This window comes from Gouania willdenowi, chromosome 10 (assembly GCF_900634775.1).
Source record: "Gouania willdenowi chromosome 10, fGouWil2.1, whole genome shotgun sequence".
NCBI classification, from domain to species: domain Eukaryota; kingdom Metazoa; phylum Chordata; class Actinopteri; order Blenniiformes; family Gobiesocidae; genus Gouania; species Gouania willdenowi.
The window spans coordinates 7,263,534-7,327,422 of NC_041053.1; the positions used below are offsets into that span (position 1 = coordinate 7,263,534).

General features: G+C 39.0%; 2 protein-coding genes across 2 annotated transcripts; one reads left to right on the top strand and one right to left on the bottom strand.

The window, feature by feature from the left end:
• The first annotated feature begins 1,676 nt into the window (after positions 1 to 1,676).
• sesn4 (sestrin 4) lies at positions 1,677 to 30,112 on the top strand. Its single transcript, XM_028458774.1, has 9 exons — positions 1,677 to 1,900; positions 21,386 to 21,580; positions 21,676 to 21,858; positions 21,948 to 22,187; positions 23,362 to 23,458; positions 23,614 to 23,744; positions 27,116 to 27,282; positions 27,375 to 27,513; positions 28,479 to 30,112. Exons 1-9 carry the CDS (start codon positions 1,841 to 1,843, stop codon positions 28,566 to 28,568), a joined length of 1,302 nt encoding a protein of 433 aa, XP_028314575.1. The 5' UTR covers positions 1,677 to 1,840; the 3' UTR covers positions 28,569 to 30,112.
• Positions 30,113 to 34,873: 4,761 nt separating this feature from the next.
• Positions 34,874 to 57,274, bottom strand: foxo4 (forkhead box O4). The gene is made up of 3 exons (XM_028458766.1): positions 55,584 to 57,274; positions 44,239 to 45,760; positions 34,874 to 37,663 (listed from the first exon to the last, which is right to left on the bottom strand). The coding sequence occupies exons 1-2, from the start codon at positions 56,016 to 56,018 to the stop codon at positions 44,258 to 44,260; spliced, it is 1,938 nt and encodes a 645-aa protein (XP_028314567.1). The 5' UTR covers positions 56,019 to 57,274; the 3' UTR covers positions 34,874 to 37,663; positions 44,239 to 44,257.
• Positions 57,275 to 63,889: the final 6,615 nt, after the last annotated feature.

Below are 63,889 nucleotides of genomic sequence, written 5' to 3' on the forward strand. Positions count from 1 at the left end.
CACTTTTTTAGCCCTTAAATGCATTTTGTTGTATATTTAGAGTGCTTAGAAGTACAGAAAAAATCAAATTAGTCTCTTCAGGTGCTCCGTAGATATCTTTATATTCTTTTTTGCTCATATTTTTCAATCTGTTTAGATTTTTCTACTCTCTATTACGTTTTTTGAACTATTACATCACAGTATTTGCAGCGGAACTGCCAAATTAGGACATCAACTCCAGGTCCAACACTTCGAGCAATCCGCCATTTTTATTTCTCGCTTTTATTTTGTAGTCCAAGCTCAAGGATGCTGAAGTTACGAGAGGATAAGTCAAAATGTTCGGTTGTTGGATGTAGTAACCCACACGCTTCATTACAACGTCTCCCAGCATCAGAACCTTTTCAAAGTGCCTAGTTGAGTTTTATTTTTCATGGAAATGTACCCACATCTGTGGGTAAGGTCATTTTTGTGTGCGCGAAGCACTTCAAGGATGACTGCTTCTGCAACCGCCGCCAGTATAAAGAAGGATTTGCCTTAAGACTTTGTCTGATTGAGGGTTCAATTCCTTCTATCTTTGGAGACGACGAACTGAGCACTTCGGTAAGCTGTAAATAACGCTAAAAAGCGTGATGATAAGACGTCCCTGTCATTGTTTTGTTAGCATTAGCAGTTGCACCGTCTTCAGACTTCATATGTTAGCGCTGTGTGCTCGTTTTAGATCCTTGATGATATGGCCTACGTGATTTAATTTAAGTCTAAAGTTTTCATTAGTCATTTCATTTTGCCATTTTTGTCTTTGAAAAAACTGTATTAAAATGCATTTCGTGACGTTAGCTTGGCGCTAGCGTTAGCTCGGTGCTTGTGTTAGCTCACTTGTTAGGGTTCTGCAGGTTCATCGTCTTCATTTTCATCTCGCTCCGCTGGGTCAGACTCTGTCTCAAACATGTAAAGCTGGATGGACAAGTATTCTGTTGTTGATATTATGTAAATAACCTCCGAATAAAAAGTTTATGAGCCGCTACATAGCCGTATCTCTTCTATCAAACTACAAAAATGGCCGAGCAGGGTGGAGTTGAACCGAGTGTCACCCAAAGAGGGGGCGGGGTATGGAGTGTCTCATTTGCATTTAAAGAGACCGCACCAAAACGAGTTGCTCTCAGAAGCACATCAGAAAAGGGGTAGAAAAGGGGTGGAGCTATAATAATGAGGAATTCAGACCCAAGCATTGCAGTTCCGCTTTATATAGACCACAACTGTATGATTTATATGTAAAAAGGAAGGATTTAAAACCATGATATGTCCCCTTTAAGAAATTTCAAATTTCAGGCAACCCCATTTGAACTCCGAGCAACTTCACATGGGGTCCCAACACCAAGGTTGAAAAACACTGATTAGCTCCTTAATAGATTTATTTCTATAGTTTTTATCATTTTGAGATCTCACGCCTGGGGTGGGGCCATGACTGACACTTTATTTGTTCATTTTCCCCTCTCTCTCTCTCTCTCTCTCTCTCTCTAAACACTGGTCTACACTGTCAAATGCAACACTTAGATCCAATAGAATGAGAACAGACATCATTGGGGCAGGTGGTGCCTCAGAGGTTGTTAGTGCGAATCCATCAGTGCAACCTTCAGCCTTGCTTAGTCTGCCTGGCATGATTAAGCCCCGCCCCCCGAGCTTTGATTGAGCCCCGCCCCTGAACGCTGATTGGCTGCACTGTTACTGGAGCTGAGGGAAGCTTAGTTCCTCAGCTGTCCGTCCGCAGAGCTCTCAGCACGGACAGCTCTGTCAGCTCAGCGACCACCTGGACCCTTACACAGGACTGAGCCGCGTCCATGCAATAACACACTGTTTTTGGAAAATGATCATCTGTACGAATAGGATGGAGTATCCCCTGAGAAACCAGCGAGCACACACACAGGTAGGAGCAGCACGGGGAGCTAGCTAACGGCTCACAGCTCATTCATTTACAGCTCTGACTTTACTTTGTTTCACCTGTGTATGAACACACACACACACACACACACACACACACGCACACACACACACACACACACACACTGTATAATAAAACGCGACCTGTACCGTACAGGTCCATTCAAAACCTAAAAGAGCAGCGGAAAAACATTTACATTTGTTAAATTAAAATGAATAAATAAATTACTAAACAAAAAGGAAAATAAAACCTGAAAAAGGATGAGAAGTCAGCAAAATTAACGTCGATAAATATTTGGGAAACATTGGAAACTTAATAAAAGAGGAGGAGGGGGAAGAATGAATAGTAAAAAGTTATTTTAAAACTGTTAGCTTTGTTAGCTCTTATAGTTTCATGTTAATGTAGCAGCCAGCGTTAGCTCGACAAAGTGTGTGTGTGTTTCTTTGTTGTAAAAAGCTTGTCTTTGAGGTGTTAAATGACATTAAATGTGTGAGTTTTGCTGATGTTCCTAGTAAACATTGCCTTATTGTTGCCGCAGTGTGTCTGTGACTTCACTGAGGAACATGTCAGTCTGTCTGCAGGCTGTGAAGTAATGCATCGGCTTTTATGAACTCATAATAGCACACAGGGGGGCTGTTGGGACAAAGTCAGGGTGAATAGTGGTTGAATCAGTCCAGGTTCTCCATCTACTCTGTGCTTCTTGGAGTATTTATATTTTTATTGTGCTTTGTTGTGTTGGCTGAATTGGACTGCCAATCAAAGTTGTTTTTCTCCTGTGATGCTGCTTTTCATTGTGCAACAGAAAGGGGGCGCTGTGCCCAGTGCAGCCTTTTTTATTTTAAAGAGGTGCACCCTGCAGAATAGAGTCCAGAAAATGAACAACAGCAGGCAGGAATGTGAGCAAATGCTCTTTCTTCAGGCCCACAATCACACATCCCACGTACATTAGCTTTACTACACGGGGAACACACACTTGGACTGTATCACAACATCAAACATGGCAGTTTAACCAACATATATTTCTGAGCCTTTATTTAAGTGAGTAATGAACACAGTCAGTCCTTTCTGCCTGCTCTAGCTGCCCATCATGCTCTCTGTCAGGGTAAATAAGTGGTATGTGAGCTGCTGTTTTCTGCCCTCTTCCACATCCTGCAGCTCAGTGAGTGGTTTGTTTGTCTTGGTTGTGTTGTATGTGTGTAACTCTTTTCTCTCCCCCCCTCCTTCGTCTGTTCTCTCCAAAACTCTCTGAGCTGCAGCTGGTTTGTTTTGCACCCTTCCTTTTGTTCATGTTGCAGAGCCAAAAATCATCCACAGCGTGCTTGTTTTTCAGGTGTTCATGGTGGTGGGGGGAGAGTTATTGCCACCATGACATCCCCGCATGATAAGCACAGACCCCCACCAGACTCAATCGGTATGCAGATTGAATGTCTGTGTCCTATATCTGCAGTGGCCCCCTCCTGCAGCCCCACCAAAACACAAGTGCACACCTCATCTTCAGCTGACACATTCACCCTTGGAGCACTGCTGGGATTCATTTCTCTGCGTGTTTCCACGTCATTTGTGTCTTATTTTCCCCTTCTCACTCTCACCTCTACAGTGATCCTGTTTTGTTTGTCGGATGGCTATCAAAGCCTGTCTTTGTCTTCCTTTACCTTTCCTCCCCTCAGTGACGTCACCTCTGTTTTTCATTTCATCCTGGTCTCTTGCTCCTCTCTAATCAATAAACAAATGACCTCTCCGATGTTGGGAAGGGAGATTTTTTTTTAAATGCAAATCCTTTCCACCTGTGAGTCCTCGAAATAGGAGTTCTGGATGATTTATGCCTGGGATAGGCAACTGTATCACTGCGGGGGCCACAAAAATGTGATTGTATCTGATCTGAGGGCCACATGATCAACATTTATTTCATGTCAGCATTTCCAATCGGATGTTAATACAGGGGGGAACAGGGTTTTATCTGTTTTTTTCTGTCTTTGGTTTTGATGTTTTGTCAGTTTTTAGTCATTTTGTGTGTTTTAGGGGTCATTGTGTCTGTTTCTGTTATTTTATGTGTTCTTGTTTTAATTTTGTGTATTTTTCTGTCATTTTCTGCATTTTTGTTGTCGATTAGTGAGTTTCTGGGGTCACTGTCTGTATTTTTAGTTGTTTTCTGTATTTTTCTGTCATTTTGTTAACTGTTTGTGTCTTTGGAGCTGTAACACTGTAGTCATTGTGTTTGTTTAAGTGGTTGCTGTGTCCATCTTGTTGTCATTTTATGTTTTAATTATAATTTTTGGGGATTTGCTTTGGGGCCTCAAAAAAATTTGACTGAGCACCACACGTGGCCTCCTGGCTGCCAGTTGCCTATGTCTGATTAATGCCATTGGGCACCGAGTAAAAATGACATACAGTATGTGTATTATTATTATTTTGATTTAGTTTTCTGTCTCTTGATTTATTTTTAGGTTTGTTTGGGTGGTCCAAGGTATTCTGTGTGTTTGCAGATTGAATGTATGTGACACCAACATCTAAAGGATGCTGTGTGCTTTAATATTCCACCCACACATGCTTGTTGAGTTTTTCCCCCCCCTCATATCATGCAAGTTGTTTTTGTGTGGGCAGACTCTAAGAAGCATACGGCCTTGTCAAAAGTATTGCTATGTTCATTATCTGAGGCTTGTTTTCAGAAGATAAAGACAAAGCAGTGTAGAAGTGTGGCGAGCTGTAGCAGTCAGTGAATGCACCATATGTGATTAGGTTAGGCTTTTTCTTTAAATCATTTAGGATCCTGACTTTTCTAACTGCTCACTGGATTTAACTTTTAAATGCAAACACACTCTCTGAAGGTTAGCACTGAAAGCTAAGAGTTAAATGATTTAGTGATGATAAAACGCTCAGATTTAGTTCCTGTTTAATTTTGCTTGTTCCCGTCATTTTTGGCCAGACGTGCTTTTGAAATCACACTCAATAATTTCCTCTGTGACGACATATCCCAACACCTCCGTTTGTGGTCACGCTACACTAAAGTACGGTCGCTGTTTTAAGCAACTTTAGCTAAAGTGTATTTGAAATAACCAAAGGTGGATTTTAATATCTAGTAGTATTTGTGTGTTTTTGTTTTGGGCAACTTTTATCAGGGCAGGGGCCACAAAAATGTTTTTGTTTGATTGAGGGGCCACATTATCATTCATGTCAGCATTCAAAATGATGACCAATCAAAGCATTAATACAGGAAAGAACAAATGGATTTTAGTGATTTGTGTGTGTTTTTTCTCGTTATTCTGTGTATGTTTTTATCATGTGCATTTCTGTTTTCCTTTTGTGTATTTTTCCAGTAAAATTAATGTCTTCTGGGGCCTATATTACAAAGCTAGATAATTATATCCATGGTTTATCTCCGTTACCAGGTTTCATCCAACCAAACATTGTCTGTCAGACAGAAGCTGTCCTACGAATCTTGATTACAACTCGCTAAGTTAAGCGGGGTGATTCCAGCCTGGTTCTTGCGTCAGGGGAGGAGATTACAGCGTCAGACCAATCACAATCACAGAGAAACTGTGGACAGCAATTTCTGTCACAATTGAGGGATAATTCTTTAAACTTATGAAGAATTAAAATCAATAATTTAGACCAAAAACAACACTGTTGCTGCAGTAAAAGCAGCAGGGCATGAATGCAGGAATTGATGAGTGTTAATACTTAAATTAGTAAGAATAATCAGACACTCTGATCACCTTGTCTCTGGCTCTGATGCTCAGATGACTTATTTTATTTCATCAGTCCATCAGATAAAAATCTCTATTTCCTATAGGATGTCATCGGTAAATGAAAGAATTGCATCAATGTCTAAATATTCTCTCTCGTCATGTCAATCTGTCACATCAGATTCACACAGTGACATGTTCACACTTCAGCCTAAGTTACCATGGTGATTTAGCTCCATAAGACGTTAGCCAGCTTCATAGTCCAGCACACACTGATTAAATCCCAGAAGTTTGCGTGATAATTGGAAATCTAGCTTTGCAGTTTAGGCCCTTGGAGTCATATTGTGTGTTTGTGTTGTGAGTCATTTTGTTTGTTTGTAGTACTGTGTAATGTAAAAACATTTTGTATATTTTAGTCTGTTCCTGCTGTTGTTTTGTGCATTTACTTTGGGGGTCGCCATATGCCAGTGCCCTTCTCTCGACTCTGTTCAGAGATGCTTTTAAAGGCGTGTCTCTAATTTTACCTTGACTTGTTTAGCAACAGCTGTAACTTTCCCTGACGTGTGATCCTGCACAGAAAGTGTTTTTACTTCTGGAGACCAAGAGGCAGCATAGTGACACACAGGCGTGGTGAATGCCTGTGTGTCACCCCACGTTATTGCATCACAGGGCTGCTGATCGTATCCCAGTTTAGTAATGTTTTTTATTAGGAAATTTTTCCCCATTAATGTTTTCCTCACATTTTTAGTTTAAATATAAAGACAATTGTTTTAATGAAAGATTCCGGTGTCCACATGGTACTTATGTTAATTATATTATATGGTCAATAGGAAAGGTATATTGAACATTAGAAATGAAGCTAACTAATATGATCAATTTATTGACATGAACATGTATTATTGGCTGGTGATGAGAGGAACCAAGAGATGATGAGGATTTGTTTTCAATTGATACATTAAAAAAAAATGCTCTAAAACCAATCAGAACTGGAAAAGTTTCCTACAGTGTCAAAGTTTAAAGCAAATGTATTCATTGAAGTGTGCCTCATTCACTATTACTGCTCATGATATTTTGAGTGTACTAGTGAAACTCAAAATATCACTTGTAAATCCAAAAGTTGTGATCACAATTTTGGTTGCCACGATTAAATCATCCTGATCATTGTTAATATTTACATTTAAATTGTGGGCTCTGCTGCATAATCTATCAGGGCTTTCTCAACCATTAGTCAGCGGCAGCTTTGAGTAATTTGGTTTATTGATGAGAGCTGTGAGCTGTAATTGTTTCCAATAAGTTGCATTTTGTGAACTCACTCTGTAATAGTGTATTCATTCAGTTAACCCTTAGTACATTTAAAATTATTGGATTCATTTCTTATTTTTTTGGCATAATTTTTATTTAAAGCTTTAGTTTTTCACTGTGAACTGTTCATATATTGGAAAATCTAGATTTTCCAATATACCAGAAGCCACACCCCTACTTTTCTGCACGCGCATTGCGGAACATAACAAGGTTGCATTGATAAAGGTCTATGGTTCATATCTGTTTGCTGTTATGACGCACGGCCTTGTTTCCGTGCACACTGCACAATTCTTCATTCACTTTGATTGACAGTATTCGCTACAGGAAGTCGAATCCTATTGGCAGGGCGATCACAGCGTTTTTTTTCAGTTGTATAGAGGTCTATAGGACGAAGACGGGACTTATATACATTAATGTATATGAACAGCCACTGGCAGTAGATCATAGTAAAAGACTGGTTAGGTATTGTTTCGCATTTCAAAAGAATGACGCATTAACATAGATTTATCAGAAACTCCGGATATCAGCTTTAACATGATAAATAATTGTGATTACAATAATAATCAAAATAATCATGATCATCATTTTGGCCATAATCTTGCAGCCCGCGTCAAACGGCTTTCCATAGGTTGCATTATCTACGGAAAGCCTGAGCAGCCATCCATACGGGCTTCCATACTGACCTTCCTTGTTCTTTCAAAAGAGAGCAAGTAAAATTTGTATTGAAGTGTTAAAAAAAATGCATTTTTGTAGATCCAAGAATTCCGTCTCATCGCTATATATGACAATTTAAAAAAAAAAAGGCCATTAATTCAGTGGATAATTCTGATTTAGGATTGCTAAGTGCCTTTTACCAGCACCCCTCCCTCTGCTAACCCCGACACAAGATGACACTGCTTGGTCACGCCCCTCCACAGGCGATGAGGCATTTACGTATGGTGTCTAAGCTGGGGACCACTGCTTTAGGTCACAAGTATATTTGCAAGTATGTGCACGATTCACGCAGCGGCACTGGCTGAATCAACAAAACAAGCGCCTCCACACACACACACACACACACACACACACACACACACACACACACACACACACACACTCTAATGGCAACCTCAAACCGGTCCAAAAACCCACTCTCAGAGCCAATGGACTCGCTGTGTTGTTGTTTGTGTTGAGTGTTCCTAAAGTAGAGGCAGACCTGGTGTTTGGTACAGAAACCCAAACTGAGCAGAGAGTTTAAAAGACATGAACATGCTCACACAGTTCAGACTCACGTCCAATCCCATCGAGTTTTACAGGCGTAGATGGGATGGACTCTTTATTGGACGATGTGTGTGATTTCTCGGTCGTGCTGGCGACTAAAATCTTAGTTTTTTTCCTATATCGTGTGTGTTAATGCGTATTGGTGCTTGATGGAGCAGGAACCTGGTTTCTGTGGCTCAGCATGCTAATCAGTAGCTCCTGTGTTTGTGGAGGGACAATAGTGTGAATACAGACCTGCCACAATATTTGATTGACAGTCGCCTTCTTGCTGTGCTTTCGTTCCACACCATTTCGCTTACAGATTGACAGACAAGACTAGGTCAGGCTACTGTTGGTTAGGGCTGAACGATATGGACAAAATTTCATATCTCGATTTTCATGCCAGATATCTCGATATCGATACGATATAATATGACAACGGGTTCGATGAAAACCAGGCATTTTTCAGAAAAATAAAAACATCATGATACAAAAAAATGTGGAAAGTGCAGTTTTATTTTTAAGAACTCACTGCCAGTCATCAACATTAAGATAAATTATGAAAAAATAAATTAAAAATCAAACATTTTACTGCAGCTCTGCTTTAACAATAAATAACAAATGCAGCAGCTGGTGGAACATTGAAAGTGCATTGAAGTGCAACAACATTTATATTCTTCAAAAGATCACATGACTGTATACAGAAAATGCATTTGCTACTAACAGAACAGAGGTAGTTACAGGCAGCACAACTTCTACAGATTCTTTGCCAAATAGATGTACAAAATAATTAATTATTATATTACAACAGCTAAATAACCACATAATAATGCAAATTGTTTCCTCTCTCTCTCTCTCTCACACACACACACACACATCTACCTCTTTCTGTCTGAAAGTAATTAAAAAATAAAAATAAACATAGCAAAACGTACCTATTGCCAGGTGTAGCCTTTGTCCAAAGCACTGAAGGCGCGTCCAACCATTCACCTCCAAAGCCTTTATCATGTTCGATGCGTTATCAGTCGTTACGCAAACTTGTTGGTCCTCCTTCAAGTTCCAGTCTGCTAACACACCTCTCATCTCCTCCGCTATATTATCCCCGGTATGCTCCCCGGGGAAGAATGATGTCTGCAGACAGCGGGTCTGGAGTTCGAAGTTTGTAGTAACAAAATGGATCGTTAAACTAATGTAAGGTTCGGTTGTCCGGCTCGACCGCAGGTCCATGGTTGTGGCGAAATGATCAATATCATGGAGCACGGATTCAACATTCATTTTACACTCATTATAAAGTTTCGGAATGGCCACTTGATTATAATGTGTTCGGGATGGTATTTTATAACGCTTGTCCAGCGTCCGAACCACGACCTGCACAACACCTCACTCTGGTTAACATCGTCCTTTCTGAATCCAAAATACCTCTAAATTATGGAGGATGATCTATGTTTTGGCACCAAATCAGATTCTGCACTGCCACCGGCCGCATTATCTCCCGCACTCTTTTTCTTTCTTTCTTTCTTTTTAATTTATCCGCTGTCTCTGTCGTGTGTGCGCGCTGGCCTTAGCGGTGCATTCAAGGGCACTCGTTAAAGTGATGTTTGTTGTAACTGCCAGAGTTGTATGCAGGGCGAGCGGGAAGAGGAGAAATCTATATCGTCTATATCGTTACTTTTTTCGATATTCATATCTTGAAAGTTCATATCTAGATATAGATACGATAACGATATATCGTTCAGCCCTACTGTTGGTACACTCCCTGCTCACTCGCTTAGTTTTATCCTTGTGCCTATGCCATTGAGTCTCTCTCTTTGATAAAGAAGATGTAGACATATTCATTCAATTCAAATCACTTTATTTGTACCCAAGGGGCAGTTTAAAATACATCATCCAACGAGCCATACCATTGAACAATCTAAAACAGAGGAAAAGCACAACATTCATTTTAAAATTCATGAGTTATTCATATTTGAAATAATACACTTCTAAAATTTTAAAGTTTGTGTATTTAAAGTGCATTTAGCTTTCTGTGTTTAAAGTCAGGGAGCTGGACAGCAGGGTTGGGGTCAATTACAGTTTTGAATTGCAATTACGTCTTCAATTATCCATGTTCATTTACACCTCAATTGCGATTATGTTGACCAACATTTTTTCCTAATTACAATTAAAATTAGTCATTATTTTTTCTCTGAAAGTCAATTTTAATTATGTTCTCAATTACTAAACTTCAATTACAATTACTAGGCCTCTAATAAATAAGCCCTTGTGTTAGCTTTTTGTTAGCATCTCTAATGATACGGGTTAGTTTTGAACCATGTCTTAAATCAGCTGTAAAATACACTGAAGAATATTATCTATTATCTAATTTCTTTTTCATCTCTTGGTTACCTTGTTAGGCTTCCTAATCAATGAAAATATAGGTTTTAATGTTTTTGTTGTGGGCATCTGAGTCTTTTTTGCATCAGTATAGCCCTAGATTAAAAATTTTTTTAAATGGCAAAATGATCCTCAAGGGAACTAGCAGGTAAACTTACTATTTAACATATATTAATAATTGTTAACTACATATGTGTAATCCATTGAACTATAACATTGTTCCCCACGTTAAATGAAATTGTAAATGACAATTTTTTTTTTTACAGAATTTTCATGCCAATTACAAAGTCAGTTATCTGAACTCAATTACAATTCAATTATTATTATAACAGCAACAGATTTCTCCAATTACGATTGCAATTATAATTACGTCATTATTAATTACCAATCATGCAATTACAGTTATAATTTACCCCAACCCTGCTGGACAGCCCTGGAGACAAAGGTTGTCTTCCTCCTCTGAGGGGCGGATTCACTAAGATCTGAAATAAAAGGTGGTAAACCAGTTGCTTCCCTAAATCCTTTGGTGATGCACTTTCTTCACCTGCTGCGAGGAATTCCCCTAGATTGCAGCAATGATTAGTGCACGTGCAGAAATGGTGCAGACCGCCCTATTTAAATGAGCGTGAAGGAGAGCTGAGTGTGCGGAAGTGAAAAAAATATTTTGAAGCAGCAGAATTGGAGGTGTTAGTAGAGGAAACTAATAAAAAAAAATAGATGAATTACAGCAAAGACATTGATGCATAGATAGATAGATAGATTCTTTATTCATCCCGCAGAGAAGAGATGTGTGTGCGTGCCTATGATAGTATATATAGTCCGATAGACGACTGGGACAGGTAGTGAGCTTATGTTTATAATGCAGCCAGATAATAAAGTGCAGCTCTACAACAACTAAACTGCCTGTTCTTCCTACGCGGTACCATCTTTAACAAGAGTACGGGAGTGATCCCCGGAGGAGAAGCGGCCTCCGGCCATGGGGAGTGTTTGTGTCCCCCCAGCCACGGTGGGGAGACGAAACAGGAAAGGTTTTAACACGTTCTTAAAATTGTGAATTCATTCATTCCAAATATTAACTAGAGATCTGAAAATGCAATCTCTTGGTCGTCTTTTCCTCTCACCTGCCCCATCTCCCCACAAATATCACTTCTGTCGTCATTGCGCAAAAAGCTTTGACAGTTACCGCCTGGTTGTGGGCCGTGCTAAATTTATACGGAAAAACAGGGGCAGCAATGAAGTCCAGCTTTGAATAATTCCATTGCGTCCCCTGCATTAATTTATTTGCATGTCCTTGTCCCATTTTTTGCTTGCCTTGTGATCTTCGCCTACTATACATATTCATGAGAGGGAAACACTCTCAATGGATTGAGGGCGCATTGCGACATGCAGCAGCCGCGCACTCCTGATTCCCTAGGGTTTGTCCAGCTTATTAGCGTGTAGAGTGATGTTTGAACACCCCTAAACCTTTAGTGAATCTGGGGGTTTGAACACAACCTTTAGTGAATCTGCCCCTGTGGATATAGATGAACTCAAACTCAGGACACAGAGTGTGTGAAGAGTTCTTTAAAATCCTGCATTTTGCTGTTTTTGTTGTCTGTTGATCACAAAGGGCAGTGAGACAACAAACGGGCTGCTTGATGATTTTAGAGCAGACTGCCACCATGTCCAACAGGCAGTTTTTTTGCTGCAGCGCCATGGAATGTAATCATTACATTTTCAATGAAGGCAAAACAGAATGTTTTTTTGCTGACTCCAAAGCATTTTTGCTTCGTGATTAAGTCATGTCTCTGATGACAATTCTTTATTATCTCCTCTGTGTCGGAGGAAAACCTGAGCACTAGGGCTGGGCAGTATATCGTGATTCATGATATACTAACTTTTCTCTATATATATATATATATCGCAATATATCTACTTGTTTTTATTCATACAATCACACTGTACAAACCACATTATACAAGTATTTAATATTATTCATTGAGTAATGTCAAGCAGTGTCTTTTTTTACAATTTTAACATATTTCAGAGATATATTTTCTAAAAGCCTTTTTTGTATTAAATTACTAGTTTTAGGAGTTGCTGCTTTCGTTACTTCTCAGAACAGCATGAAAAGCACAGTTAGATGATCACTGAGTGTGTCCTAACCCAGACCTTTCCCTAAACCAGCCACACTACAGAACTCACTCACACGTGCTGTCCCTTAGGAGAAAAAGACAAAAGTTGCACCTATTGTGCAGCTGTTTGTTAATAAATGTGCCTGTGTGGCATTTTTAATTAGCAAATTTAACTCAGAATTGTCGTTCTGGTAAGACTTTATCAAGCTGAAAATATCGAGATTAATATTGTATATTGCCATTTTGAGAAAAAATATCTAGGTATGAGTTTTGGTCCGTATCGCCCAGCCCTATTGAGCACATTTTATCAGTTATTTCCCAAGTACTTGGTTCCCTGTGGTGCTTACAGCCTCAGCCAACTGTCTCTGCTTAGGTTTGAAAGTTTCCATCATCTCCTTAGTTTTATTTATATTGATGAGCTAAAGGCAGGAGCTGCTACACCACTGAGCCATGGTGTTGTCCGTAGCTGGATAGCAGGGACAAGAGGACGGTGTCAGCAAATTTCACAAGATGACAGTCTGGCTGGACAGATGTGCAGTCTTCTGTGTAAAGGATGTAGAGTAGAGGGGTGGAGAGAGGACACAGCCCTGCGGTGAGCTGGTGGAGGTGAGGAGGATAGGAAGTCTGTAACCCACAGGTGAGATGACAGCGGGTGATAGCTTCTCAGAGAGGCTGTGTGGCTGCATGGTACAGGGTTCTCACCAGGAATTTTTCACAGCATAGGCGTGCAAGCGAGCGCCATTGGCGTGGAACATTTTGAAATGTGTAACTCTCTGAGGGCCAAATTTAAAGCTAAAGTGAAGCTAAAGTTGTTTGTTTTATCTTTGGTCCAGCCTTACTTTAAAAGTTATTTGTTGAATTGGTGAAGGTGATGATGAATGTAGTTAGTTACTCATGCTTGGTATAGGTCCTCCACTAATAAATACTGACAGTATAACGATCTGTTGTGAGTTATAAACATGACGAGCAGCTTCATGTGTCACTACACATTACTTCTGGTTGAAGCACACTGTTTATATTGGACGGTAACTATGGTTACTAAGCAGAGGATGCAGACAGGCAGCATCAGGGGCAGCTAAGTGGCGGCAGGGGTCCTCAGGTAAGTAAGCATCTGAGCAGATTGTCTGTAATAAATAGATGGTGCAGCCAATGTGTGTGTTACTTGGTTATTCAGATTAAAAAGAGTTAAAACGTGCACGCCTGGAAGTCCCTTTTGTGTCCAAGTGTGCAACAATTATTACGACGATACTGATTAAAAAAGGAAAAAACAGAAAATTCCCCCCCTACGCTGCTGAGAACGCACCATAGAGGGTGACATCACTCCGTAGAGGAGTAAAATTACTACGTCGGGGGCCCCTATGCTCAACAGCTCTGGCGAAAACCCTGGGTAGGATAACTAGTTACTAGTACATCATAGTGTTGGTTACCTTGGTGATGTGATCTTTGATAACCCTCTCCATGGCCTTCATAGGCAGAGAGGTGAGTGCCACAGGTCTGAGGTGGATCAGGATCTTGGTGGTGGCCTTTTTAGGGAGAGGAATCACTGTTGGGAGGAACCTTGCTGCTCGTCAGATGCCATTAGATTGATTTCTTAAATGTGAGTTGTGTCAATACATCTTTTAAGAGCTGAATGCTCTTTATAGTTTAAAGAGGTGGAACCTCTGCAGGACCAGAGGAAACCTCATCTATTGCAGGGAGTGATGAACTCTCACACACATAAACATGTTGCTGATTGCTCAAATTACTCAAACCTAATGGAAACCATTTTTCTCCTGTAAATGTCTACTTTTAGTCAAGGCAGTAATAATCCTTGAACGCTGACCGTTCTACTAAAAGTGGAGGTCTTTGCCAAGTTTTGCTCACTGAAGCATTTGGTTTTGATCAGCGCTGAGCGCTCGAGTTTCACATGCAGGGGAAGTGATTGGTTGCCCATGGCCTACATCCCAAAAAACTTTTCCTAGAGGCCTTTGTACAGCAGAGAGGGAACCGATAAATGGCTATGCCTTCGAAGGCCAGCCAGCTATCCTCTCCACATGGCTCTGTTTTTTTTGGCTTCAGGCTCTCCACCATAGTCACTCCCATGTTTGTGTGTTTGGTCTCATCCATTTTCTTTACTGCTACTGAGCTTCCCTTCGTCAGGCCTCGGAACTGTTGACATTTGTTCCTTCATCAGTGTGTAGATCGTCATTTAAAAAGAAAAACAGCTGTGTCACATGATCTGTTTTTATTTGCCTCACATGGTTTTTACAAAGCTGGACACCTGATGTTTGCTGTGTTTGTAGAGATATTGTTGCTTGATTAAAGGATCTAACTACAGAGAAATGCTTTATTCATTTTCTGTGTGTTTGAAGCTCCCAGAAGAGCTTTGGTTGTTAGCTTGTTTTATTTGGAGAGGGAATCATGTGAGGAATGCATTTTCCTTCCCTCACAGCATCCAACTGCTGCTCCTCTATGGCTGCCTCTGTGGAACATGACTCCGCTCCGATGCACGGTCTGGGCCTGTCATCACACCATGCACACACTAGTTCAACCTTATCACCAGCCGGCCTGGTTTGGCTCCAGATCTATTATTTGCCTCAAAAGATAGTTCTTGTGTTGCTTGTTTTTCATGTATGATTTACGGTCAAATGTATGTAAAAGTCCTTCTCTGCATGTCCCTCAACGAGTGGACTGAACATTCAGTGTTAAAATATTATGCTATACAGTTTTATGCTATTTTTTTGCACAATTCTGTTTGTTCTAAGAACCCCAACAACATAGTATTTGAGGTTTATTTTTTTCAAACTCACCTGTTTTCTGGAGTTTTAGCCCTGTGAAAAGTCACTTTCATGACGCTCCTAAAAACTGTCTTTGGGCCTTCATGCATATGCATGAGTGGGCGTGTCTGTAGATGCAGACTCCCACCACAGCTGATCCCCGTAGCGATTTTCTTTTGCTATCCACACACTCTTGTTATTGTTTTCAGCCAAAAAACTGCACATTACAGTAAAACACATGGCTATTTAAGCTGCTATTGTGATTGTGAGTCAGACAATCGCTGCACCACGGTGTGTTTATCACATCAGCAGCTGTCAGTCATCTGTTTCAGCTGTTTGAAACACTCACCAGGGCTGCAAAGTCCCTTACCTGTCACCCTCTTCTCTTCAGACCACAATAGTCCATTTAAGGTGCTAACCATTTGTTTTCTTCAACTGCTGCATTGCATTGGGTCACAAACACGCCAGATCATGTCAAATGCAATACAAGGCGGTATAACGGCTGCTAAAAGAGGAACTGATAGTGAGTGCTCCCACTGCAAACTTTTTCAACTTTGGCCCTCTGAATGAGGCTAAATGGATGTATATCACTGTAGCAAAACCATTATAAAGTGAATTTTTCATGATACTGCCCCTTTAAAGGCAGATCTTCTGCAAGTGGAAGTGGTTGATGATTTGATCACTTCTCTAAATCTTCAGGGTCTGGCTCAGTTCATGGAGGTCTGCGGTCAAGTAGGTTTCCCTGCTGCAGAACGCCTGATGATAAACCTCTACTCACATTATACCGTAGTTTATTGGAGCTGGAAGCTGATTAAAGAGTTTGTCTTAAGTCATTAATATTTTGAGAATCAGCTTTAAAGTGTTTTAAAGTACAAAATTGGTTTGCAAAACACAATACAATCATCTAATTTTTGTGTGATTGGTCTTCAGAGAGTTTGTTGTTATTCTTCACTGGCCCGAAACGAAATTGACAGAATCATCAGATCCTCTTTTTATTTTAGTTCTATCCAAAACTTCAGGGATTTTTTTTAACCACTTCTGTTTTTAAACTTCTCGGCTAGTAACACATTGACAACCTGTGATTTTTTTTTTTTTTTATCTCCGTCAAGTAGGTAATATTTTCACCTGCGTTTATTTTATTTTTTTGTCATTTGTTTGTCTCATGGCAGAATTACATTAAAAGCACTTAACGGATTTTGAGAAAACTTAAACCAAAGATGGCCTTATGCCATGTAAGATTCCATAAAATTTTGCAGGTGATCCGGATCAATATACTGATTCTGGAGCAGTCCGAAAAAAGGGAAATATTATTTTCACTTATTGGCAAAATTTCAAAAATTCATATCTTAGTTTGAAATTAACTGATCTTTATGAAATTTGACTCAGTGATATCTATTTGGTTCCTGAACTACCCCATCCAGTTTCATTCAGATTGAAGCTGGATTGCGAATTTCATAGCAATTTTTTTAAATAAAATGGATGCCCATATACCTATTGTTTCATTATTAATGGTGATATTAATTTCTTCCAAGCCTCTAGGGCTTATACTACAAAGCTAGATTTCCTATTATTTCACTCAGGGTTCTCATCGGGAATTTTTCAAAGCATAGGGGGATCATGTGGTGTGAGCGAGCGCCAAAATTAAAAAATGTATAACTCTCTGAGGGCCCGTTTTATTGAAGTAAAGCTAAAGTTTTTTTTTTGTTTGTAGAATAGACCCTTGCGACTGACGTCACGGCACATTGACCTAGCGCCCTATACGGATGCACCTGCGTGGGTGCGTTTCCTTGAGTTTTATTTTTTGACTTATTGAAAGCAGCCCATGTGCTAAACGATTGTCAAAGGTTGTCTCCATTTGGCCTCAATATGTCGGAGGCCACGGATTATGTTGCCACTCTACCAGAAGCTGAGAGAAGTCGGTAAAAGGAGAAACTGGGTCTGATCGCCGATAATGACCCCTACAAAGTTCCTGTTGACAAATAGAATGAAGATGTCTCTTATTCCCCAGGATTGACTTATCTTAACATTGTGAACTACCTCGTCTTTGCATCTAGCTCATACACAATGGACCACTTGAAAAGTTTCAAGGGACTGGAAGCTTACAACCAGTTTGGAAGTAGCTGCTTTTATTCATAATGGACTCCATGTGATTAAATCTAAGGTAAGTAGACATAATTCATCTGTAATATGAGTGTGCAATGCTGTTTTTACAGAGTCTGAGCCATTTTATTGATGACCTAAATTTCTGTGAAAATTAGATCTGCACACTTGGATCAATGCAAATAAATAAATTACATTTCCAAGTTTTCAGTCAAAGGACCTCCATCAAGGTAATAAACAACATGGTTACAATGAACAGGCTTATTTAATACAGGCAATCAGTCACACCTTTGCTACACCACTCATGTAATCAGCAGATCCTGTACTGGTACAGGCTTGTTGTTTTCAGGTCAGCACTGCACAGGGCAGCTAGTGCCTCAGTTTTTCCCTTTGGGTGGTTATCACAGCTGGTATCTTGAAGAAAGACTTGTGTACTCCAGTCCCAGCCATGTTAGAACATCCAAACACAGCGCAAAAGTTTACCATCACTGTGGGCTCTCTGCTTCGCTATATACAGTCAATGGTTTCAATACGTTTCCTGTGGTGGCTTGTTCTTCCAACATGGCAGAGAGCCGTACATCACGTGACCTGTTAGGTTATGTGGCATAGGTCTATTGGTGGTGATGAATGTAGTTACTTATCCTTGGTTTGGGTCGTCCACTAAATTCAAATTTAAATGAGGTATTATATGGGACCTGCAGTAATATTGGAACATGCACACACAGTAGAGCTTTAATCACACTCTACAGTGTTCACATCCAGGTGTGTGCATATAGAATGATTCGTTGTGAGTTTTAATGCGCTATATCTACAGTAGTTGATGCTACACTGTTTATATTGGATGGTGCACACAGGCAGCATCGGGGGCAGCTTAGTGGCTGCAGGGGTCCTCAGGTGACGACGGAAGCATCTGAGCAAATCGCCTGTATTAAATAGACAATGCGGTTGGTGTATGCGTTTCTGGGTTATTCAGATTAACAACAGGGTATAAACAACCCGTGCACACCTGGAAGTCCCTTTTTGTGTCCAAGAGAGCAACAATTATTACAATAGTACAGATTAAAGCAGGAAAAACAACAACAAAAAACCCCACCTACGTTGCTGAAAACTGAATGTAGAGGGCGTCATCACTCCGTAGGGAAGAAAAATTACAACATCGGGGGCTCCTACGCTCAACAGCGCTAGCGAGAATCCTGACGCTAACTTCAAGGATTTAGTTGGTGTGTGCTGTCCTACAAAGCTGGCTAATGTCTTACGGAGCTAAATCACCATGGTATCTTAGGCTGAATGACTAACCTGGTCGGGACCAGGTTTTGTTCTGGATAGGATCTCAGCCAGTATTTAAGTCTCGCTTCCTGACTAATCAGTTCTCTTAGAAAACGACCTGTCCAATAAAAGGAGGATCATTGTGAACACTTCGCTGTGTGGATCTGATATGACTCTGATAGGAGAGAAAATATTTAGACATCAATGCAATCCTTTCACTTACCAATGGCATCCTACAAGAAACATATTGTCTTGTACTGTTTTTTTGTCAGAATCTAATAGGAGCCTCTCCCTAAATCTCTATCCAAAAACCGAAATTATGGAATTGATTAGCTGGTCTTTCTTTTTTTTTTTGTTATTGCAATTAAATAAATAAATGTATTTTATTGCATGATTGTTACCATCATCAGCCCTCCCTAAGGAAGGGTAACCCCCAATTTCCACTGGATGCGGCTCCGCTGCGGAACGTCACCGGAGCTGATAGGTTTCCATTTTATTCTATGTGTTAATTTCCACCAGGTCCGCTGCGGTGCGTGTCAGCTCCTTCCCAGATGCGGTAGTCCGGTGCCCTGCACCAGATATACGCAGGGCTTCTATTTCTGGCGGACACCGGAGCACGACGCATCAATCAGCACAGAGCAAATGAAGCTAAACAGGAAATTAAGCACGTACTCCGCAATAAAATATCGGGTTACTTTTCAAAATAAAACACTTCAGATTATATTTCAAGTAAATACATCACCAAAACGACATAATGTGTAAAAACAAATTCACATCCACTATATTGATTCCTCTCATACTGTAACTACACTGCAGCAACTTTGATTTAGTTCATGTTTTACTGGTGCAGTTTTATCTCTTTTCTGTTGGCTGTTGATAAAAAATGTGTCTATGACAAATCCAGAGTCCAACCTTCTTGTTCTCCTTCGTTAGGAACATTGATCTGTTTATCTGTTTATTGTTGCGTTTATAACACATACATTTAACCGCGTTCTCACGCAATTATATAAATATCGTGAGAACTGATCTGTCTCGTGACGTCACAGTCGTTCAACCGGAGAGCACCGCACTCAAAACGCAACCGGTGTGAATTACCGGACGGCGGACAGCGGTGAAATACCGGATCGGTGCCGTGGTGCAGCGGAGACGTATCCAGTGGAAACCCCGGGTAAGAATCAGCTGGTCTTTCAGTGCAATCGACCACTTTTTTTTTTTTTTTAAAGATTTTTTTGGCTCTAGTGGCCTTTATATGACAGTTGCTTGACAGGAAAGGGGGTCAGAGAGAGCAGGGAATGACACGCAGGAAAGGGTCCCAGGCCGGGAATCGAACCTGGACCCGCTGCAGGTGAGGAGCTATAGCCTCTGTACATGGGGCGGGCGCTCTACCCACTGAGCTAAACACCGCCCCCGACCACATTTTTTTGACAAAAAGAATGGGCAGAGGTGAGCCCGCCTGTCCCGACGAAACGATTGCGGTGGGATACACGATGGACTCCTGGAACAAGTAGAGGATTGTGTGTCTGTCTATCCTGTCCATTGAGGACGTGGAAGACGTCTACATGATTGGAAATATGATCGCAGGTATGCTGCTGATTGGAGCCGGCAGTTTTCTGACTTACTACTAAGTCCAGATTACGCTAGCAGTTGTTTTGGGACGGCTGCCAGTCATTTCACCGCTGTCACCTGGGAACTTTGTTTCTGAATCGGATCTGCTATGTCTTTAAATTTTGTTGCAATTGTGTTTTTTGGTGCTTCTGTGTGTGCCGAGCAGTTTTTTTCCTAATCCCACAACTGCCTTTTTACCTCATGTTTTCCACTTCTCATCTAAGATATGGGGCGGTGCCTTTGTGGCGACCCACAGTTCCCCCGCTCCTGTACTCCCATGTTATATGTGATTGTCTTTTCATGTTTCTTGGGGATGTAACTGAATGGCCAATCAGGGATAAATTAAGTATTCTGAATCTGAAAAAACATATACATTTTTATCTGATGGACTGAAATACATTAGTCAGCTGATAAAACCTGCACATCAGACTCTTTCAGACCGATAATTGATCAATTAATTAATGTATTCTGTGGTGACGCTGAGAGCCTCAGTCCTGTAAGACATGAAAATATGAAATATAAATATATTTCACCTTATGATGTAGGCTGAGCTGTATAAACGCATCATCAGAGCCACAGATAAGATAGTGTTGTTTTTGGTCTCAGTTATGGATTTTAATTCTTCTTATTTTTATTATTTTTTATTCCTCAATTGTGGCGTAAATTGCTCTACAGATTATCTGTGATTGTGATTGGTCTGACTCGGTAATCTCCACCCTGTCAGAAGAGCACACATGCAGCAGGGCTGAAATCGCCTCGCTTAACTTAGCAAGTTGATATCGAGATTTGTAGTACAGCTTCTGTCTGACGGGGAATGTTTGCTTAAGTGAAGCCTGCTAACTCAGATAAATCCGGAATATAATTATCTAGCTTCGTGATATAGGCCCTTAAAGCGTGAATGATCATGGTACCATGGTCAGGATCACTGCCAATATCTGGCAAAGTGGAGATTTGGTGCTTGGCTCTGATTGTTTTTCTTTTTAAGTGCCACAATAAAACCCTTTTCCTTCCTCTTTCTTTTGGTGCATGCAGGCGATGAACAGTGAGAAGGACCGAGTGTCACTGCTCCTCACAAAGGCTCTGGTCAGCAGGGGGGGCCTGGACGCCGTGTCCCAGCAGATGGCGTTACACCCTCAATACTTGGAGAGCTTCCTGCGCACACAGCACTACATCCTGCACATGGATGGACCCCTGCCGCTGCCATACAGACATTATATTGCCATCATGGTGAGTGTCCAGCAACATGTACACGCACACACAACACAACAATAGGTTGACATGACATCATCTGGGCTTTTTGTTCTTCGGTCTGTTTCCTGCAGGCTGCAGCACAGCATCACTGCCATGACCTGGTTTACTTGCACTCTGCTCAGTTTCTGAGGGTTGGGGGGGATCCTCTGTGGTTACAGGGCCTGGAGGCGGCACCCCCTCGCCTTCGCCTCCTGGACCACATAAACAAAGTGCTGGCCCACCAGCCGTGGCTCACAGCCTGCTCACACATCCAGGTACAACATGGAGGAGGATTCTGCAACGAGTCTGTCTACATACTGCTTCTGGGTCTAAATTCCTATGTTTCTGCATCTCTTCCTTCCAGGCGCTGCTGAAGTCAGGCGAGCAGTGCTGGTCCCTGGCTGAGCTGGTGCAGGCTGTGGTCCTTCTGGCTCACTGTCACTCCCTCTGTAGCTTTGTGTTTGGGTGCGACACAGACCTTGTTGCCCTCTCCAAGTCTCCCAACGGTACTCCACCGGCCTTTTGTCCCTTCGATGCTGCCAACGGCAACACCAGCGTGCCTCAGTCGCTCACCACTCCAAACGAACATGTGAAGCAAAGACAGGTAACACATCCATAGTTTAAACTTGGCCAATCATCTCACAAGGTGAGCCAAAGGCTTTTTCAGTACATGTCTATATTTGAATTGGTGTACAGAAAATTTGGAGACTGTGTTGATGTTTGCGTGCTTTCTCCTTAATGACTGTATTAAGACAAATTGGATATTATATAATAACAATCAGGGCTATCATTTTAATGCGTTAATTGTAATGAATTAATTACAGAAAAAAATAATGCACTAAAAAAATAATGCCGTTAATTGCTTTTTTTGTGCATTCCAAACAGCATGGAACTTTTTCTGATTTCAAGAGTTCCTGGTATATCACAGACTACAATACAAGAGAAGACTGGAGCTTCTCAGCTTCGTTGGTGTTAATTTTTGTTTATATAAATGCAGGATGGAAAACAAAAGCCCAGTTGTGTGCAACTTGTGTAAGAAAGAGTTTGCAGCCCTTGCTACCACCTCGATGCTAAACATGTAGCAGCTAGCACAGACAGCTAGTGCGGACACACTGACATTGCTAGCTGCTACATGTTGCGAGCACGCTGTGTCTCCAATCCACACTGGACAAGATGACAGGGTTCAGAGCCAACATAAGTCCATGACTGTAAGATAAACGAACTCACTGGAGAAATATTATCTGAAGGAGAGAAAAGCAACAAATTTAGTGTTCAATGTTTGTGTTGCTCAGAAAAGTCTTCATACTGTTTTTGTTGTGTTAACTTGTAGGACTACATATAGACCTGATGTTTTTATTATTTGGAGATTGACAAAAGTACTCATCATTATTCCCCCTGATGGTCTAAACCAGGGGATGTCCAATTCCGGTCCTCGAGGGCCACTATCCAGCATGTTTTAGATGTTTCCCTCTTCCAACACACCTGATTCAAATGATCAACTCCTCATCCAGCTCTGCAGAAGCCTGATAACGATCCTAATCATTTGAATCAGGTGTGTTGGAAGAGGGAAACATCTCAAACATGCTGGATAGTGGCCCTCGAGGACCGGAATTGGACACCCCTGGTCTAAACTATAGGTGGTTGCAGCCCTTGGCACTAGTTTCACATACGGAGGAATGTAAATGTAAATCGATTAATTACAGAGCATAATCAATTAATCGCTCAATTTTTAAATCTCCTGACTGGCGATAACAATCAAACGTTGTGTTTGTCCACAGTCTGTGGACTCCAGTGGTGACGTGTTGTTTCTAAAGGAGCGAATCCACAAGCCTCAGGACGAGTGTGAAAAGAGAGACGAGCGTTTCCTGCAGACAGGTGACCTGCATGACACAAACTACCTCACTCAGCTCATCATTATCTTCACTTCTAATCAGCTCACAGGTTTTCATTGTGTTCAACAGGAGCGATTAGCTGACGTCATTCCCACCTAATGACACTCTCTTTTCTTCTTTCTTTATGTTCTTCTTTAGACGTAGAAGAGGAGGAGGAGGCGGTGGTGTGCTGGTGTGCAGATCTGTCTCGGTTCATCACAGACCCTGACTTCTGCTATCAGGAGTTTGCACGCAGAGAGGACGATCAGTTCCAGGTGTTTAGAGTTCAGGTAAGGATTGTGAATGTGCTGCAATCAGCAAACCTGTGTAGTGACCCGTCAGTGTGAGGACACAAACGGACATCTGATTCAGCCATTTGTCTCCATGTGTGACTGTGAGAAGGTCGAGGGTGTAAATCTGGAGGAGAATGAAATTAGTTTGATGAGAGAAACCTTTGTGAGTACAGACAGAATATATTTGACATGAAATGGAAGATTTGCCTGTGCATCTCTTTAAGTTGTGCGTCATGAGAAGAAAAAACCTTTTCACCTACAAAACACAACCAATTTAAAGTTCAGTAGTCATTTGAAAAATGGGGCCCCCTGGCACCCCTGTGGTACATATGGAGTAATGGGCCCCATTAATATAACGGTGTGTGTGTCAATGATTTGGTACCACCAACTATAGCAATATTTGACTCACAAATAAATGAGAAAACAACTTTAATGGAAATTACCAAGAAAAGGGGGGTGGTCCCCCGGGCCCCTAATTGAATTGAGCGAGGCATAATCGTAATCTACACTGAATTACCTTTGTAATGATATATCACATGACTATGTTCCCATAAATTTGGAAATGAACAGAAATGGAGGGTGGACCCCCAGGCCTCATTTAAAAAAAAAAAAAAAGGGCTCTTAGCATCTCATCATATTCATTCATAGAGTATTCATACCAAACTGCATTCCAATCTAACCAGATCTAACGGAGGAGTAGTCATTTGAAAAGTGGGCTCCCCTGGCGCCCCCGTGACACGTACTGAGTTATGGGCCCCATTTATATACTGGTTTGTGTCTATGATTCAGTACCAATGACCGTCGTAATATTTGAGTTGCAAATATATGAGAAATCGAAAATCGGGCTCCGAGGGTCAATGCGTACACATCTATAGAATATACCTACCAACAGTGTACATACCAACAAGAAGAAGAACAAAGTGGTGTTTTGAGTCCAGTAGCCCGGCCTAATAAAAACTCAAACAGCCTCAAATAAAGTATACTTTGTAGCCCAATATGGTTCTAATGTAAACAAAATAAAACCAATAATTAAAAGTAACTGGGACATAATAAAAAGTGAGTAGATGCCCCTACCATCAGCTTTAGAAAAGCCCCGACCCTGTGTGACAAACTGGTCAAAAGCCAGATCTACAAATGTGGTAGTTGTATTCACTGCCAATATATGGTTCATGCTAATTCTTTTACAGATACCACATCAGGCCGTAAAGACAATATAAAATATTTTATTAATTGCAATACCGCATTTGTTGTTTACAGACTCGAATGCCCTTGTGGCTGATTTTTACATAAGCAGAACAAAAAGAAAACTCAAAACGAGACGCAGAACATAAATTGGCAATAAAAACTGGCAACCTTCAAATACCTGATGGCTCAACATTATAAATTGCCTCAGACACACTGACGGGCCCACTACCACTACCTGAGCTTTAGGAGGAGACCATAACAATAGAGGCAGAAAACAACATGACGGAAACCAGTGGGGATCATTTTTACAGAGTAAAAAAGCACATTTACATATAATAAAAGTTTGTAGGATTTCAGGACATTAGGCACCCAGTGCTGGAGAAATGTATTCTCATTTTTTAAAAAAAAACATTTTTGTTAAAATCGAGCACTGTCAGAAATGGGTCACCAGATAACATGATTACTAGTGGAACCGTAACATTAACATGAACATTGAGCATTGTTCTGGTGCTAGGGTGAATAAAGATGAAGGCATACATTTGACTGTTTGAAGATGTCAGGTCGATTGTTTAAAAACCCAAACATTAGGAATCAGCTGATGCATGAGAGTGAATAAATATCTCTGCTAGTGACATGTGTCGTCAGTGACTTTTCAGAATCAGAAAAGTTTTAATGCCAAGTAGAGTTTTTAACAATACAAGGAATGTAACCCGGTGGATGGTGCGGAAAAAAACTACAGTATAATAATAATGATAATAAATATAAAGGATGAATATGAACATATATACACGTAGGGCTGGACGATATGGACCAAAACTCATATCGCAATATATTTTCTCAAAATGGCGATATCCGATAAAAATCTCGCTAATTTGAATTCAAACGAAGTCTGACAAGAAAGACAATTCTGGGTTAAATTTGCTGAAACAAATTGTCACACGGGCACTTTTATTAACAAACAGCCAATCAATATGTGCCACTTTTGGCTTTTTCTCCTATAAGGGACAGCACGTGTGAGTAAGTTATGAAGTGTGGCTTGTTCAGGGCAAGGTCTGGGTTAGAATGCACTCAGAAATCCATCAAACTGTACACTTCATGCTGTTCTGAGAAGTAGAGAAACAGCCAAAAACATGAAAAGTATTAAGATTAAAATAAGCAAAATTAAACTATTAAAAAAAAAATATATATATATATAAATATATATATCAATACTGTAATTTTTTATAACGCCAAAATAGAAAACGCGATATATATCGCCCAACACTATTACGTTTTCAATTACCCATGTTCAAATACATTTCAATTACGATTGCACTTACCAGCATTTCCTTCCAATTACAATTTATTTTTAATCCTCATGAAGTCCATGACTATTGATCTCAATTACTGAGCCTGAAATAAGAACCTAATAAAAGTTAACCTTCCTCTTGTGTTAGCTTTCTGTTAGCATCTCTAATGCTAACGTGTCCTAAATCAGCTGTAAAATACACTAAAAACAAATATCTATCATCTAATTATTAGTATCTATTGGTTACCTTGTTAGGCTTCCTAATCAATGAAAATATAGCTTTTATTATTTTTTAAATGTTTCAAATGTGAGAAAGCTGGATCTGAAACATATTTTTATAATTGTTAACTACATAGAACTGTAACATGGTTCCCCAGTTTTAAAATTATATATTATAATTGACAATTTTTAGATACTTTCCATGGCAATTACAACTACAAAGTCAATTCCAATTTAATTACAATTATGACAGCAACACGTTTTAACTTACAATTATAATTACGCCAAAATTATGAATATTATGAATTACAGTATAATTGACCCCAACCCTGGATCTGACTAATGTTGTTTTTCAGTATGTGTGAATGTAAAAAAAAGTGTCTGCTCAGTAGACTGCACGTCGCTGTTGTGCACATGTCGTCGTCGTTGTGCACATGTCGTCGTCGTTGTGCACATGTCGTCGTCGTTGTGCACATGTTGTCGTCGTTGTGCACATGTCGTCGTCGTCGTGCACATGTTGTCGTTGTGCACATGTCGTCGTCGTTGTGCACATGTTGGCGTCGTTGTGCACATGTCGTCGTCGTTGTGCACACGTTGTCGTTGTTGTGCACATGTTGTCGTCGTTGTGCACATGTCGTCGTTGTGCACATGTTGAAACACTGACTGGACTCTACAGGACTACTCGTGGGAAGACCATGGATTCTCTTTAGTCAACAGACTGTATTCAGACATCGGTCACCTCCTGGACGACAGATTCCGAAGTGTGACCTCCCTCCCCTCGTTGCTCAGTCCAGACCTGAAAAGGGCCGTTTGGAACTACATCCATTGTGTCTTAGGAATACGGTGAGATCTCCACCTCCAATTTTCTCAACCGTCCTCACTTACTCCTCCTCTTAGTCTGGCTGTCAACGTACTGTTGGATTTTGTCCTCACAGCTATGACGACTACGACTATGGTGAAGTGAACCACCTGCTGGAACGGGACTTGAAACTCTACATCAAGACCGTGGCCTGCTTCCCAGACGCCACCAAAACACCAGCGTGTCCTCTGAGTCCAATCAAGGCTTCAGAGCGGGTAAAACAGCTGGAAATGGAACAAAGTTTACTAACGGAACCAGGGTTGGGGTCAATTACATCTTCAATTACCCATGTTCAATTACAGTTGCCAGCATTTTTTCCAATTACAATTAAATTACAATTATTTTGTATCCTCAGAAAGTCAATTACAATTAATTATATAGTTTTTTCCAATTACAGTTAAATTACATTTGTTTTTTTATCCTCAGAAAGTAAATTACATTCTCAGTTACTAAAGTTCAATTATAATTGATCACAATTACTGAGCCTGAAATAAAAAAAATAATAATAAAAGTTAACCTTCCCCTTGTGTTAGCTTTCTGTTAGCATCTCTCATGATAACAGGTCCTAAATCAGCTGTAAAATACATTAAAAACAAATATCTATCATCTAATTATTTTCTTATCTATTGGTTACCATGTTAGGCTTCCTAATCAATGAAAATATGGGTTTTAATATTTTTGGTGTCAGTATATTTTTTTTTAAATGGTAAAATGTGGGTTGATATGAAACATATTTTAATAATTAACTACATATGTGTCGAACTGTAACATGGTTCCCCAGTTTTGCGCTAGATTATAATTGACAATTTTTATAGAATTGTCATGGCAATTACAATTACAAAGTCAATTATCTAAACTCAATTACAATTTAATTACGATTACGACAGCAACAGATTTAAAAAAATTACAATCACAATTATAATTATGCCATAATTGTAATTAATTATCAATTACAATTATGATTGACCCTGACCCTAACCCCACTTGAACCCTCCACTTAACCCAAAAAATGTCAACATAGCTCCAAAGGTGACATAATTTAGTGAACGACATTTAATGACGGCTTAATGACACCTTATTCATGCTAATGACAGATAATGACAGCGTGACATCAGCCTTATGTATAAAACTGTTAATGTTGTGGTCAAATGTATTTTTTTTTTCCATGTGGTTCCATCAGATCCAGGTGATCTTGTTGATCATGGAGGCGCGGCTGCAGGCGGAGCTTCTGTACGCACTCAGAGCCATCACCCAGTACATGATCGCCTAACGACTGGGCCACGCCAAGGAACACGTGAACATCAGGATGACAGCGACACATTCAGGACACAGAGCTTTGGCGCTTTTTGACCGCGCCTCCACAATGTGTTTCTCCTTTTTCTCAGACTTCATGTATTTATACCATAGTGTGCCACAGTCTCTCTCTCTCTCTCTCTCTCTCTCTCTCTCTCTCTCTCTCTCTCTCTCATATGAAGTCCGCTGATCAAACACCGGCACTCAAAGGTTACGTGCAATTTAGTTTCCAGCTGTTTTGAGTTTGTCTGTGAGTTCCTCAAAGCCAACGCTCTCCTCCTCCTATTGAGTGTCTTTTTCTAAGATAATATATATATCTGTGCTTTCCTTCTTAGTACCTTTTTGTAAACGTTGAACGAATGTCAACAGGAGCGTGTGGTCGAAAGTTTATTTTTGTTGTTAATAATGCTTGTCAGTGTTAGAGGACGTGAGGTGGTTTATCTCTGATGAACCAGTGCTGGTCCAGAACAAAGAGCTGGCCACCACTATACCAGTTGTTTCTTTTAATAGGCACTTTTTAAAACTTTATATATTTATATTACAATGTAGCTGATGAGATAAAGACTGGGTGTGACGCCTTCACTCTCGACTGTATGACGTGCGATTATTTTGACTGTCCTCAAAGTTCATTTACTCCAAATTTCTGGCTTAAGGTACTGAGTTAAAGACTCTTCAGTAGATTTGATTTGATGCATTGAAGAGAAATTTCAAGGTGTGAAAACAAGACCAGTCGTGTGTTTCTGATGGTACTAATAATCAGAGTTTGTCAGCTGGTTTGTTTGCTTCAGAAATGATCAAATCTAAGACTTGGTTTCAGACCAGATGTCCTCTACACGCTTTAAAACTATGAAGTAATGATTTGGATCAACTTGTTTTGAAGTAGATCTGCACTGGTTTTAGGTTTCAACTTTGTGTTTAAGCTTTATTTTTGTGTGAACTGATGATTATTGTCGTAAAATCTACGATAATCAAAATTGTGAAACACTTGTAACTGTCCTGTCTTTTTTTTTAGACCTTGTTTTTGTAGACATTTACAAGCACTTGTTGTGTATTTTGTTTGTGGGTATGAGGAAGCTGAAGCTTGGTGTGCTGGTCAGAGGTTTAGGACTCAACATTAAACACAAACTAAGGCAGACGTGCAATATCAACAACACGCGCTGTAAACAACGGTGCCTTCTGGCCATAAAGTGGAGTGCTGCTACAGGAGAGACGTGACTACTGAGGGACTGGTTTTGTTTAGCAACAGGGAAATGAGTCCAGCTGAAAGGAGCAAAAGCTGTCAGCGTTATAAGGCGACACCATTATAAGCAAACGCCTGTTTTTCCATCATCATCATTGTACAAACCCCAGCAATGCAGCAAGAGCCTTTGACGCGAATGGATGTTCAAAATGTTCAGCTTTAGTGCTAAAGACAACAAAAACATTGACAATTATCTTTAAAAGAAAAAAAAAAAAATTAAAGTTTGACAAAAAATGATTTTGAAAATGTGAAGTTTCTATAAAGATGCTTTATGAAAAAGGCCTGTTTGTGTCTGAGCTTTTTTGGAGTTCATGGAGTTAAAGCTCACATATCATGTATTTTTCACCATTTGTTCTAAGAACCTCAAAAACTTAGTATTTGATGTTTATTTTCCCAAACTCGTCTGTTTTCCAGAGTTTAAGTCTCTGAAAAATAACTTTCTGATCAACGGGCTGTTTGCTGCCTGCTTATGCATATTCATGAGTGGGCGTGTCTACACACTGACATGGCTGCATGACTCACTCTGAGGCAGATCAGTGATCAATAAAGCATTTCTCTTTTGTTGTCCACACACTGTTATTGTTTTCAGCTAAAAAACTGCACATTATAGTAAAACATGGATATTTAAGCAGCTATTGTGAGTCTCAGTGCTGTGTGTTCATCCAGCAACAGCTACAAACATATCTTATGATAACAGGTCCTAAATCAGCTGTAAAATACAATAAAAACAGTCTTTTTTATGTTGGTGTACCCCTAGATTTATATTTGTTAAATAAAATGTTGGAAAACTTGATCTGAAACATATTTTAATAATTAACTACACGTGTAGAACTGTAACATGGTTCCCCAGGTTAGCGTTAAATTATTATAGACAATTTTTATAGAATTTTATTGGCAATTACAATTGCAAAGACAATTATATAAACTCTATTACAATTTCATTACAATTATGACAGCAAGAGTATTTTTAAATTACAATTATAATTGTGCCATAATTGTAATTAATTATCAATTACAATTGTAATTATAACTGGTTGTGTCACAGTGGCTGTATTGAAGCAGCTGTTTTTGTTCAGTTTTGCTGGATTGGAAATGTTAATTAATCTGTTCAACCTGACAATTTATCAATTTCCTTTTTAAATATCAACTAACAAAGTATTCAGTAACAAATACCAAACTATGTAACCCAGGAAGTGCTTTGAGGCCATTTTATGTCTCAGCCATTCAATGTCATAAAATCCATGTACAAATTGTTAAAGCAAATAGTTGATGAGTAACTTGCACTGGTCCTGACACCAAATCTAAATAAAGTTGGAGAAAATATTGATTGCAAATATATTTTTTAAACACCAAATGTGTCTAGAATACCTCTTAAAATAGCATTTTTCTCTTGTCCCACCCCCTTGATAACCAATTTGAACCTAAAACACATAAAATGCAATTTAAGTTCCCTTTCTTTTGGAGTTTTTTTTATTATTGATGTCTCTAGTAACTGTGGAAACATTTGTTTTAAAAACTATACTATTTAACATATGATTTATTATGCAATGAATCTATGTCCCACACCATTGGTGCACCCCTGTGACCCTAACATTTTTAACATGGTGGAAGAAGAAGAAAACAGTGAAACAATGGGAATGACGTCATCAACCAGCATGGCTAGAGAAAAGGTGAGTCATATCTTCTACTTTTTATTCTTATAACATTGTCTGCATTATTTGAATGTCTGGTCACAGTGTTGCACTAACGACAACAAATAAAACATAATTGTGACTTTCTAACTCATAATAGTGACTTTCCGTGGTGAATTTGATTTTATTTTAGTGGTGGAAACAGGCTTCCATAGTTTTCCTTAAGATAAGCCTCAAAATCCTATCTTTTATTTTGGCTCAAATGTGGCTGCATATTCAGTTTAGTTATGATTTGTTGTGACAACAAAAGATTATTTTATTTTATTTTTTAATCCTAAAGTGTATAAAATATTTCTGTTCTGAGGTAAGTTAGTGTACTCAGTAATCTGAAGAAAACATAATTACAAGACAAATGTTTTTCTCTTATCTAATGTACACCTGAGTAGCATTTATCATGTGAGAAATCATAACTTCTACCACATTAAGATTATTTAGGTCAGAGGCGTCAAACTCTTCTTTTCATCCAGGGGCCAAATACAGAGCAGTTTATCTCAAGTAGGTCGTAGAATTTAGGTGAAATTCCAACATTAATGTGCCCACTTCTTATAAAAATGATATATAAAGAATGTAAAGCACCAACAGGAAATTATTTCTGCAGAATCTTTACTTAAAACTGTGACTTTTGTACAGAACTTTAGTATGAAATTGAAAGATTTCAGAAAAAGTGTCTGTTCTTTCCACAATTTTCAATAAAGTATGGGTTGTGTGATATGTGAGCCCCTGCAAATATTGTGTAGTAGTTTCATCAAATTGTGAATTTAGAGTGTTTTTTTTTTTTTTTTTTTTTTGGTATTTTGCACATGTATTGTTTTCTTGGTTGTTTTTACTTTCTTCAGACAAACTAGATTTGATGCTTTATAGGCAGATCTAGATATAATATCTCTCTGTCAACATAAGCTTAAAGCTTTCTCTGTATATATTTATCTCTTTTTGGCTCAAGTACCCCTTCTTTTACTTTTGAGTACAAGTCCCCCTTTGTTCAACTACAACATTTTGCTCAGAATACTATGAAAAAAAAAATGATCATAATGATGGAATGAATGAGTGATAACACATTTTTAAAAATCTCATTTTGCAAATAAGTGGAATTAATATATATATATATATATATATATATATATATATATATATATATATATATATATATATATATCTCCTGATGAGACCAAACATGTTCTAATCAAGATCATTTTGTGTTTTTTGGTGTTTTTAGTGTAATTTTTTTTGCTATTTTGTCGTTTCAGTATATTTCTCTCTTATTGTGTTGTTTTATTTCAATTATTCTCTCTGTGTGTGTTTTTGTTGTCATTTGGTTGTATTGTATATTTCTCTGTTATTTTTGTGTATTTTATAGTGATCTTGAGTATTTTTTTATTTTTATTTTAGTGTGTCTGTTGCCGTTTTGTGCGTTACTGGTAATATTAAGTATTTTCCTCAATTAATGTGTGTTTTTGGTGTCATTTTGTTGTTTGTTCTTTTTATTATTCAGTGTATTTTTCTCTTATTGTGTGTTTTTTGTTGTCGTTTTGTGAGTTGCTGGTAATATTTAGTACGATTATCATTTTTAACTAAAAATAAACATAAAACTCCATGTTTTTAATGCTTTCATTTGTTATTTTCAGCTCTCTCTCTAGTACTGATCTAAAGGGCCACATTTGGCCCCCGGGCCTTGAGTTTGACACATGGGATTTAGGTTAAATTGAACATACATTAATAATAACAAAGAGGTTTCTGGGCCAACAGCTCCCTCTAGTGTCAGGTCTGTAGTTTGAACTTAATATAAACTGAGTCGAGGAGAAAAGTGGGTTAAACTGTTTATTCACTTGATTTTTGTTGTTCAGAACGGTCCGTCATCTCTTGCTGACTTTACAATGTTTAAAACAAGAAAGACAAAGAGGGCAGAGAGTAGAAAAAAAACCTACCAATGTTATCTTTTTAAAAAAAACAAAATGTATTTTCCGTTCCTACCTAGACTGTGGGGGAAAAACCTGTCAGATAAAAAAATACTGAATCACATGGGGCAGTTTCAAAAGTTCATTTATCAAGACAATAAAGGACTAAATGCAACTTAAAGAAAGCAAACGTAGATTTTTTTATACAAATAAAAGGGAAATAAAAAGACATCAAACATTGGAGCTCATTGCTGCTTTATAAGCTGCTAACAGCGGATTAGATCAAATCTGGCAACATGGGAAACATTATCTTTGACCAACACAACATAGAGAGGATTGTTCATTTAAAAAAAAAAAAAAAAGAATACAGCTCCATTATCTTCTACATCCAAATCAAAGCGATTAAACAGGTGCGACTCAACTGGTGATTTCTATCATTTCACTGAGATTATTGTGCTCTACACATAGAATGAAAAAGGCCTGATAAGCAGCCATTAGCATGGAGGCGTACTGTGGGATACGTCACCAATGACATCTAGCACCTGTTAAACGGGGGAAAGGAGAGTGCTTTAAACAAAACCAGGCTAACATTCACAAAGCTACAGAGGAAAGAAGAGTAGAAACTGATGGGAAGTTGTCTGATCACTAAATGAAATACAAACTTTTAAAGACAGATGACTACAGAGTAACATCATGCTATAGTGTAAATATTGGCAGTCAAAGACCAAACATAAAAGGGAAAGCCTAGCACTACTATACATATCCTAAATACATCTGCCTGTATATAAGAAGAGCTGAGTCACATCCTACGTCGCTTCTTTATGGGACAAAAAAAAGTGGCAAACAAAACTCAAAACATACAACCACGTCCTGGTTTCCGGGCAACTAAAAACAAAACAAAAACCGAGCACTTTCTTTTTTTCTAGATGATTGTCACAACCGATCCGTACCAAAGACCTGGATTTCACTGCATACACGTGTGAGGCAACAGCTGTTTTAATGAGAAATAATTCATGGATATTTCATAAAAGACCATTTATAAAGTGGACATAAAGTGTGAACCTTAAAGATGAGTATTCCCCGCATCCATATTGGGATGAAAATATTACATCTAGTTATTAAAATATATATATATATATATATATATATATATATATATATATATATATATAGTAACAGCGACTAAACCTGGCTGCTGTTTAATTTGTGTTTTAATCAAAACATTTGTCACTTCTTTGATGTGTATTTACTTTAGAAAAAAATTGAAGATAACTTGCAAAAAATGAACAAGATTAAGTAGTCTACACATACATACATAAGTTCATCAAAAGATGGAACAAAAAGGCTATTACACTTTTTAATTTATCCCCAATTTACCTTTTGGGTGTGTGTCGTTTTTTGTTTCATTTTCTGTTCATTGTTTTCATTTTTTTTTACAAAACAGAATAAATTAGTGTACTTTTGATGTCTGTGAAAATGACCTTGTGTTTGTTAATTAATGCAATAAAGTTTTTTTTTTTTTTTAATGTGTATTACTTTAAGAAATGTGATTTGTATTAGATGTTGCCATGGCGACATTGTGATGTTAAATATGACAATTGGACAGAGCTAAACTGTGACCAATTAATAGTTTTCAATGATGTCCTCTGCTGGGAAAGTGTCTATGTTGATATAAATCTATACAAAGGAACTCATTCAGACTGAAACTACAGTATAAACTATGTATCACTTATATTTAGCTGTAGGTCAGAGCGGCTCAGGAATCTTTTTGAAGATGGAAACATTAATGCTACATGGCTTATTAGATTTTTAACACCATGTGTTATGTTCACTTTATTTACTGTTCACCAGGGTTGGACCGTTTAATTACATTAAGTTCAATCATAATTAATCACAAACTGACAACGGGTCATGTGTAAAATACACTATAAACAAATATCTATCATATCATTTCATTCCTTACTATTGGTGAGGCTCCCTAATCAATGAAAATATAGGTTTTAATATTTCTGGTGTGGGCGTTTAAATGGTCAAATGTGGGAAAGCTTGATATGAAACATATTTTAATTCAAATGAACTACACACATGTAGAATTGTACATAGAACTGTTACATAGTTTCCTCTTGGGATAAATAAAGTACTTCTGATTCTGATTTATAATTGAAAACTTTTATAGAATTGTGGAAATTACAATTACAAAGTCAATTATCTGAACTCAATTACAACTTAATTAATTAGCAACAGATTTTTAAAATTATAATACAATTATAATTACACCATAATTGTAATTAATTACAATTGATGACAATTCTAACTGACCCCAACCTTGCTTGCCACCAACATTAATGACAATAACACTAAAAACAACAACTAATAATCAGTGGTATCTGTGCTAGAAAAGGGCGGGGCTTCCCAAACAGCAGCTTCATTCAGTTCAGAGGGAAAACGTTCAACCTCCTGTGTTGGAAGGTTTTATGGGATTTATGTACAGGAAGTGATGTTTGTGACATAGATATCACATGTTCAATATCAGATGACCAAACGGTGTTAATTATTATTATTATCATGTCGTAGTGTTTCCTTCCGTTTAGGTGGAATCCTGATTTGTTGATCTGAATATTGCAGCACGTCCATAAACTGACTAATCTGACTAATCTGAGGTTAGTTTTTACAGCTTCACACGTGCACACAACCAAACCCAGCCTACAGGTACGGATCAGGTAGTGATAGCGACAACATTTTTCCCGCTTTCTTTCCCGAGTCACACTGAGAGGTATAACGGTTGTTGGAGTCTCACGTTGAGATGAGTGTTTTTTTCACACACTACGTTTCAAGCCTGGCTTGAAGGAAGTGAAACGCTGATGAGAGTCCACCCAGCCTTTGTGTGGCTTTTACTGTTACAGGCAGTGATTGCAAAGCTTGTGTACATGGATATTGCTCCCTACATGCCATGCAATTATTAGTGTTCCTTTGGTTATTTAGAAAGATTCTACATGCATCTCATAGTTTATAAAAATAAAAGTATAGAAAATTACCGTTAAAAATGATCTGAGAATTCTTCCTCCAATGTAAAAAAAAAAATATTAGTAATATATGAATAATAGTTATATCTGATTTATTTTCTCCATCTAAATTGTAAATTAAACTATAATCCAATATACCCTTTTGTACTCATCTTTGCAGCAGATTCTCACAATGTTAGTAAATATTCAGACTAGAAAAACATCAACTCCTAAAAAACTATTATCGAAGACTGTTAAATATCAAAGACTCTTCAAAAATGTATTTTCTGATTAAAATTTCCTTCACGACTCTCGTTATGAAGCTCTCGTGACAAGTCTGCATAGCATGTGCAACTTATGCATCACATATATCTTTTGCAGGTTAATAAACTCATTTATTTCTCACGGTAATGATAAAAGATTATGTAAATGTGCTCTCAGAGTTTGGGCTCCCTGTGTCACAGGAATCCTAAGTGCTTTGAAAAGGCAAAGGCTCTAGGTTGAATTTGTCTTTAAAAAAAAAGGTCAAAATGAAGTAAAAGTCTAAAAGAGGCTGCCCTAACGATGCATTACTTGGCCAACCACTGATCTCAAGTCACCAATGAATGCCCCAAAAAAGCTCACAAATCACCATTCTTCATTTTGTTGAACTGGGATTTAAAAAACAAAAAAAGCACACAAAGCACTAGATCAAAGTTTTAAAGAAAATGCACAAATTTCAAGTTTACGCTTTGAAAGATTGGGAGCAAAAAACCCCAAAAAAACACTAAAGTGAAGAGAAATATCCATAATATTTATAAGGTGGTTAATTTATCATAAATCCATCATCCTTGGTGCACATCATTCATGCTGAACGACCATCTCACCACTAAACTGGCCATTTTTCACTAAACAAAAGAGTCTTTACTACCAAGGGTACCATATCATCTGAACCTTAAAGCCATCCTTGTGTAACGGAAATACACACTGATGATTTGTCTCATCACTGACACTATTTATGTTACAAATCCCCCACAAAAAAGATCATTTTGAAATAAAAAGCAAAAAAAAATAGCAACCAGAAAACTGTTGCTGGGTGTTACTTTTCAAAAACGGTGCATAGTTGCCCACATCTCCTCCCTGTCTTGGCACATGGGTGAGAACTGTGACTTTGTCCTTGTTTTAGATCCGGGATCAATTTTGTTTGCTTAAAAAAGTGAAGAGGGATCCATCTGCGGCCATGTTGTTTCATGATGGAAGATGAGTTCCTGCAACACAAAGTGAGATGCTCATTTACTGGCTCATAAATCCAGATTATTCATATAAGTGTTGTAGCTACGTTCACACTGCACGTCTTAACGCACAATTCACTGTGTGTTTATGGAAGTGATCATGGGGGCATCTTGTGTCGTGGTGTGTGCGGCACTAATCATATGCATAATATAACAAATATATTTCTTTTTTCTAAGACCTCTGCATATCTGGCTCCGCCATAAATTTAACTCCAATTTATCCCCAAAGTGTAAGACAGAAATTGGTACGCTCGCTCGCTCGCTCACTCACTCACTCACTCACTCACTCACTCACTCACTCACTCACTCACTCACTCACTCACTCACTCACTCACTCACTCACTCACTCACTCACTCACTCACTCTTGTAGGACAATCCATCGGTTTTGGCAGATCGTTGTCATTCCTTCTTGGTATATCTAATACTTTTATTACTGACAGATATAAAAGGGAACTCTATAAGATGTTAACTTTTTGTGCCAGAAAGTATTATCGTTTAAACTGGATCACAGACAAGGCTCCTTCCAAGGTACAATGGCAGAGAGTCATACTTGATTATATTTCACTGGACTACGTAACATGTAAACTACACTCCAACCATGATGTCTTCCACAGAACGCGGGAACCCTTTCTGGTATATATTGGACTAAATGTTTCCACTTATGCTTACAAGAAGCTTTGTGCTATACACACACAAATATTCTAGTTAGTGATGAAGCAGGAGGCATCCTCTTCCTCACTATTGTTATCTGTTTTTTTCTTGCGTCTGAATTAACTCCTCCTACACTGTTTGTCTGATTTTAACAAATAAGCTATCAAAAAAATCAAAAAGTTCCTGAGATACTGCTAAGTTAATGCTTAGCTAATGCTAGGTACATTTTTAGCTATGGCTAGCTAAATGTTTAGCTATGGCGAGGTAAATGTATAGCTTATGCTAGTTTAATATTTAGTTAATGCTAGGTTAATGCTTAGCTAATGCTACGTACATTTTTAGCTATGGCTAGGTAAATGTTTAGCTATGGCTAGGTAAATGTTTAGCTTATGCTAGTTTAATATTTAGTTAATGCTAGGTTAATGCTTAGCTATTTCTAGGTTCATGCTTAGCTACTGCTAGGTTAATGGTTAGCTACTGCTAGGTTAATGGTTAGCTATTTCTAGGTTCATGCTTAGCTATTGCTAGGTTCATGCTTAGCTATTGCTAGGTTCATGCTTAGATACTGCTAGGTTAATGTTTAGCTAATGCTAGGTTAATGTTTAGCTAATGCTAGGTTAATGCTTAGCTACTGCTAGGTTAATGGTAAGCTATTTCTAGGTTCATGCTTAGCTATTGCTAGGTTCATGCTTAGATACTGCTAGGTTAATGCTTAGCTAATGCTAGGTTAATGCTTAGATACTGCTAGGTTAATGCTTAGATAGTGCTAGGTTAATGCTTAGATACTGCTAGGTTAATGCTTAGCCACTGCTAAGTTAATGCTTAGCCACTGCTAGGTTAATGCTTAGCCACTGCTAGGTTAATGCTTAGCCACTGCTAGGTTAATGCTTAGCCACTGCTAGGCTAATGCTTAGCCACTGCTCGGTTAATGCTTAGCCACTGCTAGGTTAATGCTTAGCTAATGCTAGGTTAATGCTTAGCTAATGTTAGGTTAATGCTTAGCTAATGCTAGGTTAATGCATAGGTTAATGCTTAGCTAATGCTAGGTTAATGCTTAGCTTAATGCTAGGTTAATGCTTAGATACTGCTAGGTTAATGCATAGCCACTGTGAGGTTAATGCTTAGCCACTGCTAAGTTAATACTTACCCACTGCTAAGTTAATGCTTAGCCACTGCTAGGTTAACGCTTGGGTATCTCTAGGTTCATGCTTAGCTAATGCTAGGTTAATGCTTAGCTAATGCTAGATTAATGCTTAGCTAATGTTAGGTTAATGCTTAGCTAATGCTAGGTTAATGCTTAGCTATTGCGAGGTTAATAATTAGCTATTGCTAGGTTAACGCTTAGCCACTGCTAGGTTAACGCTTAGGTATTTCTAGGTTCATGCTTAGCGAATGCTAGGTTAATGCTTAGCTAATGCTAGGTTAATGTTTAGCTCATGCTAGGTTAATGTTTAGCTCATGCTAGGTTATTGTTTAGCTATTGCTAGGTTAATTTTTAGCTAATGCTAGGTTAATGTTTAGCTAATGCTAGGTTAATGCTTAGCTACTGCTAGGTTAATGGTTAGCTATTTCTAGGTTCATGCTTAGCTATTGCTAGGATCATGCATAGATACTGCTAGGTTAATGCTTAGCTAATGCTAGGTCAATGCTTAGCTAATGCTAGGTTAATGCTTAGCTAATGCTAGGTCAATGCTTAGCTAATGCTAGGTCAATGCTTAGCTAATGCTACATACATTTTTAGCTATGGCTAGGTAAATGTTTAGCTATGGCTAGGTAAATGTTTAGCTTATGCTAGTTTAATATTTAGTTAATGCTAGGTTAATGCTTAGCTATTTCTAGGTTCATTAGCTATTGCTAGGTTAATATTTAGTTAATGCTAGGTTAATGCTTAGCTATTTCTAGGTTCATGCTTAGATATTGCTAGGTTAATGTTTAGCTAATGCTAGGTTAATGCTTAGCTAATGCTAGGTTAATGCTTAGATACTGCTAGGTTAATGCTTAGCCACTGTGAGGTTAATGCTTAGCCACTGCTAAGTTAATACTTACCCACTGCTAAGTTAATGCTTAGCCACTGCTAGGTTAATGCTTGGGTATTTCTAGGTTCATGCTTAGCTAATGCTAGGTTAATGCTTAGCTAATGCTAGGTTAATGCTTAGCTAATGTTAGGTTAATGCTTAGCTAATGCTAGGTTAATGCATAGGTTAATGCTTAGCTAATGCTAGGTTAATGCTTAGCTATTGCGAGGTTAATAATTAGCTATTGCTAGGTTAACGCTTAGCCACTGCTAGGTTAACGCTTAGGTATTTCTAGGTTCATGCTTAGCGAATGCTAGGTTAATGCTTAGCTAATGCTAGGTTAATGCCTAGCTAATGCTAAGTTAATGTTTAGCTCATGCTAGGTTAATGTTTAGCTCATGCTAGGTTATTGTTTAGCTATTGCTAGGTTAATTTTTAGCTAATGCTAGGTTAATGTTTAGCTAATGCTAGGTTAATGCTTAGCTACTGCTAGGTTAATGGTTAGCTATTTCTAGGTTCATGCTTAGCTATTGCTAGGATCATGCATAGATACTGCTAGGTTAATGCTTAGCTAATGCTAGGTCGATGCTTAGCTAATGCTAGGTTAATGCTTAGCTAATGCTAGGTCAATGCTTAGCTAATGCTACGTACATTTTTAGCTATGGCTAGGTAAATGTTTAGCTATGGCTAGGTAAATGTTTAGCTTATGCTAGTTTAATATTTAGTTAATGCTAGGTTAAAGCTTAGCTAATCCTAGGTTAAAGCTTAGCTAATGTTAGGTTAATGCTTAGCTAATGCTAGGTTAATGTATAGGTTAATGCTTAGCTATCGCGAGGTTAATAATTAGCTATTGCTAGGTTAACGCTTAGCCACTCCTAGGTTAACGCTTAGGTATTTCTAGGTTCATGCTTAGCTAATGCTAGGTTAATGCTTAGCTAATGCTAGGTTAATGCCTAGCTAACGCTAGGTTAATGTTTAGCTCATGCTAGGTTATTGTTTAGCTATTGCTAGGTTAATGGTTAGCTAATGCTAGGTCAATGCTTAGCTAATGCTAGGTACATTTTTAGCTATGGCTAGGTAAATGTTTAGCTATGGCTAGGTAAATGTTTAGCTATGGCTAGGTAAATGTTTAGCTATGGCTAGGTAAATGTTCAGCTATGGCTAGGTAAATGTTCAGCTATGGCTAGGTTAATGTTTAGCTTATTCTAGGTTAATATTTAGTTAATGCTAGGTTAATGCTTAGCTATTGCTAGGTTAATGCTTAGCTATTGCTAGGTTAATGCTTAGCTAATGCTAGGTTAATGCTTAGCTAATGCTAGGTTAATGCTTAGCTTAATGCTAGGTTAATGCTTAGCTTAATGCTAGGTTAATGCTAGGTTAATGCTTAGGTTAATGCTTAGCCGTTGCACGGTTAATGCTTAGCCGTTGCACGGTTAATGCTTAGCCGTTGCACGGTTAATGCTTAGCCGTTGCTAGGTTAATGCTTAGCCACTGCTAGTTTAATGCTTAGACAGTGCTAGGTTAATGCTTAGCCAATGCTAGGTTAATGCTTAGCTGCTGCTAGGTTAATGCTTAGCTAATGCTAGGTTCATGCTTAGCTAATGCTAGGTTCATGCTTAGCTAATGCTAGGTTCATGCTTAGCTAATGCTAGGTTAATACTTAGCTATTTCTAGGTTCATGCTTAGCTATTGCTAGGTTCATGCTTAGCTAATGCTAGGTTCATGCTTAGCTAATGCTAGGTTAATGCTTAGCTAATGCTAGGTTAATGTTTAGCTATTGCTAGGTTAATACTTAGCTATTTCTAGGTTCATGCTTAGCTATTGCTAGGTTCATGCTTAGCTAATGCTAGGTTCATGCTTAGCTAATGCTAAGTTACTTAGCTGTTGCTAGGTTAATGTTTAGGTAATGCTTAGCTAATGTTTAGGTTAATGCTTAGCTAATGCTAGGTTCATGCTTAGCTAATGCTAGGTTCACGCTTAGCTAATGCTAGGTTCACGCTTAGCTAATGCTAGGTTCACGTTTAGCTATTGCTAGGTTCACGCTTAGCTATTGCTAGGTTCACGCTTAACTGACCATTACACAACTGTATCTTGCACACTGTCATCTGCACAACTGCACTTGAACTGGACTGGCAGACACTATACTGCATTTCGTTTTTATACCATTATATTTTACCTTAGTACTTTCTTTGCACTGTTTTAAATTTTTTTAAATTTTTAAATTTTTAAATTTTTAAATTTTTAAATTTTTAAATTTCTACATTGTACTTTCCCTGCATGCCCCTGTGTTCCCATACCTGTAAGCTGCTGGAACTGTGAATTTCTCTTGGAGATGAATAAAGTATCTATCTATCTATCTATCTATCTATCTATCTAGCTATTGCTAGGTTCACGCTTAGCTATTGCTAGGTTCACGCTTAGCAAATGCTCGGTTAATGTTTAGATAATGCTAGGTTAATCTTTAGCTAATGCTAAGTTAATGTTTAGCTATTGCTTGGTTAATGTTTAGCTATTGCTTGGTTAATGTTTAGCTATTGCTTGGTTAATGTTTAGCTATTGCTTGGTTAATGCTTAGCTAATGCTAGGTCAATGCTTAGCTAATGCTAGGTCAATGCTTAGCTAATGCTAGGTTCATGCTTAGCTAATGCTAGGTTCATGCTTAGCTGCTGTAGGTTCATGCTTAGCTGCTGTAGGTTCATGCTTAGCTGCTGTAGGTTCATGCTTAGCTGCTGTAGGTTCATGCTTAGCTGCTGTAGGTTCATGCTTTGCTCATGCTAGGTTAATGTTTAGCTATTGCCAGGTTAATGTTTAGCTATTGCTAGGTTAATGCTTAGCTTATGCTAGGTTAATGCTTAGCTAATGCTAGGTTAATGCTTAGCTACTGCTAGGTTAATGCTTAGCTAATGCTTAGCTAATACTAGGTTAATGCTTAGCTAATGCTAGGTTAATGCTTAGCTAATGCTAGGTTAATGCTAGGCTAATGCTAGATTTGTGCTGTTTGGACCGTCATTAACAGATCAGATACAGGCAGCATATGGGCAAAAAATTAAAAATACTGCATTTGCCACAAGCCTGAACATAGCCTAAGGGTAATTTTTCATAATGTGATGCTACGTGTGTGCGTGTGTAAACATCGTTTTCAAACATCTCAAAATAATTAAGTAGTCCATAGTGATGTGTTTAAGACATGCTAAACTGTATCATATATTTATTTTTTGAATCCTTTAAAAATGTGTAAAACATTCAGGATGCAGCTGTAGGAGAATGTGCTTATTTTGTTTTAGGTATTGAGGGCCAGGGGCCTGATCTCAAATTAGTTAAGACAAAGTAAATCAAACTAATATAATAGAAAACTTAATTTGAGAAGATGAATGATACAAATAACTTCTGCTTCACAAAGACTCAATTTTAGGCTTGGGACCCTGTGATGGACTGTAGGGTGTACGCTCACCAACAGCACACAAAAAAAGCTAGAGATAGGCACCAGCAGACCCCTATGACCCTGAAAAAAGGAAATAAGTGGGTCAGAAAATGGATGGATGTATGTATGTTTGGGACCTAAAAGTGAGTCAGTCTTATTACAAATTTGCCAGGACATCACAATCTAAAATCGTATCTTAAGGGCATCTTTTTTATTGTGCTGGTGATAATGTTATGGTACATTTGGTGCCTGGTTTAGAAAAACCAAAGGCTTTATTTTTTTCCTTTTATTATTTTTATCTTTTAAATTACAAATCTAAATAAACATCCCTCTCCAGCAGTACCCCCTACTTTACACTAGATGTTTATTGCTGTCCTACTGCTGTATTCAGCATTATTGTTTGTGTGTTTAGCAGCTGGTTTATAAGGTGGGGTCATGTGGATTAATGGACTGACGGGTCTACCTGGCGGATGGATGAAGATTTAACCGGGCACCCAGTTGTGGGCGGAGCCCTGTGTGGTGGCAGGACCCGTGTAGCCCTGGCTTCCAGGCAGCATGGGGTCAAAGTTGAAGTCCAGGCCATCTCCATCCATGAGGTCACTGTTGATGATGTAGTCCACGTCACAATCCAGGTTCTCAGTGAACATGTCAATGTCCAAGTCTGTAGGCAGTCGGTCCTGACTGGTGGGGAAGCAGGATGGGCCCCCGTACTGACTCATGGCCTGAAGGGCAGCACCGGTACTGACCGAGGACAGGGGGCCTCCATGGTGAGCACCTATGGGTGGCACTGATGCATGCTGGGCTTTGAGCTGCGACAGGTTTTGAGACATACCTGAGAGGATCATTCCCAACCCCATCTGGGAGTGCTGCTGCTGGTGCTGCTGATGATGATGATGATGATGATGGAGGGGATGCTGTTGGTGGGGTTGCAGCTGAGCCTGCAGCACCATCGGGGCCACCGTGTTGGGTTCAAGTCCTTTACCCAACAGCAGCTGGTTTGGTTTGGGCCTCATGCCCACCACAGATGAGCCCAAACCCCCCATGCCCACCCCTCCAGGAGTGGGCATGACAGACTCCATCTGAGTCATCATAACGTCACTGGGTGGGGGAGAATCAGAGGTGAGAAGCGCCTCCAGGCTGGAGGGCACGTGGGTGGGGAAATGGCTGCTCCCGCGGGTGCTGGAGGTGGGCATTGGGTTGAAGAGGGAGTTACTGAAGGGTGCTGGTTCCTTGCTGCTGGGGCCACACTGAGAAATGGAGGTCTGTGTCCCAGTGTGGGTGGGGACCTGGGACATGGTGGAGGACTGCAGGTGGTGGAAGGAGGGGAAGCTGGAGCCTCGGGGCAGCAGGGTGGAGGCTGAGGGCAGTGGAGTGGGAGGTGCTGGTGGTGCCGTGCTGGGGCTGGCCCCGCCCTGCTGCCCACTTATCAAGGTAAGGCCATCGATCAGATCCAGCTCCTCTAACAGGGTTTCTGTGAGGGTGGGGGTCAGACTGCTGGCTGCATACCTCCCCAGCAGACTGTCCTCTGGCAGGTTGTCGTCGTCCTCCTGACCCGGGGCGATTGGAGACAAGCGGCCGCTCAGAGTGCTGGCGTTGGAGCTGGTGCGTGGACGGAAGGTGGTCCATATATCTCCGTCGTCCAGGCTGCCACGGGATGAGGGGCTGCTGTTGTTCACGCCCCATTTGGGAAACTGCTGGGAGGAATTAGGACTGTCGGCACCACCTGAACCTGTCCCTCCTTCACCCTGCAGCACCCCTCCAGCACCCGCTAGACCTGCAGCGCCCGCCTGCTTTTTTGTCTGCTTGGCCCTCATGCGGCTCTTAAGCAGTTTGCTGCTGTTATCCATGGAGGTGGCGCGTCGACGAGGAGCTTTCCCCGTCTTGCCTCCCTCTGGGTTAAGCATCCACCAGGAGCTCTTACCAGTTGACTCATTATGGACCCGCAGGAATTTGTTATGGAGTGATAAATTGTGGCGAATTGAATTCTGCAAACAAGAAAAAAACAAATGTCAGTTCTGTTCTTTCAACTGAGTTACATACAATAATAACACTACGTTATCCTAAAACAAATTCTTTACACTGCAATACAAAACCAGAAAATATATGAAATCAATTCTCAGCTTAACTTTTCTCAACTTTACAAAAATAAAATGATTAATAAAATTCATAGCATACTGTAATCATTCTGAATGGATAATTTGGGAATAAAGTAAAATATTTTCCAGTATTTTCTCACACCACAAAAAAACAAAACACAGTTTCACTGAACTAGAGCATGTCTACTTAGACTTCCATGGTTTAATCTTTGAGAGAAACAAACTGGCTGCTATGCTATGCTATGCTATGCTATGCTATGCTATGCTATGCTATTGGAATACAGTCATCATCACACACAAAGTGGTGGATCACAGGCTCAGAGATTGTGACTATCATAAGACTTGCATTACTCTAGTTAACAAAAAACTAACAATTAAACATTAATGCTTTATTACCAATTAATTAAATTACATTAACTTCCCTTTAAATCAACACCACAACATTCAACAAACTATTCCAAGCACAATTTTTTCCCTTCAAACATATGTCAAGTGTTAATATCCGTATCTATGCAGTTTTCATTCTAAATGATTTAAAAAGGCAATAAAACTCAAATTAACCAATAAATTGGTTTTGCCCTCCAAGTAGAAAGTAGAGCTGATCAAGATTCAAGATATAGTGAGTTATATTACTCTTAGAGTACAAACAAACAGTGTCCTTCTTTACAATTTTTCCATATTTCTGAGATATATATTTTATAGCTTAAATACTCATTTTAGGAGTCGCTGCTTTTGCTATTTCTCAGAACAGCATAAAAAGCTCAGTTAGATAGATTTCTAAATGCGTCCTAATCCAGACTTTCCCCTAAACAGGCCACACTAGAGACCTCACTCACACGTGCTGTACCTTAAAGGAGAAAAAGCCAAAAGTGGAACACATTGTGCAGCTGTTTGTTAATAGATGTGCCTGTGTGGCATTTTTCATCAGAAAATCAAACCCAGAATTGTCTTTCTGGAAAAACATTATTGAGTTAAAAAATATCGAGACATGAGTTTTGTCCAGCCCTAGTAGAAAGCTATAGTAAAGGAAAGGTGTCCGCTCCCTTTACACAAAGAAGTGTCTAATTTCTAGGCTCTTTTGTGTGTTTTTTTAAAAAAGTTATAAACTATCATACACCTTATGGTTGTAGGATATGATAAAAACTCAGACTATGTGTAACACCACCAAGAGGAAGAAGTGAGTTAAAGAGAGCAGACTTTGAGACCAAGACTCATTAGCTGGTCTTATGACAGCTTTTAGTGAGGGTTGGCTGCTATAGAGCTCACACAAAGCACAGATGTTTGCAGTGAAACACTTATAAATCTTACATTATGTGTTAGCAGTGCAGCATATTCTGTTATAACAAAAGTTAATCCAGTCTTAGGGATCACTATATGCATTCATTTTGTCAGCCATCACAGCTTCATACAAACAGAGCAGGTAAGGTTTGCTTGGTCCAGCAAAAGCATGACAACCGAACATTTTATTATGACTTATAGGTACGTGTATCCCTGGGGATACAAGAGCATATTGCAGGGGGTACTTGGAAAGATTTAAAAATGTATTTGAAAATAATTGGGAGATGTTTTTAGTTCCTTTTTAGGGTATTTTTTGGACAAATTCACCACAAACTAACAGTTCTATTGCTTAATAAAATACTAAATTTTCTTGTAATGTATTAAAACAGGATTTTTCTATGCTGTGGAGGCCATTTCATCACACTTCTGACAATAGGAGACAATAATTAGCTACATTTTACAAAGGAGACTGTAATTACTTACTGTTGAAGTAATCACATAAAACTTGCATGGTATATATTTTTTTAAATAAAATCCACATTTTTATAAGAATAATAATAATAATGCATTGGATTTTATATAGCACTTTATCATAGACACTCAAAGCACTTTATATTGATGTGTATTATTCTTCCACTCCACACACAGTGGTGGTAAGCCACTATTGTAGCCACAGCTGCCCTGGGGCAGACTGACAGAAGCAAGGCAAGGCAAGGCAAATTTATTTGTATAGCGCATTTCATACTCAAGGCAACTCAATGTGCTTTACATGATAAAACATTCAATTGTTTAAAATCAATAAGAACATTTAAAATCATCAGTAAAATCAATTAAAATCATCAGTAAAATCAATTAAAACCATCAGTAAAATCAATTAAAATCATCAGTAAAATCATCATGACATCAACAATATTATGATTAAAAATCTCTCTCTCTCAATCATATGCAGTAGAGAAAAAAGTGCCTTTAACTTTGATTTAAAAATGTTCACATTGGATGCTGACTTAAGCTCTGCTGGCAGTTTGTTCCACTTCTTTGCAGCATAACAACTAAAAGCAGCATCACCATGTTTACTGTGAGCTCTGGGCTCCACTATCTGACCTGTGTCCATAGATCTGAGAGACCTGCTGGGTTCATATCTGACTAACATGTCACTGATGTATTCTGGACCAAACCCATTCACAGATTTATACACCAGCAGCAGAACTTTAAAGTCTATTCTGAGGCTGACTGGGAGCCAGTGTAAAGACTTTAAAACTGGAGTAATGTGCTCTGACCTCTTTGTTCTGGTTAAGACCCAAGCTGCAGCGTTCTGAACCAGCTGTAGCTGTTTGATGCTCTTTTGGGAGATTCCTGTCAGAAGACCATTACAATAGTCCAGTCTGCTGGATATAAAAGCATGGACCAGTTTCTCCTGATCTTTCTGAGCCATTAAACCTTTCACTCTGGAGATGTTCTTTAGGTGGTAGAAGCTGTTTTTGTGATAGATTTGATCTGACTGCTGAATGTCAGATCTGAGTCAATCAGAACACCAAGGTTTTTGACTTGGTTTTTAGCTTTTAAAGATCGAGACTCAAGATAATTGCTGACAGCAGTCCTCTTTTCCTTGTTACCAAAGACAATCACCTCCATCTTGTCATTGTTTAGTTGAAGGAAGTTTTCACTCATCCAGCAGTTTACTTTTTCTAAACAGTCACACAACACCTCAATGGGACCATAGTCATCTGGGTTCAGTGATAGATATAGTTGTGTGTCATCTGCGTAGCTCTGATAATCAACCTTACAGTTCTGTAAAATTTGTCCTAAAGGAAGCATATACAGGCTAAACAGAAGAGGTCCAAGAACAGATCCCTGAGGAACCCCACAGGACATTGGTAATCTGTCAGATTCAAAGTTTCCAATGCTTACAAAATAGCTTCGCTCCTCCAAGTATGACTTAAACCATTGCATTACTTTTCCATTTAGTCCAACCCATGTTTGCAATCTGTGCAACAAAATTGTATGATCTACAGTGTCAAATGCAGCACTTGGATCCAACAGAATGAGAACAGATACTGCAAGGCTGCCATAGTGCATCATCGGCCCCTCCGACCACCACCAACACACCATATTGTGGGTGAAGTAAGGCACAAGGACAAAACAACAATGACTTGGCTAGAGAGGGATTCGAACCCAAAACTCTTCGCTTATTGGACGACCCACTCTACCACTGAGTGAATTGGTCGTCCCAATTCCACCCTAAATTCCACTCATTGTTATAAATTTGTAGATTAAGCCTTAGGAACCAATTTTCGAGACACAATTAAGGGTTTAGGAGAGGGTTGGGGTCAGTTACAATTATGTTTTCAATTACCCATGTTCAATTACAATGTGACCAGCATTTTTTACAATTACAATTAGATTATGATTATTTTTTATCCTCAGAAAGTAAATTACAATTACTAAAGTTCAATTACAATTAACCACAATTACTGAGTCTGAAATAAAAAACCTAATAAAAGTGAACCTTCCTCTTGTGTTAATGGTAACGGGTCCTAAATCAGCTGTAAAATACGCTAAAACAATTATCTACCATCTATATTCTTTACGATATTGGTTACCTTGTTAGGCTTCCTAACCAATGAAAATATAGGATTTAATATTTTTGGTGTGGGCGTCTAAGCCTTTTTTGTGTCACTATACCCCTAGATTTTTATTTTTTCTAAACTCGGTCAGTGCCCGTAGGAAGTATGTATTGCTATAGAAAAGTGTGAGGTTAAGTAGCTTTTTCATGGATGACCAAATGAGGTTGTGCTTGAAGGTGGGACATCAGGGGCATTTATTTGTTTGTTGTGAAATGTGTAGAGTGATAACTATTGTGTTTTCATGTATTTAAATGAATAAATTGGGAAAAAGCAACGCACCAGAATGAAGTTATGGCTGGAGAAACACTTTGAGGCACTCACGTTTACATGGGAGCTTTAATTCCTCTTTATTTCAGAATAAAAGTTAACTCCTCTTTAAACTGACCTTGTAAACACTAAATTCCTAATGCAAATTTAAATCTTAATTAAGCATGCACGCACACGCACACACAGACACACCGCACAGATATTTGAGCCACACACAGACATTCTTTGCTTTATAGATAGATGGTAAAATGTGGGAAAGCTTGATATGACATTTTATTAATTACCTACATTAGGGATGCACCAAAATGAAAATTTGCGGCCGAAGCTGAATAAAATATAAACGCTTGGCCGAATACCGAATGCGGTTGTTAAGTTTTCCACTATTTTTTTTTAATAGTGTATAAATAGTAAGGGTGAAACAATACATGTATTTGTAGTGAACCGTTTCGGTACGGGACGTTCGGTTCGGGTACAGGGTCGTGCACGGGTGAGTTCCCGGAACCAAACGGAAGTTGCGTGCGTTTACTTCTGCCTGCAGCTACATCTGCAGCCCATATGTCATGGCTAATGCTAGCCAGAAACCAGAGCTGGAAAACCCTCCCCTGTCGCTAAAGTCTCCTGCTTTGGAACACTTCGGCTTCCGGGTGAAATACTGCAACGAAGAAAGCCCAGTGGATAAAGAGAGGGCAGTGTGCTGACTTTGTTCAGCTGAGATCGGGTATGTTTCCGGGAACACGACGAACATGCTAACTCACTTGAAACGTCACCACCCGAGTGCGAATATCACTGCGACAAGAAGGAAAACATCCTCAGTGCAAACGCAGCTGACTTCGGCATTCAAGCAGCCTCTGCCTAGCAATCCAGATCTGGCCAACGCTGTAACAACTGCCATCAGAGTCTTTATAGTTGCAGATAAAAGCTGTTAACAAGCTGTGAGGAGCTTATTTTTTTTTAAATAATATTGTATGTATTTTTTGTTTGGGAATATTATTATTACCAGGCAGCACTTTACAACAGTAAACTATTTTTTTTAAACTGTATTTTCATATTCTGTATATTGTTAAATACATTGATGGTTTACTAAAGTTTTTAATGAACAAGCACATTTATGTTTTGCATTTGTAACTGCCAGTAGATCTGCACTTACTGCAGACAATGTGGACAAGGTCTAAACCAAGGGCTACATGCTGGAACTGTGCTGTATGTTTTGTTTGTTAAAAGCTGTTAAGCTGTGAGCTTATTTCTATAATATTTAATGTATTTTTTGTTTGAGAATATTATTACCAGGCAGCACTTTACAATAGTATTGTATTTTTTTTTTACTTTATTTTCATATTCTGTATAATGTTAAATACATTGTTGATTTACTAAAGTTTCGAATAGACAACAAGCAAATTTATGTTTTACATTTTGTTCCATACAGTACCAAAAATGAACCGAACCGTGACCTCAAAACCGAGGTACGTATCGTATGATTTTTGTGTATCGTTACACCCCTGATAAATAGCCTAGAATACATTTTTAGATGTGTTTTTTTTTAAAGAAAGTAAATGTTTATTGAATATTCTGATATTTTTTAAATATTCCAGTAGCCTTTGCTTTTCAAAAAAAAGCACAACAAAGTTTTTCATTTATATTAGTCCTTCAAATAAAACAAAATATGCATTCCAAGAAAAAACAAAGTGCAATAAAGTGCATAAACCCACAACAAATTAATTATGTCCCTTCTGGCACAAGTCTGCTTAACCACAGTAGATAGACTCATAACGTAAACCTAGGGCCCTATAAAATCTGTTTTATTTTTTTTCCAAAGTCTGTGTTTTCCACTTTAATTTTTAAATTGTTTTTTTTTTTTTTTTTTTTAATATTTATCTTTTTTTCTTTTAAGAAAATATTAGTTTTAAACTCCTGTGAGGAAACAAAATAAATACTAATAAATACAAAAAAACATAATTAAACAAAAATGTATGTCAAAAATAAAATAACATACAATAAAAAGTAGATATAAGTTGTAGTGACATGGATTATTCTGACTGCTCCTTTTTAATTATTTATATGTCATATAAACATGTATGAGAACAGCATTAATGTCACCTGATTTCCTCTCAGGGATCAATAATTTACTGAATCTGATCAGGTTTATTGATTAAGTTTTGATCAACTTAGTTTAAATTAACCTAATTTAAATTATCCTGTCTTCTGTAGCTCTGATGAAATGTTGTTAGAATGTAACATTCTAATAACATTCCTCCAACAGACTTTTAATTTGTAAACTGGAGGTTCCCACTGAAACGGTTGTACTTGAGGTAGCTTGCTGACTGTGAATGTGTACCTACGAGGCACGGACAAAAGGCTGGAATAAAAAGAACTAAAGGACAACATGGACTGAGTTATTCTTTGTTAGCCAGACAGAACAGTTATAACACTGAGCAGGTGAAGATGATGAAAGCTGATCACGTTCTCACGGGGTGCTGCTGCGCTACACGAAAAACGGACGTAGCTTTAAACAGGCACAGCAAAGTTAAACGGGCATTAAGAAATGTGCGTCGGACACCGCGCCACTGCAAGTTGTTTGATTCCGTCACACGCTACTATTCGGCCTTGCTTTTAACTCACTTCAATATATTCGGCCGAATATTCAATGCTTCCCTAAACTACATACTGTACGTATGTGTAGAACTGTACATAAAACTGTAACATGGTTCCCCGGTTTAACGTTAAGTTATAATTGACAATTTTTTATAGCATTTTCATGGCACTTACAATTACAAAGTCAATTATCTACACTCAATTACAATTTCATTACAGATTTCTTAAATTACAATTACACCATAACTGTAATTAATTATCAACAATTACACAATTACAATTATAATTGACTCCAACCCTAGCCCGTTGTTCCACAAATGAAAAAGTGTATGAAATTATGTGAAGGGTACTTATGATATGAACAGGGTACACATGATTTGACAAAACTGGGCTATGACAAACTAAATCAATATTTTCATTGCAACACCATAATTAATAATGAACAATCACAGTAAAAAAAATTTGATTATATATCATTAGTATGCTAATTCTATTGGCAAGGACTATTCTGAAGACTTTTGGTTCACTCCACTGTGATCTAATAATTGTTGCATAAATATACATCAAAACAATTCTGTTACAAAATGCAAGTTTTTGCAGATTGTTTTGTTTTATTCTTCTGCTGCTGCTGTACAAACCGAATGTTCCCACAGTAGGATGAATAAAGCTCTATCTCTACTTGAAATTAAAATATGGAGACACTTTCAGATTGTATTTCTTTGCAACAAAAATGTTTGGTTCAAAGTTGAAGGCAAGTTCAGAAAGCCTTTGTTTGCTTCAGTATAATAATTGTCTCTGAACCTTGGATAAATGATGTATATGTTGAAGTAGGGCTGGGCGATATATCGAATATACTCGATATATCGCAGCTTGTAGTCTGTGCGGTGTTGAAAATGACCATACCGTTAAACTCGCGGACTTTTTTTTTTTTTGAAATGTCATCTTAATGACAACATGCACAAAAGGGCACTATTTGTTTTAAAATATTGTAGTGGCATTATGTACAAAAAGTGCACTTTAATTTTGTGTTTTGAAATGCCATGTGAGTTGCATCCTGCACTAATGTCTTGTTTTGAAATGTCTCTGTGACAATTTTGCACAGAACGTGCACTTTCTGTTGACAATTTTATGTTTGAGCCACTCACTGTTTAATAAATACAGTTATGTCAACTTTGACTTAGTTGTGATATCCCCTTTTTTGCATGAAAGTTTAAAATTGGCATATATTAATGCAGTATGATCAAGAATGTTTTAATGTAGACATATAGAATCATCATACTGGTGTGATTTTGTGCATCAAAGTGTTAATTAAAGGGTAATGCAAAATATCGAGATATATATCGTGACATGGCCTAAAAATATCGCGGTATTTATAAAAGGCCATATCGCCCAGCCCTATGTTGAAGTAAGTATTTTAATTTCTGGGCTGTGTCATTGATTATATGGCATTTGTATTCAAACCTTGTCCATTAACAGAGCTGAAAGTAATGGATTACAAGTACTCACGTTACTGTAATTGAGCTGCTTTTTAGGGTACTTGTACTTTTAAGTATATTTCTAAATCAGTAGTTTTATTTGTACTTAAGTACGTTTTAAAAGAAGTAAATTAATTAATTACATTTCTAAACCCAACCATTAATGAGTAAATTATTTTTTTATTTAAATGATCAACCGACATAGTGAAACTACAAAAAATTAAATAACCAGACAACAATCAAATGCATCAAATCATAGTCGACCATCCAGATAAAAACCAAAACAGCACTAAATGGAGGCTATTTTCTCAGTTTTAGAGTTAATAAATTTAGCTATACTTTTTTTTTTTCAATTGAATTAATTAGTTTTATTTTATTTTAAAAATAACTGTACATTTTGACAAACCTTTTATTTTATACAGATGCCTTTGTGGAAAATAAATTAGGTTCCAATTGTGTAAGATCTGGTCTCTTCCTTTCTAAGTTTATACATGAGATGTTTACTGTAGGCAAGAGAACTGTGGCATGATTTATAACCAAAAATAAATGTGGGGGGTGAAAGTCACTAGTAACTTGAGTATTATTTAATTCAGCTAATTTTTACTTGTACTTTAGTATTTTATGTATAACTTACTTGTACTTGAGTACAATTTCAATCAAGTAGTACTTCTACTTGAGTAGGATATATCCAGAGGTGACAAGAAACTAAATACAAATACTTCATTATCATTACTATACTTGAGTTGTTTTTTCTGGTATGTCTGTACTTTACTTGAGTATTTATGTTTTTAATAACTTTTTACTTTTACTTCTTACTTTTTAAAAACAAATATCTGTACATTCTCTCCTTACGTTATAAAAATGAGCGTGTTACTTTTAAAACCTTCAAAGATGACGCCACGATGTAAAAAGACGCAAAATGTTGGTAGTTTGAGCTTTTTACTGTTAGGCAGGTCCCTTAAGTTTATGGTTATTAAAATGTTCAAGTTATTAAAAATATTAAACTCAAAGCTGCTCTGGGTGTTATTGAGCATTTCCACTTATTTTATTCCTGACACATTTTATTTACACATTGTGTTTATTATGAGTGCTAAATTATCCAGCTGTGCAAAGGTAACATTAAAATTGTTTCCATGTGCCAGTTTTCTACAAGTTCTTAAAAAACAAAAGATATGGAACTTGCTGGTTTAAAATCACTGTCTTATTATTGAAGAGGCATTTGTTTAACTTTTTACTTAGTTGCAAGTACTTTTTTTTTTTTTTTGTACTTTTATTCAAGTAAGGGAGCAACTTCAATACTTTTACCAGTCATTTTTATTCATGTATCTATACTTTTACTTGCGTACTGAAGACTATTCTTTTGCCACCTCTGGATATTTCAATACTCTTTACACATCTGTTCATGTGATATTTATTTGAAATATTCTTCCTTGATCTGGTGCTTTTTGTGGCCCCTGAACCATGAGTGTGGGTCCTCACCTTCCATCCAGCAGAGCTGTTGTTGTCCCCTTTGTCCCTAAAGAAAGGCACTGTCTTCACCATCCACTCGTAGATCTGAGCCAGGGTCAGCCTCTTTTCCGGGGAGTTCTCGATGGCCTGGCTGATCAGGTCTGCGTAGCTCTGGTTCCCCCATGCGTTGCGTCGGGATGACCCTTTTCGGGGCGTCGCGATAGCTCCGCCCACTCCGGAGTTGACCCCACCCTCCGCCCCCGCTTTCTCGGGCTCGCAGGCGATTTGCTGAGGCTCGGGCTTGTCCTCGTCGGCGGGCGGAGTCCCGGCCGCGGACTCTGACCCGTCCGCGCCCTCCGGTTTGACAGCAGAGATGTCGGGTCTGGGCAGTGGCCACGTGCAGGAGCGGGGTCTGCTTTGTGGCTCAAAGTCCGGATCAATCGTGGGCACAGACGTCTCCTCCATTGTGGTCCCCTGATCCAAAGTTCCCTAAACCATCTACCTGTGATGTGCACAGGTGTGTATTTACGTTCAAAGTTAAACAAACCCACAGACACAGGGGAAAAATAGACCACAGTGCTGTGGGGGTGTCAACGGGGGTTGGGGGGCTAGAAAAGAGACGCAATAATCTGGACACACCAACAGCCTCGGTTAATCCTCAGATTGGAGATTATGGAACTCAAATAATCTCCTTAATAGTAACTATCATAAACCTTCCGATTAAAGGGGAATGAAAATAGGGCCGCGAGAGGGGCCCCTTTGTTTGAATGAAATAACACAAGCTAAAGTAAAACATGTGAATCTATAAATGTTCAGATAAACGGGAAAATAACTGTGACGGATAAACAGTGAAACAACTGCTCTATTCCAAATTATTTAAATAGTCCGTAGTTTACAGATATCGCTTTAAATGTGTTTTGCATTTAACCAACGATAAGAGGTCGTACCAACATCAGTGGATTATCTGTCTGCTGTTACAAAGGAGAGCCTCTGCACTTGTAAACAACGTGGTGTGTGAATCCTTCAAGAGTGAGAAAAAAACACTCACAAAATAGTTCAAACAATCCCACAGTCAGTCACAGGTCAGATCCCAAAAGGCTGAGCCACCCGTGATAGTCCAGCTATGCTTATAATAAACTCGCTCCAAACAGCGGAGAAAGAACCGGGACCTGTATGTGAAACTGTCCCACGTCAAACTAAAGTCCAGCGGAGTGAGAGGACGGCTGGGTCCGAGTCTCAGGTCCGCACCATCCTCCACATTGCGGCCAGGCGCATGTCACCATCTGCCATGTTTCTCCACACTTCGCCGCACGATGCTGGAAGGGCGCCGATTTAAAAAAAACACAACTCGTCCTGGCCGAGGTGGAGGGCGTTCTAGCTGGTCCCGGTCCGGCTATGGTGTTGTTGACCGTGCCGCAGGGTCGGCCCTGGGCCGGCTGGTACAGCCTTAGCCTGCGCCGCACTTTGAAAACAGCACGATAGCCTCCGTAACGTTAGCCGCTTAAGCTCCTGCTATTCCAGAGTTTAGAATCGAGTGAAAAGTCCGAGAAAAGCTCCAAATACCTCCTCAAAGCAGCCGCTTCCAACCGGTGGACACTTCAGTGACACCTGAGATCGTCACGGAGGTCCAAAAATCCACTTCGTGAGCGTCTTTTTCACTTGTTTAGGTTTGTTTTGTTTTGACTCGAGGCGAAGACTCCCTTCTGACGTCTGTTTACCACTGTCAGGCGATGCTAACTGCGCATGCGCTCTGCGGAACTTTGGGAAATGAAGTTCAGTGTGTGACAGACATGCGTAAACAGGCTCTTGTAGAGGCAACATGTACCTGTAGTAGAAGCTTATGTAACTGTTTATGAAAGCGTGCCAAGTAGCTCAGGCCATTTAAGGTGATAAAGAGGCGGGACGTCGATTGAACCACAACACTAGGAAGTTATTATATCGATTAACCAAAAGGGTGTGATTTAAAAAGTAAATGAAATTAGGAAATGAAGGGTTTACTTGGGTCAACTTCGACTTGTTTGTTGATCGTACGATAGAAAAAAAAAAAAAGAAAATATAGAAAATCTATATTGGGTCAAATACAGACACACAAATTATACTATATGAATAATATTGTACTAACAATTATGATGTTATGTAAAATAACTATATTGTGAATTTTCCATTTCGGTGAGTTTCCCTTGACCAGTAAGTGGCTTTCCAGCTGGAACACATCACAACACTGGTCTGAGTATAATCAGACTAAGTTGAAGGAGAGACAAATAGTTAAATGTTGATTTTAACAAGCACACCAACTGATGGTTATGATTAATAATAATCAAACAGATAATTTTTAATATAAAGCACAAGAATGGGGAATAAATTATCTTTATTTACATTAATAGATATGATCTTTGGATTTATTTTTTTCTCAAACGGTCCATTTTTATTTTATTTACTAGTACAGTGCCTGTTGGAAGTGGGGGCTTAAGTAGAGCTGTGAATTCTGTCCAAATAAGTATGTGTTTGAAGGTTGAATGTACAAAGAGATGTGTACGTACTCGGTACTCTCTAGTGTTATAAAGGGGCTTATTTGTGGGTGCAAAGTATAATAGCATGTGCAATTTCCCTGGTTTAATTCTATGGGACATGTGCATGATAAATGTGTTTGTTTTTTACTCATTTTTACAGTATATATTTTTTTGTTAGGTGTATTTTTCTGTAATGTATGTTTTTTGGAGTCATGTTTTCTTTTGTGCATTTTTTTGTATAATTATTGTTTTTTGTTGCCATTTTACTGTGATTCTGGAGTCATTTTGTGTATTTTTGTATCTTTTTGGTGCTGTTTTGTGTATTTCTGTTGTCATTTAGTGTATTTTTTGTATAAATATTTAGTTTTGTGAATTTTGAGTCATTTTCAATATTTTTGTTGTTGTTTGGTGTATTTTTCTGGAATGTATGTTTTTTGGAGTCATTTTGTGCGTTTTTGGAGCCTTTTTGTACATTTTTGTGCATGTCTGTTGTCATTTTGTGTACTTTTTGTATAAATATTGTTTAGTTTTTTGTTTTATTTTACTCATTTTGTATATTGTTTTATTATAAATACCTTATGTGTGGTGAGGGTTTGTTTTGAGATGTGTGTGTGTGTGTCTCCTCCGTGGGTTCTCTCTCACACACACGCGCATGCACATAATCAATCACAGGTTGTTGAGAGATAAAAAAGAGACCCGGAAGTACCACGAAAAATAAACGTTTTGCAACACCAAAGTTGCAACTCTCTCTCTAAACGTCTCTGTGTACATTCAGCATGTACATCCTAGTGTAGTGTAGAATAACCGTACCGTGAAAGTTTCCTACGCGTGCATCAGTCTTGTGTGTGTGTGTGTGTTTGCATTATAGCTGCTAGCATCTTAAGACATAGAATAAAGAAAGTGTCTGGAGGTACGTTAAACATAGGATAGTCCCCGGGACTATAGCTACATTTCCGGAGCTTCTCTACATATACGCAATGTGCCTGTGTCACTACTGTGCCAGGATAATCAAGTGGTCTAAGGCACTGCACTCACCACCAATGTGGGTTTGTGGTTTTGAATCCCACATTTGACAATTTTTTTGATGAACATCGCCTACCCATTGTTAGAAGACCCTTGTTGGTGCAGATCTGTGAGCTGCATTTAGGAAGGAAATAATATTAATGAATAAATGCAATCCCTTCATTTACCAATGACATCCTTTAGGAAAGATATAGATATGCATCTGATGGACTTATTTACAGTAGCTGATGAAGCTTGTGTCGGATGCTCTCTGTATGCACGGACGGATGAACTCATTCATTCTTTCATTCATTCACACATACACTATAGTGACACAGACGGCATCAGCAGGAACCTACTACAGTGAAACAATTCCAGTGTGTGTGTGATAAATTGAGGACTACCTGAATAGAAACACTTCTGTGCCTTAATAAAGTGAAACTGATCAGAGCACTGTCCGTTTATCATTCGATAGACTAATATTGTATAATCCCACGTTTTTATGCATTAACAGTGTCAGCAGATTCCTGCCTGCATTATTTTCTTCCTGCTTTTTCTGCAGCAATATTGTTGTTTTTGGTCTAAATTTCTGATTTTAATTCTTCATTTATCTATAAAGCAAGGAATCTCTCTCTGTCTGTCTGTGTGTCTGTGTGTGTTCCTCAAATATCTCTGCGGATCAGGATCAGATTGCCATGAGACTTTCAGCATGGCCCTTGCTTGGTTCAAAGTTGTGCAACGTTGGATTTGTTTGGACTGCAATGATACCGTAATAAATTATAAAGTGTCCTAAATTTGTGAGTTTCTCTTTCTGTGTGCGTGCATCTCTCTCTCTCTCGCTCTAAAATCCAAAATATATCAATATCAATAGTTTTCACATTTCACAACAAACCTAAATGTCCCTGACGTCCCACCTTCAAACACAACCTCATTTGGCCATCAATGACAAATCTACTGAACCTCCCACTTTTCTATAGCAATACATACTTCCTTCGGGTACTGCACTAGTATTGTTAAAGAATTGTTCCTCAATTTTGACTTAAGTTGCTCTACAGTTTCTTCATGTTTGTGATTGGTCTGACGCTGCAACTCCACCGCTGTCATGAGCGCGGGCACATAGCCAGGCTGAAATCTCCTGTCTTTAGTGAACGTGTTGATACCCAGCTTCGAAGTACAGGTGACAGAGAATGTTTGGTTAGGTGAAGCCCGCTAACAGAGCAATATCTCATATATACATATCCAGCTTCGTTGTACATGCCCTAGAAAAATAGAACAATTAAAATGATGTATGTCTGGAATTTACATTGTTTGTATGTCTGAGAATTTGCAGTCAAGGGTCAAGGTAACAAAACTAATCTCTCTCTACCCTATTTACAATTATTGCACTTTACATTTGAAGGTCTTTTTACATTTAAAACACATTCAAACAATATGCTTGGCCTATATTAGTAAAAATGGCACTTTGTGCAATGGAAATAAGAGAAATGCAATGCACATTGTGCGGGATACACATGTGATCTATTGTTTGTATTGATTACTGTATGCTGCCCCGCCAAAAGACAAGATCCTGAAAAATGTAAAATGTGGAAGAAAATGGTAATTAAATTTATAATGGATAATTACATTTATATAGCTATGACTTGAGAACTGTTTGTCAGTTTCTGTGTCTATACATGGCTTTCAGTTAAATACCAGTACTATTATGTGTTAATAGATATACATGGAGGCCACAGCCAGGCTTTGTCACTTTCTCCCATCTATAAAGAAGATTTGAAAGGTGATTGAGTAGTTTCCATCTGTCTAAAACCAGCCAGTTGTTGTATTTATGTTCAGCAATAGCAGCCAACATCTGCTCTTGCTTTGCAGAGACAATCGGCTACTTTTGGTCTCAAAATGTTAAAAGATTAGCCTTTCGCTTTCTAGAAACTGTAAACCCACCTGACATGTCAAATTCACTCATTAAAATGACAAGAAACGTCAGAATATCTTTTCAGATGTTAGCCTTTTGTTTATTACTTTGTTGGGGGAGTGATGGGCTTCATTTTATAGCCTGTTGAAAAAGCAGTTTCTTTTCTATCTAAAGCCTCTAAACAATGATGTCATTATAGATCTCTGCAGACACAACAGAGCAATGGCTGGAACTCTAGGCTGGTCAGAAAATGTAGAGATAATTATCTGTGGTAATTTGCCTGACAGGAAATGAATGAAACAGTGACGTTTCTTCTAAAAGAGGCGGTGTGAAAAAACTTCTGTGCTCTACTCTTCCTCTTTGAAGAGCAGCTTTCTGTCAGAATAGTTGGTGCATTGACCTCTCCATAGATGTCTCTCAGTTTGATAATCCTCTCTTATTTGAAGGGTTTGTGTGGCTTCCTGCTCATTGTGGTGAGAAATAGTCCAACCCACCCTTACTGCACCTAATCTCATCGTTAATGTTTGTTTTTGAGTCCATCGCCATTCCTCATTAGCTGAGTCATGGCAGGCTAGGCTTCCTGAGTAAAACACACAAGTGGCTACAGGCATCTGAGGGCCAGGTGCAGATCTGGTTTGCTCTGTTGTTGCTTAGTTCTTAAATTGTGGGATCTTCATGAGGAACTATAGACCATGTGTCAGTACCCAGTTAGACCTCCCACAGTGTGGATTTTTCTTATGGTGAAAGTTTCAGTTTTTTTTTTTTACTCTGAATGAGGGACATTCAGTGTGTATCTTTGCTGTGGTGTGATTGTTCCTCTCAAATGAAAATTAAAGATTATGGTTCACTTAAAATGAAACACACAATGATGAGCTGCTCCAATTGTATGAATCTGTCAAATGTGTATATAACACAAAGCTTTAATTGATGTTTAAAACCTCAAAAAAGATTTGATACTCACATTTCAAAAGATGTTGCATGACAGTTTTCTTCAAGATAGGCAGCTGAAGCTCTGATGATCCCAGTCTGTCTAAGCAGTCTACCACAGTTGAACACAATAAAACATGGAGTAAAAATGTTTTTTTGTCAAAGACAGATTGTCTATGAATTAGCTGGAAAACTTTCCCAGGTGTAACTTGCCTTGTACCATGAGTCAGCAGGTGCTTTGAACATCTTCAATGGTTACCATGCTAAACCAGATAAACATGTATAGAAGATTGACTGACTTCACAAGTTACCAACAATTCCAACGTAAATTAAAAGATTGCATTTATCCATAAGTAATCTTTCTTTCCTAAACGCAGGTGTCAGATCTGCACCAACCAGAATCCTCTAACAATGGGCAGGTCATTTTTCAAGAGAGCTGATTGGTCAGGAGGCGGGGCTTTTGTACTCAATCAGATCTTCTCCACTGACCAGGTCATGAAGTGGATATGTGTTCAGCCTAAGTTACCATCATAGGCGGAGTTTGAGATTCTTGTCGGGGGGCCAAAAGCAAAAATAGAATTAAATATAGGCCGTCTCAAGATTTGTGCCAACCGCAATGTTTGTATCATATACAACAATGCAAAAATGATTAATAGGATAATTTATAATGTTGACTCCAAAAATATTTAGTTGACGGGTCATTTAATATTCTAAATTCATGACAAAATCAGGTCGGCGGCCGCTTTCTGCTTTATTTTTGCTGCAATACCATACATGAACTGTTGGGTGCAGTGTCGCTTCACCATTTACATTATGAAGAAAAATTGCGCAACAGAAGAAGTTCCAACCAAATGTCTCAAAAGTTTGGGGCCATTTCACTGAAAACTTATACTACACACCTAAAGTAGAACTAACATCTGTGACATGGAACTAACAGTTATATGTTAGAATCAAAACAGGGCTGGGGCCCGCTGTCCTCCGGGCTGTGCTGGCGTCGGGGGTGTCTCATGTCGGCGCGTGGGTGATTGGGGTGGCCTCCATGGGAGGGGGGTGCTCTGCTGTTGCTGGGGGCTCTCTTTGCGGGGTCTCTCCGGGCGGTGCCGGCCTGGTGGGGCGTGGGGATGCCCCTTCCCTACGGGTGGGGTTTGGTGCTTGTCTCGTCTCCTGGTTGCCTTGGGGGCGCACCTCGCGGCGTGTGGGTCTGGGGTGGCCTGCCGCGCCGAGGTGGGGGGTGGGCGCGCTGGGGGGTGCTGGCCTCTGCGCCGGAGTTGGGGCGGGGTTGCTTGGCACTCCGGGATGGTGCTCTTTGCTGGGGGGCGGCTCTAGCTGTTCCGGTGGTTGAGGTCGGTATTGGCCACTTGGTAGGTCTGTCCTGCTATCTGCGGGCTGGCAGGTGGGTGGGTTCTGCGCCTTTGGCGGGGGGCTGCTGCTCCGCATCGGTTGTGTGCCGTTGGGGTGCCTCACTCCCGCGGTCGCCCTTGCGCCGGGGGGGCTTCCTCGGATGTGTGTGTCGGGGGCGGTGGCTGCCTCTCAGCCTGGGATCTTGGGGGCGTCTGGGGGGTTGCTCGGCCGTGGAGGGGTGGCCTGGGGCTCCCTGGCCCCCACTCTTTCTGCTGGCCTGGCTGCATCCGCGGGCCCGGGGCAGTTCCTGGGTTTGCAGTAGCGGTTTTTTGCACCTATACTGGTCTACGATGCACTGGCATGCCTTGGGATGTGGGATAAAACTCATACTGGGCTTAACTTTAGACACGTTCATCCCAAATACTTGCTTTAGGTATTACCACTAACTCATTCCCCCTGTCCACAGCCACCACCATTATAGCTAAGCTTCACACTTGTCACTATACTGGCTTGATTACACAACATAATAAGCACAATATATTCTACAACTTCACATCTCACCCTCACTGTAAAACAATCTATTCTCCCCACCCTTTCTATTTCCTACCTTGAGTCTCTCCTCCCTGCTCCCTTTCACCTCCCCCTCC

Coding starts and splice junctions, on each gene's coding strand:
- sesn4 (XM_028458774.1), top strand. CDS start 1,841: ATGATCATCTGTACGAATAGGATGGAGTATCCCCTGAGAAACCAGCGA. Junction 22,188..23,361: donor AACATGTGAAGCAAAGACAG/GTAACACATCCA, acceptor GTTTGTCCACAG/TCTGTGGACTCCAGTGGTGA. Junction 27,283..27,374: donor CATTGTGTCTTAGGAATACG/GTGAGATCTCCA, acceptor TTGTCCTCACAG/CTATGACGACTACGACTATG.
- foxo4 (XM_028458766.1), bottom strand. CDS start 56,018: ATGGAGGAGACGTCTGTGCCCACGATTGATCCGGACTTTGAGCCACAA. Junction 45,761..55,583: donor ACAGCTCTGCTGGATGGAAG/GTGAGGACCCAC, acceptor TCTTGTTTGCAG/AATTCAATTCGCCACAATTT.